This window comes from Pseudochaenichthys georgianus, chromosome 10 (assembly GCF_902827115.2).
Source record: "Pseudochaenichthys georgianus chromosome 10, fPseGeo1.2, whole genome shotgun sequence".
Lineage (NCBI taxonomy): Eukaryota > Metazoa > Chordata > Actinopteri > Perciformes > Channichthyidae > Pseudochaenichthys > Pseudochaenichthys georgianus.
This window is the reverse complement of record NC_047512.1, coordinates 24490021-24562109: the sequence shown is the minus strand read 5'-3', so window position 1 is coordinate 24562109 and position 72089 is coordinate 24490021. Positions and strand designations below refer to the sequence as shown.

The following is a 72089-nucleotide window of genomic DNA, read 5'->3' as shown; positions in this document are numbered from 1 at the left end:
CATCTTTAATGAGATAAAATGATTTTTTGCCATAAGTTCTCAGTGAACAACCTTGTCTCCTAAAAATTACGTTCCCACAGAACTAAACTGCATTCTCAATTACGTTTAGCTAGAAACGTATTTTCTCCCACGTTACGTTTGTTATGAACGTATCTCAAATACGTTTATTTTCTATATATCTTCTAGAAGCATATTTTCTTCCACGTTACGTTTGTTATGAACGTATCTTAAATACGTTTATTTTCTACATATCTTTGCCATTTATTGTCTTGCTTATAATAATGATAATAGTTATTTATAAATATCATTTTAGAGCACACATTTTAAATCGAGAATCGGGCTCGATATATGGTTAAATTAAAATCAGTAGGCGAGGCTGTAATTTCGCCAGCTGTTACTCTCATGAGCGAGGCAGAAAATAATAGTTTTAACATGACAAAAAGCTGCTGTGTCGTTTATTGCACCTCAAACATTAAAACAAATCCAGAGTTACGTGTTTCTGTACTTCCTCTAAGAAGAAAGGACAGTAACAGAAGAGCTCTGTGGCTTCAGGCTTGATCGCCGTTCAAATGACAGCGTTGGTTTCCCCAAAAGTGGGCGGGGCTGTAAAGTGACTTAGATTTTACTCTCATCTATTATTCCAAACCATTCTATTTATTCTAACATAAATTACATGCCAGTGTTTTATCTTTTTATTTATTTGTTTTTATTTTAAATCGTATAATGTCGGACTTTTTTTCCATCTGTGAGGAAAAGAAATGGGGTTTAGAGCCTCAAAATACTGAAATCTGTATTTTTAAAAATCTTTTCCTTCTAATTTGTTATTCTTTTCTAAATAACACACTGTTATTTACTCAACAATAACACACAATTATCCTTGTTTTTATTTATTCATTTAATTCTATAATCTTGGGCTTTTTAGCCGTAAATAAAGTCACCGGAAACAGACGGGACATTTCGAGCGATACACACCACAAACCCACCAAACTGATTACCCAAGATCCTCAGCTTGAAGCTCGTTGATTGGATGTTTTAGCCGCAATGCACGCTGGGATATGGTGTTAATAAGATATGATATCCGACAACGAAAAATAAAATAATACCTAATTCAGAGTGTTCTTGCTTTTCTCTTTGGAAGTCATCACATAACGGCATTGTAAAACACGGTTCGGCTGCATTAAATATTACACATCTGCCGTAGTTCTTTATTTATAGAGCCCTGATGAGAAGACTTCTGGACAAACAGGAGAACTGCTGCCAAAACTGAATACTTGATGTGGATCATAAATATATCAACAATTAAACAACATCTTCAATTTCTTTTCACAAAATACGTCTCCTTGCAGTATCTATAGTAATTCGGCTGACTTTTATATTTGATCCAATTGGTATATAGGTTATATTTACACCATAACGGTGCACAGCTGATAGAAAAGGACTTGTAGTTTTTAAAGATATTACTGATTTTCTTTGAATATCAGAATGTAAATACTGAGTTGAGAGAATAGTCAGGGGGTTTGGGTGATGGTAGACACATCTATGGAATCACAATTTCAATAGCTTACCATTAAATGACGGATATGCCTTTCTGTCTGTGATGTTTTACAAATCAGATATTAATGTGTAGAAGTAAAACAAGAGAAATAGTATAGCAATATCCTGTAAAATTATGTAAAAACATGAATAAAACTACACATCTTCAGATGTTATACATACATAAGTGTCCTACACTAATAATACAAAGTTATTATTAGGATGCTGTGTGTACCTTGTGTGCACCGCCTAGTGGTTAAAGCATGTTATTGAATTATTTTTGTTGAATAATATTATTTGATTAAAACAATATTAAGAGTACATACTTTCATAGGGGGAAAGTAGAAGGTCAATGATAGATATAGAATATAAAAAGTCAAGAAGATTCATTTTCATTTCAAACCTTTATTTATACAGATAAAATCCCATAGAGATCATTGATCTCTGTTCCAAGGGAGACCTGTTCAAGTAGTTCCACATGAAACATAAAAGCATAAACAGAACAACAAAAGGACAACATACAGCATCATTTACAAAATTATCCACATAAACAGGTACCAATAGCTTCTGATTGACTAGCATCCAACCGAGCTTTAAAAACATTTAGTGGCACCAGATTGTTCAAGTTTCCATTTAATTTGCAGACTATTCCAAGACAGAGGAGCTGCGCATCTAAAAGCTGTCTTCCCTAAGACAGTCCTAGCAGTTGGCACATTTAATAGAACCACAGCCTTCGATCTCAGGCAGTAGCCACTTACAATTCTCCGTGAGATCAGGGAGCAGATATAAGATGGAAGTTTCCCTAGCATGGCTTTGTATATAAAAATGTACCAGTGACTGAGCCTCCGTACAGTTAGTGAAAGCAAACCAGCCCTTGCATACAGGGTACAGTGATGGGTTAATGCTTTACAGTTTGTCACAAATCTCAGTGCGCTGTGATACGCAGCATCTAACTTGACCAGGCAATTGGCAGGTGCATTCATATAGACCAGATCCCCATAGTCCAGCACAGGTAAAAAGGTCACAGAGCCTTTTCCTGGCCTCAAGCGAGAAACAGGACTTGTTTCTGAAAAAGAACCCTAGCCTAACCCTCAGTTTTTTTAGCAGGTTATTGACATGATGTTTAAAAGTGAGACAATCATCAAGCCAGATACCAAGGTATTTGTAACAGGCAACAACTTCAAGTTTTGTTCCTTGCGTAGTTACAATATCTAAAACAGGCTCTGGTGTCTTTTTTGCTTTTGAAAAGAGCATTACCTTGGATACTAAGTGATCTCTACAATAAAACAGTTTAGTGCCGGATGTACACATAGGAGGATGTGCAAAACAGAAAAACGAATTAACCTTTATTAACACATTAAAGAATACTTTAGGTTAAGGTCTTCTTTTAAACAAGAAAAAAGCTTTGGGGGTATCTATCTACAGATGAATATTAAGACAAAGTACTTAACGTCTAAAATGTTGCTTTCCTGCAATGTTAACTATGTTGAAGCACTTATTTGAACTGATATTATACACATTAATTATACTCTTATGTATGTAGATGGTATAAGAAATGTGCAGAATATGACAGTTTAATGGTGGAGGTATACAAACATTGATAGATGTCTTGTAATGCGCTGTTGAGGAACCTGCGACCCAAGTTGTGTATAAGATCAATACACCTTAGAAAATCTTGAAAGGGATATGCAAAATAGCCATGAAACACTTTTTAATTAACTATTAGTAGAGAATAACAAGTAATGAATATACTTTATAGAGATCTGCAGATAAATGTTTAGTCTTCTCAAGCACCAACTATCAAATATCTCTCCTGATTGTTGGCACTTGACAATCACCTTCCCTGAATTTTACTCAGGTGTAACTAAAGTCTGCTTTAAGGGTTGTTTATATTCCGCATCATTAATCAGAATCGGCAAAGTAACTAAACTAAATGTAGTGAAGTAAAAATACCAGGTTAACCTCTGAATTGTAGTGGAGTAGAATTACAAAGTAACAATGAGCTGTCGTGTGCATTAATGCTGCCCATTATGGATACAAGCGATTTTCACCCATTTAGTAATTACATGTTTTAAATGTGTACACACCAATGTGTTTCCTATCGCCTAAACCTCCAGGGCTGTACCCAGTTTAATACTGTCAACTTCTAAATTTGGGAAAAACGTCTTTTAAAACTACAATTCCCAGTAGAGACATGCCATAGAGATGTTGCCATAGAGATGCCATAGAGATGTTGCGAAACACAATAGCCAGCATGTGTAGTTCTCGGGGGGCGTTCGAGTCCAGTTTTGAATAGTCTGCCTTGGTTTCGTTCCATTTCAAAGAGCTTGACGCTGGGCGTAACCTTGGCGCACTGCCACTCCAACATCACGGGGTTTGTCAACGGGACTGTAGTCCCAAACGATAGCTGGGATTATCGGTAGTGTAGTGTCTTCGGCCATCCTAAATCTCGAAATGTCCCGTCTGTTTCTGGTGACTTTATTTCCGGCTAAAAAGCCCAAGATTATAGAATTAAACGAATAAATAAAAACAAGGATAATTGTGTGCTATTGTTGATTAAATAACAGTGTGTTATTTAGAAAAGAATAACAAATTAGAAGGAAGAGATTTTAAAAAATACAGATTTCAGTATTTTGAGGCTCTAAACCCCATTTCTTTTCCTCAAAGACGACAAAAAAAGTCCGACATTATACAATTTAAAATAAAAACAAATAAATAAAAAGATAAAACACTGGCATGTAATTTACGTTAGAATAAATAGAATGGTTTTGAATAATAGATGAGAGTCAAATCTACTTCACTTTACAGCCCCGCCCACTTTTGGGGAAACCAACGCTGTCATTTGAACGGCGATCAAGCCTGAAGCCACAGAGCTCTTCTGTTACTGTCCTTTCTTCTTAGAGGAAGTACAGAAACACGTAACTCTGGATTTGTTTTAATGTTTGAGGTGCAATGAACGACACAGCAGCTTTTTGTCATGTTAAAACTATTATTTTCTGCCTCGCTCATGAGAGTAACAGCTGGCGAAATTACAGCCTCGCCTACTGATTTTAATTTAACCATATATCGAGCCTGATTCTCAATTTCAAAGGTGTGCTCTAAAATGATATTTATAAATGACTATTATCATTATTATAAGCAAGACAATAAATGGCAAAGATATATAGAAAATAAACGTATTGAAGATACATTCATGAGGAACGTAACGTGGGAGAAAATATGTTTCTAGAAGATATGTAGAAAATAAACGTATTTGAGATACGTTCATAACGAACGTAACGTGGGAGTAAATAGGTTTCTAGCTAAACGTAATTCAGAATGCAGTTTAGTTCTGTGGGAACGTAATTTTTAGGAGACAGGGTTGCTGAGAAGACGAGCGTGCAGTGCCTTTCACGCACCGCCTTCGCTGTGTTTACCTTCAGAATCATAAGGCTAAAGAGCGACCGCAGGCTGATGTGTTTTAACCACACACACCTCTACACACACACGACTTAAACGCAGACTTTTGTTCCTCCATGTTTCGTTGTTATTGTTTCACTGAGCGGACCCGCCCCTTTTTTTTCAAACGCTCCCTTTTTTGGTCCATCTGCGGCGGTAAAAGTTTTTGTGCGCTGTGATGATTCGGCTGTACACTTAGTAATGAATATTAAATGTTGTGAGGAAATCTTTCCACCAATAATTCCAATAAGTAATCCAAAATGTATTCACTTCAGGTTTACGAAAGTAACTGTAATCAGATTACTAGTTTTTCAAATGTTACGCGAGCTGAATACAGTTATTTGATTTTTGTATTCTGATTACGTAACGCCGTTACATGTATTCCGTTACAACCCAACCCTGAATATATGTGTATACCTCCACCATTAAACTGTCATATTCTGCACATTTCTTATACTATCTACATACATAAGAGTATAATTAATGTGTATAATATCAGTTAGAATAAGTGCTTCAACATAGTTAACATTGCAGGAAAGCAATATATTAGACGTTAAGTACTTTGTCAGGCTTAATATTTATCTGTAGATAGATACCCCCAAAGCTTTTTTCTTATTTGAAAGAAGACCTTAACCTAAATTATTATTTAATGTTTAAATAGAGGTTAATTAGTTTGTCTGTTTTGCACATCCTCATATTAATATCTTTGTACATCCAGCACTAAACTGTTTTATTGTAGAGATCACTTACAGTATCTTCTTGATTTTTTATATTCTATATTTCTATCATTGACCTTATACTTTCCCCCTATGAAAGTATGTACTCTTAATATTTTTTTCATCAAATAACATTATTCAACAAAAATAATTCAATAACGTGCTTTAACCACTAGGCGGTGCACACAAAGTACACACAGCATACTAATAATAACTTTGTATTATTAGTGTAGGACACTTATGTATGTATAACATCTGAAGATATTTAGTTTTATTCATGTTTTTACTAGGGCTGTCAAACGATTACAATTTTTAATCAGATTAATCACAGTTTAAAAATTAATTAATCATGATTAATCACCATTCGAACTATGTCCAAGATATGCCATTTATTTATGTATATTGTTGTGGGAATGGAAAGATAAATGAAAGCAGGCGGATATATCCATTTAACATACAGTATCTATGTTTATTATAAAAAAATTCTGCATGTCAAAATGAAAGACAACCCACACACCTATCAATCATCAAACCGTGGGGTCTTAATTCATTACGTGTTGATTTCTATCAACGGGGAGTACTTCAGGAAAGTCGACAGGGGGGGGGGGGCGGCGGCGGCGGCTAGTGGAGTACTTCGTGACCACAGAGTGTGAACGTTGTGATCAGCTGTTTTAGCGCAGTTCTCCAGTGATGGGGGGAGTCTCCCGTCCCTCCGCAGCCGGTTGGCGTAGTTTTAGCACAGTTCCGTTGTACAGACCGACGTTAACAGCAGCCCTGTCTGTGCACACGGAGACCGACTCTGTCGTCCGGTGATCTAACCGCCTTCTGGAAAAGCTTCACAAGTACGTCGGTACGCAAATGCGCTTTGTGACACAAGTGACGGTACGCATTTCAGATTACGCACATAACCTGCGTACCAGTTATGTGCACCCCTGTACCAGAGCCATATTATTACTATTATATGGCTCTGCCCTGTACTACAGCAAGAGTATTCTCCGTCGGGACTTCCTGCAACAACACCACGCCGTTATCAAAGATGTTCTATTGAGAAGACGATCACTACGTGACAAAAGTTTTCAAAACCGTGGCTACTGAAATCAATCTTACTAACTGCTGTCTGTGCAATTTACTCCGCGAGAGTTGGCAGACTTTATTTTGCTTACTTTAACATCATTTTTCATGGTGGGGCTAAGCCATTTCTTGGTATGGGTGTAGCCTACCCCAGCCATACCCTGGCGCTGCCACTGGTGGCACGTATGGGGCGGGCCATTCTGCACATGCGTTAAATGCTTTAAATATTTTAACGCAATTAATTCAACAAATTAATTACCGCCGTTAACGCGATAATTTTGACAGCACTAGTTTTTACATAATTTTACAGGATATTGCTATACTATTTCTCATGTTTTACACATTAAAATCTGATTTGTAAAACATCACAGACAGAAAGGTATATCCGTCATTTAATGGTAAACTGTTGAAATTGTGATTCCATAGATGTGTCTCCCATCACCCAAATCCCCTGACTATTCATCCAATCAGCGAGTTGAAGATCTTTCCTACATCTGTTTCCGGTATTGTTCCTGTAATGAGAGTTCACATTTATGCTACATTGAAGGGTGGAATTGACTACACATCTTCAGAAACATAATTTGCTTCAGATATAACTCATATCAAATAAAGTATACAAATATAAGTAATAAAAAGATAAAACACTGGCATGTAATTTACGTTAGAATAAATAGAATGGTTTCGAATAATAGATGAGAGTAAAATCTACGTCACTTTACAGCCCCGCCCACTTTTGGGGAAACCAATGCTGTCATTTGAACTGCGATCAAGCCTGAAGCCACAGAGCTCTTCTGTTACTGTCCTTTCTTCTTAGAGGAAGTACAGAAACACGTAACTCTGGATTTGTTTTAATGTTTGAGGTGCAATAAACGACACAGCAGCGTTTTGGCATGTTAAAACTATTGTTTTCTGCCTCGCTCATGAGAGTTGGCGAAATTACAGCCTACTGATTTCAAATGTGTGCTCTAAAATGATATTTATAAATGACTATTATCATTATTATAAGCAAGACAATAAATAGAAAAGATATGTAGAAAATAAACGTATTTGAGATACGTTCATAGGCAAGGCAAGGCAAGGCAAGTTTATGTATATAGCACTTTTCAACACAAGGCAATTCAAAGTGCTTACAAAAATGAAAGACATTAAGAAAATGGCATTTAAAATCAGTCATTAAAAAGAAAAGCTAATACAATAAACATTAAAAGAAAAAATACATGGATAAAAGTTACAGTGCAGTTTAAGATATGAATAGTTCAATTAAAAGCAGCGACAAAAAGAAAAGTATTCAGCCTGGATTTAAAAGTAGTCAGAGTTGCAGCGGACCTGCAGGTTTCTGGGAGTTTGTTCCAGATATTTGGAGCATAATAACTGAACGTTGCTTTACCATGTTTAGTTCTGACTCTGGGGACAGAAAGCTGAAGATATTCATAAGAAACGTAACGTGGGAGAAAATGTTTCTAGAAGATATGTAGAAAATAAACGTATTTAAGATACGTTCATAAGAAACGTAACGTGGGAGAAAATATGTATCTAGAAGATATGTAGAAAATAAATGTATTTGAGATACGTTCATAACGAACGTATACGTGGGAGAAAATACGTTTCTAGCTAAACGTAATTGAGAATGCATTTTCGTTCTGTGGGAACGTACTTTTTAGGAGACAGGGTTGCAATGACCTCATATTATCTCTCTCATTAAAGTTACATCACCCATTATAACACTAGTCTTTCCTTTATTCTCTTGTCTCTTCTCTTGACTGAATTACAATAGTCCTGTCTTTAACTAAATGTAAAGTCCTTCTTCTGCACCTTTTGAAGATTCCAAAACAGGCATTTGTACTGTATGTGTTTGGAGAAATGACACAACAAATGGCCGAGATTTGTACTATAGAAACTTGAAATCTTGTAGTGCAGGACAAAATACTAATTGGCTTAGCCTTCCAGGTTATATAGGCTTTGTTTTGCAATATGTATTCAAAGGTCACTTCTTATTTAAAATATTACATTTCTGAGGATAAATACAAGCAATCATCATACTGCCTTCATCATGTAACATCCCGTCATGTCTGCTAAATTGTTCATGTCATGTTAATCAGGTTCAGGTTATTGTTTCACGTTTAGTTCATAGCCCAGGTTAGATTTATGTTTAGTCAAGTCTTTTTGTTCACCTGTCTAGTCCTGTCATTGCACTTCCTGTTTTATTTTGTACTTACCTCTGGTCTCATTTCAGGTCCCTTTACTTCCTCCCTTTGTGTGTTTTCCCGCCATCGTCAGTGTCTGCCCCGCCCCTGATTGTTTCCACCTGTTCCCCCTTACCTCATGTATAAATAGTCCTGTCTCCCTTTGTCCTGTGCCAGTTCGTCTTGTGCCTTGTGCCATTTAGAGAGCCAGCTTGTCTCGCCCAGAGATTATTGTATTTTGTGACCATAGTCAAGTTTATTTAGTTTGTAATTTGCTTTGCTATGTTTTGCCTCTTAGGAGTGATGTTTTGTTTGAACTTTATACTTTTACAAAGTAAAGACTATTTTTGAACAAACTTTCTTTTGAGTCGTGCGTTTGAGTCCAAGTGTCTGTAAGGTCCTTAACACATCAAGAGTCATTGAAGCCCAATACGAATTGATCCTCCTAATAAAAGCGTTTCATCTGTATTAATACAGTTGACACGTGTTTTCAAAATGAAATTAAGGGATTATCTGTAATGAACATTATAAAATAAATCTTCATTCTGCTGTGTTTTATTTCAAAAGTGTTCAGAAAGATTAAATCAATGATATAGAAAGATCTTAAAATCAACATTATTATTAACTTCAACTAAAGTACATTTTAATAGCGTGCACAAATGTGTTAATTGCCATGCACCTGATGTTTGATACTGTTTACGTTCAATTTCAGCTGTTTTGGGCAAAAATCTTATATTGACTAAACTATTTTTTATGATTTGCTTTGATTTAGTTATTTGGAGAAATCATTGAAAAGGTAAAACTTGAAAAAGTGTTATTTAAATTGTAAATGTTTGCACACAACATTATTTACTTTTGAACCGATGTTGATTTTTCTATTTCCTTGATGCCTGGGAAATATATCCAGCCTGTAGTGCAACATGCACATTTTCTATACATGTATAAGAATAACATGAACACGTTAAGTTCCTCTCTCTCCTCTTTTAATAACACAATCAAATCATCTTTAATTTTCCCATGACCTTCACTCCCAAACATAATTTTGTTATGGTTTGCATTTTATACTTGTATCCAGTTTGGACAGATATGTTTGAGAAAAAGAAAAAAAAGCTCCTTTAATGGGTGAATCTGTATATCCTGCTAAGTCAGTAGTATTTTAGTTATTTTTAGTTTAGTACTTTTTCAGCTGAATAAATATTATAACTATGGTTTTGTTCAGCATTGCCAGCTTCACTGTTGAGCGTGATGTTGTGCCCAGCATTCTCATGTACTGTGCTCTGAAATCAAAATGTGGATAAGCATAAAACAACACTAAAATAAACACTACAACTTGTAAAACTTTTGAAAAAACACAAGGGTATTACTCAAAAAGTACACGATAAAAATACTTGATTGTACTTGTGGCAGTAGTCCAAGTAGTACTCTGTCCAGCAGTACCACTTTCACTGAGGACTTATGGAAAAAATCATTTTATCTCTCATCAAAGATGACAGAAAACATACATTATTGTACTCTGGAGGGGAGTTTGACAGGGTATTACTCAAAAAGTACACAATAGAAGTACTTGATTGTACTTGTGGTCGTACTCCAAGTAGTACTCTGTCCAGCAGTACCACTTTCACTGAGAACTTATGGCAAAAAATCATTTTATCTCTCATCAAAGATGGCAGAAAACATACATTATTGTACTCTGGAGGGGAGTTTGACAGGGTATTACTCAAAAGGTACACGATAGAAGTACTTGATTGTACTTGTGGTGGTACTCCAAGTACGTTGTCCGACCCTTGTCACTTAACTACAGGGGTCCCTCAGGGCTCTGTTCTCGGTCCCCTCCTCTTCTTCTTGTACACAAACCCGCTCGGATCTGTCATTAGCCCGCATGGTTTTTCATACCACTGCTACGCTGACGACACCCAATTAATTCTGTCCTTTCCCCGCTCAGAGACCCAGGTCGTCGCACGCATCTCTGCTTGTCTAGCTGACATCTCTCAGTGGATGTCTGCTCATCACCTCAAGCTCAACCTTGACAAGACTGAACTGCTTTTCCTTCCGGGAAAAGATTGTCCCACTCTTGACCTAACAATCAACATCGGCACCTCTGTTGTTTCCCCGACTCAGACTGCAAGGAATCTGGGTGTGATCCTAGATAACAACCTGTCCTTCACTGCAAACATCGCTGCTACAACCCGCTGCTGCAGATACACGCTCTACAACATCAGGAAGATACGTCCCCAGCTGACCCAGAAAGCCACGCAGGTTCTGGTCCAGGCTCTCGTCACCTCACGCCTAGACTACTGCAACTCCCTCCTGGCTGGTCTACCTGCATGTGCCATCCGACCTCTGCAGCTCATCCAGAATGCAGCGGCTCGTCTGGTCTCCAACCTTCCTAAATTCTCCCACACCACGCCGCTCCTCCGCTCCCTCCACTGGCTTCCGGTAACTGCTAGAATCCACTTCAAGACAATGGTACTTGCGTACCATGCTGCGAATGGATCTGGCCCTTCCTACATCCAGGACATGGTTAAACTGTACATCCCAGCACGTGCACTCCGCTCTGCATCAACCAAACGGCTCGCTGCACCCTCGCTGCGAAGGGGACCCAAGTTCCCATCAGCAAAAACACGTGGGTTTGCTATCCTGGCTCCAAAATGGTGGAATGAGCTCCACATTGACATCAGGACAGCAGATAGCTTACACACCTTCCGGCGCAGACTGAAAACTCATCTCTTTCGACTCCACTTCGAGCGATAGAACTATTAACAAAGCACTTATATACTAATAAAGGACTGGCTTAACTAAAGCCAGTTGAGTAGCACTTGAAATGTTTTTGCTCTATGAAGCCTGATGTACTTATATGATTCTGTTTTCTTCAAGTTTGTATTTTGTTGGTCGAACGCACTTATTGTACGTCGCTTTGGATAAAAGCGTCAGCTAAATGCAATGTAATGTAATGTAATGTAGTACTCTGTCCAACAGTACCACTTTCACTGAGAACTTATGGCAAAAAATCATTTTAACTCTCATCAAAGATGGCAGAAAACATACATTATTGTACTCTGGAGGGGAGTTTGACGGGGTATTACTCCAAAAGTACACGATAGAAGTACTTGATTGTACTTGTGGTCGTACTCCAAGTAGTACTCTGTCCAGCAGTACCACTTTCACTGAGAACTTATGGCAACAAATAATTTTATCTCTCATCAAAGATGGTAGAAAACATGCATTATTGTTCTCTGGAGGGGAGTTTGACAGAGTATTACTCAAATAGTACACAGTAAAAATACTTCCTACCTAACCCTACCTATTGTATTTGTGGTAGTAGTCTAACAAGTACTGAGTCCAACAGTACCAATTTTATTAAGAAAAAAAATCATTTGATCCCTCATCAAATATCATTGATTGATTGATCAATTATAACATCAGCTCTTGTACTACCGTCAGCGCCGCTTCTCGGCGATTACCGTAAAGACGCTATTAATCACGCACTCAAAAATGAAGCGCTGCTCATTTGACCAAGCAAATGCGAGAGACGGCTGAGTTGACCGCAGTAGTCACAGTGTGTTTTAAAATGGTTCCCATTCCCATGTTGACAAAGGAAATAGCATATAATACAAATAGTCCTTGTTATAGGAAAACATTTCCAATAGTAATTTTCAATAAACAAAAAAAGTGCAATAACTGAAATCCTGTGTGACTGTTTTGCAACATCAATTCCTTATTTTCATAATTCAGTGGAGTGGTGCACTTGTACAAAGGTTCACAGTTACGTATAGCCTGCGGTTTATATTCTATATTGTTCAAGGAAATGTTGTAGTCCTCATATTGTTGTGTCAAATGCACCCACTCACTTATATCCAATTCAATGCCACGTTTCTTAGCGAGGGAGTTCTGCACCTAGGTCCATTGATGATGAGGTTCTCCCTGCTGTCCATCCTGTAAGTTTACAGTTTACAGTGCTTACAATGTGTCACAGGTCAAGCATTTTGTCCCAGCAAAAAAAAAAGAGAAATGGCTCTATTTGATGTGGCAGCTGGAGTTATCATATCTTCCTCTTTGGTTTCAATACTAAAGTAATCTATGTTACTAACATTAAGTCCTACCTTCAGTCTGTTGTTGGTTTGTTGTTTTCAGACAATACTGCTCCTAGAACTAGACTCCTGGTACTAGGATGGGTTAAATGCAGAGAACACATTTCACTGGGTGTGCTGTGTGCTCTGCATGTGTGACCATTAAAGAGGGTTTCATCCCTCCAATTATATTCCATCTATCTAAATCTGTGGCAGTTTAGAGAAATTACTTGAAAGAAAATTACACTTGATACATAACATTTCTTAACTATATAACTACATTTGAACATTATTTGGAGGTCTGTCAAAAACATTTTTCTATAGTCAAACAGGATTTCTCAATTAATGTACTATTATAAATGCGAGGCAACTTTTGATCATTAAGGACTTAAAGCCATGCACTCACTTTTTAACGCATCCAAGTAAACACACAAAGAAAGTCCAATAGAAAAACCAAAGTCAAGACGAATACATTTCTCTTCATCTTTGAAATAATAATTTAAAATTGGAAGAACAATAGATATTTTAAAGGAAGAAACAGCTCCGGCTTATAGCTGGGCCAAGACTTTAGTGTGGGCGGAGGTGGGGTTGTTTTAACATTCAGCAGCAGGACAGAAGATACCCTGGGATGACCCTTTGGCAGTAGGTGGCATCTAGTTACAGAACATTTGTAAACCAATGTGAAAAAAACAAGCTAAAAAGAAAAATTGCAGCCATCATCGACCCCTGTTTGGGAACATTTTGTTTTTCCTCATTTAACCTTAAAACCTTGAAATACACAACTAACAGTAAAGCCAGCAAGCGTAACAAAAACAATGTGTGGGTAATTGTGTTGTTTGTATGTTCTTCTGATTTGACTCAATAAGTAAATGTCTGCATCAGAAGTGGGCATGCTGAGTCTTGCAATGTTACCCTGCAGTCTTGTGGGTAATGATAAGAAAACAAAGAGAAACAATGTTCCTAATGAGAGAGTCTACAGCTGTCCATGCATTGTGAGCACGCACTGACAAAACAACTATGGGTCTTATTTAATAACCACAGGTGAACCTGATCCATTGCATTAGACATTCCATCTTATTACTTACCTGCTCCCTTATTGGCTATGGGTGACTAAAGAACAAAAACAATGCTAATACCACCTGACAATTTTGGAGGCATACATCACAGGCTCTGTTTATGGTGTGAGACAGTATCTCCAGCTCCAATTAAGCATGCCAGAATGAGTTGCAGTGTGGACCACAGCAGCCCAGCTCAGAGTTATGGATGAGCAGTCACTCTAGCAATGCCTGACCCTGAGCACTAATTAGATATGACATTAAAATAACATGAGCCAAAGCCAGGCTTGTGCAGAAATTAAAATGCCTTACGACTAAGAGTCTCCCAATATAATGAATAAGGACAGACTTATTCGAGTTATTGAGGGTGTATTTATACTCACGCATTTTGTGGAAATAGCAAACGTTGTATATCAGATTATATATTTTTTCTATTACTATTATTGTAGCACTACCATAGATGGTAACATGTGTTACTTACTTTACTTCTGACATACAGTATCAATAAGCTGTCTAGTATTAAGTGGCTTCACAAAACTGCATGCATTGTGACCTATTGTGACCTATGTCATATTCTGTTTGCAGAGAAGTAAAAAGTGTGAAGCTTTTATGTGCATTTTTATGTACATTGTATACTGTTATTACTAGCTACAACAAAGCGTGGGTGGTAAAAAACACAACCTAACGCTCTTCAGAAAGCAGCATTCAAAATCTTATTTTAATTTGTATATTTACTCCATAAACATTATTACAAAACTCAGCAAGTTACCAATATTACATTATCACCATACAGGCTTGATCACAAATATTTAAAACCTTTGCAACAGTTACAACAAAACAAAAAACAAAATAATACTCAAATAATTTACATGAAAATCTATAAACAGCAAATTGTTCACAAATTATATATTTTTTCCAGGTTTTCATTTTTTTTCTTTGCTTATTTGTGTTTTGCACAGTAACACAACACTCTCACAACAAGATCATGGTCTTATTACAAAACTCCCAACAAAATGTAAATATTTCTAGTTTTTCTGTTGATACTTTCATATTTTGGTTTTTAAAACCAGAAACTTGTCGTTGTATATCCTTTCCACTGCCCATAGAGGCGCATAAAAGGTTACTCACACACACAAATACTTCACAGCACTTTCTAAGAAAAATATACACTTACAAAATATGTTACAAATTGGCACACAAAAAATATACAAGATTTTGTAGTGTCAAGAGTTCATTAAGATTCCTTCTGGTAACAACTCTAGACAGTATATATAAAGCTCGGTAATCTTTTAATGAAAAGAGCAAAAGTAATTTCAATCAATGTCAAAGAATCATGAAGTGAATACATCAAACATAACATTTCAATATACATTCATAAGAGGGTTAGGTACCTAATCTATTTTGCATTTCTTTTTTGTTAACTCTGGGAAAACAAAAAAATGAAAACGAAAATGAATAAAATAAAATAATTGTCAGCTTTCTTAGCACCATTAACATGAGGCAGCTCAACAGTGGCACATTATAAAAACAAAAAAAAGAGAAACCAACAAAGAAACAATGAACTCAGAGAAGTACATTCAATTTGACAATAGGCAGAAATGAGAGAAGGCAGACTAAATGGGCGTGCAGCCCATGAGGAGCTTCCCATCAGCAGCTTGGTCCTAACCCTGATACACTGGAGAAAATAAACGAAGGATCATGGCAGAGAGGATAGAACAAATAAGAGACAGAGAAAGATTGATTTTGATTCTTGCCATATGCAATCAATCAATTACTATCACCTCAGAATTACCAAATCCAGTGTGACAAGGCCTGTTTTTGAATCAAGCTTCATTTGTCCGCACATCTCCATGCAGTCTCATGTAATTACTGCTATGTTTAAAAATGATATTCAACATTCAAAAGAAAGTGTAAATAAAGGCCTATTGTTTGAGTATATATTTATAAAAGATACTCTTGTAGCAAGTTGAAGTGGCTCTGCATTTCTCCTGAAATACATGTAGTATATAAAATCAAATAATACATCTGATTTAACATGATTGTATGGTTCATTTTAAGGTGGATTTATTTCAGTGCAGTGAGGCAGACTGAGCCCATAGTAATTCATAAAAATGGCCCCGGGAACACACTGGATCAGATAGTATCAATACATTTTCTTTTTCAACTTGTGCCTTTATCTGGCTTTGATTTTCTAGTGATATTAATTTCTGCCAACATATTGACCCATCAACAACTGAAATGACAGTTAAAGACACCATATAAAAAACGATCTTCAAAAAAAGAAGAAAAATTAAGACATTATGTGACAACAGAACCATGAATAAATAGACTGAACACACCAGTGGTGCAACTTATAAGGTATGGCAGTGTTAAGACACAAATTACATGAGAATGTCAAGAAAAATTACTGTTTAAATGACCATCTCAGGTAAGATAGAAGTAAGATTCCCATGTGGAGCTAATGCAAAGACATGCTTTCCTTCATTTACAAGATTACTGATTCCATTTTTACCGAAAACTGCTTTCACATTCACATTAAATCTAACTGCAAAAATGTCATGTCCATTCACGCCTGATGCGTGAATCAGAATCTCGATGGGTAATAAACTGCCTTGAATTTTCAGTACAAAACAGCTATTCAGCGAGGCACAGCCCCGACTGACAAATAGTTCCCCTGCTTACCCTCAAACATCTGCACTCTCCGTGGTCCACAGAAAGCTCGTTTGAGCATCTCTTCTTTTCATCGTCTTCTTCTACAGTAGCCTTCAGAGCAGATCTCCCCTTTGCCTCTTTTTTGTTGCTTCTCAGCGCCAGGCGATGTTGAGGTAAATTGAATTTGGCAAACAAAGTGGGGGTAACGAGGAGAATTCAGAGTCTTTCTGATTTGGTTTAGTGAGTGGTGGCGTACCACTGCCAGCTGTTGGTGCCTTTCATCAGAGAAGAGAGAAAAGTCCCAAATAAAGAATTCCTGTAGTGGCAAGTCTCTGTAAGGAGTCTCCAGCCCGAGCAGCCAATACTCCAATGGATAGAAAAGAGGAACAGCCAATATTCACACATATATAAGAGGTCATTTACACAGCATTGTTACTTTTGGCACATTGATTTTAAGATTATAATCATCTTTTTTTGCAAATATTGCATGTCTCTGTACAACAACATTGACAAAAATACTCTGAGGGTGGAGCTTTTATGAATTTGCAAGGCGTAAAAATGTACATTTAGATTCCTCTAAACTCCAGAGGAAAAAGAAATGCTCGATAAAAGGAAATGGGGAGACGTTCCAACTTTGAGGGGGGAAAAAAGACGTCTGATATGTCATCAATACAAAATTGTCCCATCTTGTTTATTCAAGATGTCTCGGGCTTATATTGGGCTCATTAATCGTAGGTTTCCTTCTTGAAATGAGCCAGGCAGTGTATGAAGGACAGCAACAACAGGACATCCATATTCTGCGTACAAAAACAGATGAGGAGGAGGGGTGCGTAGATGTCACTCAATGCATTTGTGTATATAGCTACATCTTTAGGGACAAGGGGGATAAATACATTATTCAGGGGAGCAAGTTCTGCTGAGAAAGTACAAAAACAAAGTTCCTCAAAAAAGGCGACAGAACTTTTTTCAAGGCTTATTCTTTTTTCAGACAAAAGTAAAACAAAAACGACTATAAGAAGAACAAACAAAGCAGAAACAACAAAAGCAAGAAAAATGCAGCCATGGTCGTTTCAAATCTCAATCAAGCTTGACACAATCACTCAATAGGTAGTTTGCAAAGTACAAGAAGTTTTTCATGCAGATATTAATATCCTCTTCGGGTGGGGGTTAAAAGGAAGTGGGAGTAGTCAGGGGGGAACGTAGTACTCATGCAGCTCTGGCATAGCGTCAGTGTAGGTATGCTTGGGAGGGAGGGCTGACCAGGTAGTGGGGGGGAGAGAGAAGGGGGTGCAACAGCAGCTGATAACAAAATATTACCTCAGTTTCTCAAAAGAGGTCATCAGTGCTATGTCCTTATTTGGGTCTCTCTCAGCTCGCTTCCCCTTCAGTGTCTCAATCCGCGGGAACTTTGCACTGGTCTTGTGGCGGTACAGCTTTTTGTGTGCGGGCCCAGGGTTAATAAAGTTGGGTTTATCAAACATGTTACAGCCCAGTGCTAGTTGAGGGAATAAGGGATGAGAGGGGTTGAATTTGGCCTGGTTTTTCCCTCCCTTTCCCCCTGCCTTCCTGCCTCTCCCGGTCCCCGTTAGCGCAGCTCCTTTTTTCTTCAGGTCGGCCTCTGTGCCTGCCAAGATCTTTAGGGTCTTTAGGTTGAGGTTATTGGCCTCAGAGGGCATGCAGGCCTCCGACATGGGATTCCACAGTGGCTCAATGGAGGCCATCATGAACCTTTGGACCTCTGCCATGCCAGAGACAATGTTGGACAGAATATTTGAGGGCTCCTCGAATTCTCTCTGGTCGTCCCCAACCAGGCTGTTGCTCTCGGACCAGCCGGCGCCAGACCAGTCCCCAGTGCTGCTACTGTCAGTCAGGCCCGGGCCACAACTACCCGCCTGGTTCTTCGCTGCCTTGCCCTCTAACATGGCCTTTATCTTTTTAGTAGAACGTGAGTTCTGTTTGGGGGTCTTGACCTTTTCTGACTTAGGAGCTCTGGGAGCCCGGACTTTCTTTGGGCTCTGTCCTGCAGCTGTCTGTTTGCAATTGCCTTTCCTCTTTGACTTAATGCTTTTTGCACCAGCCAACATCTCACCAGTCTTTTCATCAAATTCTTCCTTTTTGTCTAAGTGTAGCACATCCTGACTGTTGAAGTTGTGCAGCGGAAACTGTCTGTCTTCCACAGTGTATGCGTTTGCTGTGTGCTCTTGTTGCTGCATGACATCACAGTTCCACTTTACCTCTCTGTTGCAGTCCATGCTCATATCATTAACATCCTGGTAGTCTCCAACGTTCCCCGCCATCTTCATCTCACGCCCCACCACCTGGGGGGACAGGTTGGGGGTCTCGGGAGGGGAGAGCTCCGACAGTGATGAGTGTCTAAACTTGTCTGGGGTGAAGTTGGAGATGTCCAGCAGGTCTGAGGACTCCCTGAGAGGGGTGAGGGCGTCCACGCTCTGCTGAATCACCACTTTAGGGCTGCAATGAGCTAAGAAACTGTCGCGGCCCTCCTCCTCACCCTCTCGCTCGCAGGACTTGAGGCTGAGGGAGCTGTAATTGCTGGAGGAGGCTGACAGAGAGCCCACTGAGTCATAACTGATGAGCCTGCCGTTGTCTGTGCACAGGGACCCTCTCTGGTATTGCACCTGGCCCTCCACACAGGCAGACTGACACACTTGCAGATCGGCCCCAGGCTGCAGCCCTGCCTCCGTCAGGTAGTTCTTCTCGTAAAGTAGCCTGTCAGCCTCGGGGCTCAGCTGGCTGTAGTTAGACACTGGCAGGCTGTCGTTCAGGGGCACAGCAGCTGGGAAGGTGTTGGGTAAGATGGGAGTCTCAGGGGTCTCTGGCCCAAAGCTCTGGCTGTGACTTGCACAGAGCTGTGTGTGCCACATCTGGGGGAAGCTGGGGCAGTTCTGGGGGGATTGCTGGAGCTCTGACTCCGAGGGGGGGGAGAGGACGCAGCTCTGAGCGAGCTGCAGAGAAGAAAACTGTTTCTCCTCAAGGGATAGCCCCAGAGGATACTGCTGCCTAGAGGGCTGCTGGGGGAAATAGGAGATAGCTGCCCCACTGGAGGAATCTGTGGCATCTAACAGGGTCTGCAGGTAGCCCCCCGGGATAACAGGGACCCCCGTTTCCACTGCCTCTGAGGGGGGAGCTTTGTCAGGAGAGCAAGTGGATGAAACAAAGGAGAATTTATCTTCCGATGTGTGAGCGGTGGTGGTATTGTCAGAGAAATGGGGTTTGACTGTAGTTGAACTGATGCCTGCCTCTTCCAACCCAGCAGCGGGGTCCTCAATCTGTGCTGCAGCAACACAGACATCCGTTTCATTTGTCACGCTCCTCCCCTCCTCTCCTTCTGCCTCTTTCATTTTCTTGCTCCTCAGCCTGGCTTCGCTTTTGAATTTCCTTATCCTTACTGTTTTATTTCCTCCCAATCTCCTCCCCTCCCTCTCCTCCCTCTCCTGGGAGCGGCTCTTGGCTGTGACTGTGTGTGTGATGGAGTTTGTGTCTAATGTGACTGGGAGGCCTGGGGCTGCTATTATTCCCCCTACCGTGGGGGTGGCCTCTTCTTCAGTGACACCTCCCTGGCCCAGATCAGAGAGAGGAAAGCACTGTACTGTTGCTGATTGCTCCACAGCGGGAATCCTCTGAACCTTAAGCCTGTTTGCAATCTTGTATTTCCTTTTGGGATGACTAGAATTAAAAGGGCGATGACGGCGTCCGTTTAGATGAAAACCTCGTTGTTGTTTATCTCTGGCAGCCAGCTTAAGCTGTTCCTGTCTCTCTCTTTGCCTCTCCTGCCAGAAATCCTTCAGAGGAGCCAGTGTCTTATATTTGCTCACTGTTTCTGTGTTTAAGCTCACAGGATCCACAGGGTCCAACTTGCCCAGTTTCACCGACATGAGTCTCTCTCCTTTAAACCTGTTGATGATGATGTACTTGATGACCACTGGCGGCTCTTTACGACAGGATTTCCGACGTTTTTTGGGGCACCAGTCCACGTCCTCCTCCTCTTTTTGACCAACTGGAGCTTTCTCTTTTTTCTCTGCATTCTTTTCACTCTCAAGCGAGTCTACGTCATATAAGTAATCGTCACTGTATCGAACCTTTCTCTTGGAGCGCAAACCGTAGTTGAGAGGGTTGGAGGGGCTTAGCAATCTCTTTGAGTGTCCCTTCTTGAACCTGCCCTCCTGCAGGGTATCTGAGGAGGAGCCGGTGCAGGAGCTGTCATCGCTGAACTCGCCTGACTCCTCCGTGGAATTAAAGTCCATTAGGTAGTTCACTTTGGGAGTGCACATGGGTGAGCCTTGGGAACCATCGAGGGGGCTCCTGTCACTGCAGTCTGCAGCTTTCCCCTCCTGCCCTGTCTCCAGGATGAGCTCATCAGATTTGGGCTCCTCAGCGCTCCTCCTCAAGCCTCCCGCTCCTTCCTCTTTCTTGGCACAGTTGGCCAGGACACTGGGGAAGAAGTTGAACTGTGTCTCCTCCTGGAGCACGTTTGTTTTCTCCCTCATGTTGTCCTGGAAAGACTCGTAGCGAATCTTCAGCGAACAGACATCACTGCTTAACGTTGAATCATCGTCTTCATCGTCAAATAGATTGTCTACGTCTTCCTCCGAGAAGAGGTTGACTGACAGTTCATTCTTTGAACAAAGGTCCAGCAGCTCCATCTTACTCTCACTGATGAAGGATTCAAAGTAGCCCCAGTCCTGGCCGGCGTTAGCCAGCAGAACCTCCTCTCCGCTCACTTTGTCCAGTAACAGTCCCTCATACAAGTTCTTAGCTGTTGCGTCATCCTCCGGGTCATCACAGTCTTCCGTTGTTTTGTTTCCGTCAGCTCTCTTGCCCTCACCTTTCGGCAGAGGAAAGCTAAGTAGCTGGTCAGAGAGGAGCTGTTCTCCATAGTGACTCACTGCCTCCCCCGCATGGCTCAGGCACTGGATGCTGATGTTGTTGATGTCAGAGAAGTCCTCTCGGCTCACATCACCTATCCTCACACTGAGCCCAGTCTCTGTGTCGGGGTTGGTGCTGGGGTCATGGGGTGGGTTTTGTATGGAATTAGGGTCAGTAGCATCACGGGTCTCGATGAAGCAGCCGAGGCAGGTGCGGGTGGGCTGAAGAAGACACTCCTCTGTCAGTGCAGACACAGTGCCAGGCTCCATCATTGTAGTTGACAGAGGGAGGGCGACAGGCAGCAGAAGGGAAGTCTTCTGGCCGTCTTCTGTTGGGTCCCAGGAGCTTACAGCTGGGGAAGGAAGTGGTGTGGGAGCGGGAGTGTGCTGAAGGAGGGGGACTACAGTTGGAGTATCATCGGAGGGAGGGCAGGGGGCCACTGTCAGGCCCAAAGAGGGGTCAGAGTCGAGGGGCAGGGAGACGGTTGGCGATGCAGGCGTGGTCCTTTGGTGTGCGGGGCCGGCCTGCTGTGACGTCTCTGCGGCAGGAGGGGGGGAAGATGGAGGGAGGGCAGCATCAACCATGCCGCACAGACTCAGATCGCCACTCTGCTCACATACTCCTGCAGGGGGGGGGAAAAGGAAATATTTCAGATCTTTAAAATCTTTAAAGTCTGAAGTTACATTTTATTGTTTTTACTCTGTAGTTACACTGACATATTTTTTCTTGGCTGCTGAAATTCAATTAGTGTCAATTAACCCCAGTAATGTAATGTAATGCCAGCTTGAACTATATTATTTCAGTTTTGGTACTGGATTCAATAAGACGAAATACCAAGGTGAGAAAGCTTCTTTTTGATTGATGTTCAAATGTAAAAGAAGAGAAGAAACACAGCTGGTAAATCCTACCGAATTCTCTGAACACATAAAACAAGAGGAAGGTGATTTTGAAAAGGAGTCACCTCGCCATGTTACCATGGTGGCGGAGTGAAAGTATTAAAGAGCTACTAGAAATGTGGTTGTAGTAAAAGAACAAAGGGTGCAGTTTTATCAAACACTAACAAGAAACAGTGTAAAATACTCAGAAACAAAAGCTGTCTCTAAATGTCTTGAAAGTGTTAGTGATCAATGGAATTACTTCTACAATCAAGCAACATCTATGTCATGAGATAAAAGTGAGTAAATGGTTAAGTATTAGTTAAATTAACTATGATTCATAGCCGGAGGGCAGTAAAAGTCACTCTAAAATGGTGTTACTGAAAGTAATATTAGCTCAGAGATAACCTTCTTTCTTTACCAACCCAAGAGCAATATATGAGATCAAATTAATGCAGTCATCTTGAATTACCTCCCCCTCCGTTTAGCATTTCATCTCGACAGGCACACTTATCTCTAAGGTAAAGCAAAACCACAACATGACACAGATTGGCAGACACAATAGCAGTAATGGCTTGATTGAAAGTAGGTTTTGGTGATTTTATACAGGTCGTTGTGACAATGTCTTAATCAGTTGAAGACATCCATGTGATGAGTAACAATCAAAACCCACAGAAGCGGGCTTGTAGCAGCAGGCAGATAGCTTTGTTTGCTCTGCATAATTAGGTGACAGCAGCGGAGGCAGGTACGTACACATGGGACACGACAGGCCCATATGTTGGAGACTGTACAACCAATATCATCTACACCTGCCTCCCTCCACAATCCCATGCTGCTGCCTCACACATTTTTCTTCAAATCACGGCAGAAAAAAGTGAAATTGAAAAACATACCACAGCAATTATAGTGAGCACTGAGGTTAACTGGCAACGTCCCCCATTTTAGAATGGATGCGCCTAATCATTATTGAGCTAGTGATAAATGCTTTAGGGGAAGGCTACTAAACAAACAGTATTCAACATGGCTGTATTGGCGGTGGGTAAAACTTTGAATATGGATATGATTTGAGAGTGATTTAACGAGGTAATGATATTTCTGAGAGCAGGTCTCTCTGGGTCTGTGGCCTGAAGACACATTGGAGCTACCACAACTCCTACTAAATGCATACAACTGCGCTCCAGTCATCCTTAATGAAGAAAACCTCAGGAGAAATATGCATCTTCTCTCCTCCTCGCAGAGTCAGCACTGTTACAGTAGCAACTTGTGAGAGGCTGCAGAAGCATCACAGGGAGGCGTTTGCCTGCCATCAGTTCCCTTCAATCTGTGAGCAGAAATGACCTCAGAGCAAAAACATGTTACTGACACATGTTCTGTGTGATGGACCAAATCTATTTTCTACTCTTGACAACTACTTTCTTTTCGCTGTTGCATGGTCAGCCAGACACGGACACAATTCATTAGTAATATTTGGGAATTGTAAGTCAACAGCGGCAGTCTTTGAAATCTACTTTATTTCAAAAACACATGGATATAAAATGATTTGTCTTATCTCTTTCATTAGCCTTACAAAGCAGCAAAGCCATAACAATAGGGAAATTATAAAGGGGGGGTTGTAACTTCCCTCACACCCCCTTCCCCCAGTGCTCACATGAAAGCTAAGCTGCCACCTAATATTGCCAAAAGATTGTTCAAAATTGCTGTGAAACATTAAACTCATATTGAAAAATGTGTTTCCTCAGGGTTTATACTGGATTAACAATCTATCCTATCCAATGTGTGCGTGCATGTGATTTTCTGGTGTGTATGTGAAAGAGAGAGGGGAAGAGTGTGTGTATATGTGCTTGTGTGTGTATTAGAGGAAGAGTGATAGAGTGTGAGTATTGGCTTGGGGGTATAGTGTTATCGAGAGGCCATCTGTCTCCAGCTGGACCATTAGCTCTTCAGCTGTTCAGAATGTGCCACAGATCAGTCAGTCAGACAGAGGTGTACACACACACACACACACACACACACACACACACACACACACACACACACACACACACACACACACACACACACACTTTTTATTTAAAAATAAATATATATATAGACTATTGATGACAAATGAAGTTTGATATTAGAGGTCAAAGGGGGTTTGGCAGCCTCATATTCACTGATACAGTACAGCATAATGTTGCTGCTGGCAAACGTAAACAAGATAAACATCCAAAATACTCACTACTGCTAGAATAAATTATCAAGAGAGCAGATCTAATACTAAAAAAAACAACCTCTAAACCCTCTGAGATCCTCCTAACACGTAGTTTTCTAATTGCGTTATTAGTGAAAGTGCTCCTTGAATAGAAACTGAGGCTGGATGTGGCTCAGCTCACGCAGGCTAGCATGCACATTCACCACAGAGCATATGGAAGGAGCCCGGCGGCTGGCAGGAGGTGCTGATCTTCTGATCCCCAGCCCTGCCAAGCCCAGCCATGCTAGACAGCCCGACCACCGCCAAACCAGACCAGACCGGACCAGTTAGCACTCTGGGCTCTCTGAGGCCCGCCTATCTCTCCAGCCGTCATATTCAGAGCTTCATCCACCTGAGGTAAGCCCTGGCCGCTCAGTGCCAGGAGGCTCAGCGGGGGGGGGCGGGCCCACGGGGAAAAAGTTGGCGCCTGTGGCCTCGTCTATTAGTGTGTCAGATGCCACACATGCACACACACCCATGCTTTTTCAGTTTTTGCTTACAATCCACCTTCAGTCAGTTTATAAACAGGACAATAAACTGAAAATATAACAATGTATGAAGACCACCTGATAATAAAAGAGTTTGTTTTAGCTGTTTTTTTAAACATAAAAGCTTGTACACGCATTTGACCTGTAATTACATTACATTGCATTTAGCTGACGCTTTTATCCAAAGCGACTTACAATAAGTGCATTCGACCAGGAAGATACAAACTTGAAGAAAACAGAATCATATAAGTACATCAGGTTTCATAGAGCCAATCATTTCAAGTGCTACTCAACTGGCTATAGATAAGCCAGTCCTTTATTAGTATATAAGTGCTCTGTTAGCAGTTCTTTGTTAGTAATTCTATCGCTCTAAGTGGAGTCAAAAGAGATGAGTTTTCAGTCTGGAAGGTGTGTAAGCTTTCTGCTGTCCTGATGTCAATGGGGAGCTCATTCCACCATTTTGGAGCCAGGATAGCAAACCCACGTGTTTTTGCTGATGGGAACTTGGGTCCCCCTCGCAGTGCGGGTGCAGCGAGCCGTTTGGCTGATGCAGAGCGAAGTGCACGCGCTGGGGTGTACAGTTTAACCATGTCCTGGATGTAGGAAGGGCCATATCCATTCGCAGCATGGTACGCAAGTACCATAATTTAGTCGTTAACCATGAATCAAACTTAAACCTCCATCCTAAGTTGCCGAAAGAATAAAAAAAGCCCAGATATCAGAAATTGAAGTACAATGCAAATGAAAACAGCTGACATGGCCTTTTCTTTCTTTAATGGCTTTTTGAAATCACTCCTCCCTGCCATCCCCTCTTTTCAGTCCCCTTATTGTTCCTCCTTTTTGCCCGCTATCTCCTTCCCTTCCAACTTCTCCGCTCCTTATCCCAGCTATATGGAGGCTTTTACATTCGCAAATTGCCGAGCTAGCCGTTCTGCAGCTCAGCCACCCGGGGCGTTAAATCATCCAGCTGGTAGGCCAGTCACAGAAGCCGCTTTCTACCTATTGCTCCATCTTCACTATATGACATTTTGTGAATGGTTGGGGGAAATCAATCCAGCCAGTACAGGATGTTCATAATAAGTGGTGAGTAACTGCCGCATGATTCATGGCCATCCTCTTCAGAGAGCTGCCCTATTCCTGCTCAATGGAGCTGCTTTCACTCTTTCTTCTGCCGCTCGTTCCCTACTCTCTCTCCCTCTCCTCTTTCCCTCTCTGTGCCGCTGGAGGGACAGGCTAGTGCTGGGGATAATCTGTGTGATTCTCACAATGGGAACTGGTCAGTCCCACTGAGCATGACCAGAGCTGAGACACTAAGATAAACCTCATCTGAGGATCAGTGGTGCTCGGTAGAAGGGGGCAGTAGCTAGTGGCTGAAAGAGAAAATGCTCAAATGATCAGTGGGGCTCAAGAGTTAGCATCATTCAACTAGCATTATGATGCATTGTGTATGTGATGAGGAATTCACTAAAAGAGAGCAGCATGTTACACCTACAAGAAAACCTAAATAAACTGTGTATTCAACACACAGACAAAGACACAGCACACACACACACACACACACACACACACACACACACACACACACACACACACACCTTTCTTTGTCCATACTCATGGCTGTGAATGAGTGTGAAAGAATTATGGTTGCACCCTTTTTCACATTAGCAGCTTTCTATGAGAAAAGGTAGATGTCATATTTCTGGGTTGTGGAAGCATTGAGAGGGAGAGGATTAACAATAGCTTAAAAAGCTCCATTCAATGTTTCTTTTCCGCTTTTCATTTGAAAAAAGACGGGAAGCGTTTTACCTCCCCTCCATCTTGTCAACGTCTTAAATTTGAGGGCGAAAAAAGCTAATTCAAGAAAGCTAATTCAATGGAACACGGTAAAACCAATTGTCTTTTTAAAGTTTTAAGCTGTTGCTGTCATTTATTCCTAATTCATGTTTGATAATTCCTGAACAAATGTGATCAGAACAAAGCAACAATTCAAAGAATCAAAAAGCAACAATGAATAATTTCGTGCACATTTCTAAATCAGAAACCTTTTTGATATCATTTCAAAAGCTATAGATCAAAGAAGAAAGTGAATGGTTTGTACCTGTGCTCTCCGCTACATTTGCATTTTCTGGTTCTGAAGTCTTCACAATCAATGTGAGACTGCTGTCTGTTAACACATCCATCAATACGGCTCAACGCTTCACCTCCTACGCATCATGTTGACTGTCCCACCTGTTGAAAGAGAGAGCCGGAGAGACACAAAGAAGACGGAGAGAAATAAAGAAGAGGTGTAAGAAGGGAAAGCAATCATTAAAAGGGTCACGGCCATGTGTCTAATGCAGAATAACATCAATAGCACTACATTAGATTTCATAAACAACAAAGTCAGACCCTCACAAAGTTAGTTATTGAGAAGAAGCTTACAAAAAAAGACAGAGACATCAAAGGGGCCCTTGGGGGCACCAAACAATCACTCCTTTCTTTTCTCTGACACAGAATCATGTCTAAGATTAATCTAAACTTTACCAACCAAGAAAGAAAGTACACCAAGAGTCACAGCGCAGATCTCTATGGCAACTGTATGCCATGGAATCCTATTTTAGGCTTCATTTAACATTTATAGCTGAGTCGTTAACCTATGCAAACCTTACACAGGCGGCTCTGAGCCTATTTGTTTATTGTAATTAGCTGAATCCCTCCTTTCTGTGTGCCTCTGCATCAAGGAAACCAAGAAAGGACAGATTAAAGAGATGTGACTGGGGCGGAGACAGCACACTGTGAACACTGACGATACTTTCTACTGGAGCAAGTGAAGGTGAGGGGGCGGGGATGATTGAGTATGTGCATAGTTGCAGGATGCAGTGCACTGAGTACAATACAAAACAATACGTTAAGGTCGAGAAGAGAAGAGAGGTGGAAGAAGTTTGTCAGCCTCCTAAAATTGGGTGGGGTGCCACAGAGAAGAAATGGCATATTAACCTTGCGTGATTCCTGAAAGAATAATGATGATGCAAGAGACTCTGGGCCAGTAAATGATGCACATTTGATGTTGTGGCCTCCTGCCTGTTTATATTGTTTTCTTTTCTCAGCTCCTGCAGTCCTACTCTAGAGGAGTGCTGCTGCAGGATGACAAATGAGCCAGGGGAGGGGATCTAATAACACGATCTCCTTGTGGTGTGAAAACGGCGGCTGGGAGATTAAGACAGACGGCAGACAATAAGACAAAGGTATAGTGTGCAGCTGACTACAAACAACTGCCATCTCGTTCATCCTAAATGTCATTAGCTGTTCACTGACCTAAGCAGGGAGAGCTACCTGAAGGGAACCCCTGCTTCAGAATCAGCTGACAGTCGCAAACACACCGGCTCAGTGGGTAATTACCTCGTGAGCCATCACATCTGCTCATGTGTGTAGCAGGTACAAGGACCCTGTTGGCAGACCCAGCCAGAACCTGTTCCCCTCCTCATAGAGGGGCGCCATTATCCGTGTTCAGGAGAAGCTATATGTCACGGCCTGAGGCAATTTAATAGAAAAATAGCAAACTAAATGACAGTTACTAATTAAAATGTTGGGGATTTTAAAGGGTTACATCCAGTTATATTATCTTCAGTAAAAAGCTTATGTGTAGAAAATAAAATTCATACTTCTTACATGTTTTTATGTTTTCTACATAAAACAGCTCCAGCTCCATTCTGATGGGAGTGATAGATGACTGTGTGCCAGGAGGTTGCCATTTCAACGAGCGTTGGCTAGCAGAAGACAAATACAAGCCATGGCTAAGACGAGGGTCAAGCCCACGAGTAGCCTCCTGCAAAACTTCATGTGGTATTGAAGCACTTTTAACAGAAATGTGACATTAGGAACATTTAGTTAATGTTTTAAAAATGTTATTGCAGTTTAAAACATTTCTTGGATAAATAATCAAATAGAAATAAAATCGAATAAGATATTTTATATTATTATATTGAATTTAGTAAAATAGCTATTTTACTCGTTATATATTTAACAGTGTAAATAGTAATCTGTCACTTATTACATTTCAAAAGCAACCATCTCAGCACTGCCTATAACCCCTGCAGCACAGGCTTAAGTGGTCATTTTGTAACAACACACTGAGAAATTGAAATTCTACATCTAACAACTGATACATCCCCTTCAACAAAGCATGAATTGGAATTGGATATCCCCTCCTGAACCTTCTGACCCAGATGAGCTAAGCTTGGACTTATCAATGCAACAAATCCTGAGACCCAGAAAAAGTGAAGTCTCAGCAGCACTCTATTAGAAACAGGCTGTGGACACCGAGCAGTGTGTCTCCAGAGTGACGGTGACACAACACACAGCCGGGATGTCGGTCGGGCTGCAGAGCTCAGCGCCTAGAGCTGCATGTGTGTGTGTGTGTGTGTGTGTGTGTGTGTGTGTGTGTGTGTGTGTGTGTGTGTGTGTGTGTGTGTGTGTGTGTGTGTGTGTGTGTGTGTGTGTGTGTGTGTGTGTGTGTGTGTGTGTGTGTGTGTGTGTGTGTGTGTGTGTGTGTGTGTGTGTGTGTGTGTGTGTGTGTGTGTGTGTGTGTGTGTGTTAGACAAAGCCCCAAGGCTGAGGATCCACAGCATCAGCATCCACTGGCAGAGGCTGCGCATACAATCCCATGAAGAGTGAGAGAGAAAACGAAAGCCGGGCATTTCACAACAACGCCCTGCTGCCAGCCACATCCAATGCTCAAATGTGTTTATTTTCCACATTATTCTTCATGATTCTCCTGTATGCTCCCCTCCCCTTTACCATCTCCAGCACTCTGTCAAGTCCTGACGAGAGGCCATTTCAATAATGAAGATGGACTAACTGCAATAGAGAGTGCACATAAATTGGAGCTACAGCCAACAAGCATGTCCAATTTGCCAAACGGTTAAGCCTGATGTCTGGCGCAGCTTTAAGAGAGCGCGGCGGCGGTAGCCGTCAACAGGTTTGTGCCGAGCTGACTCATCCATCCACATCATTAATACTTCACAGAGGGCACCATCATTTAACTCTGCAGCAAGAAACCGCTCTTTAAACACCACACATTAGGGCAGGTAATCACTGTGCACTCATTTCTGGAGCATTCAGCAGGTGTAGGAGAATGGCTAGCACTTCTGACCCAGCCATGGAGTGTGCGCCGGAGTTCTTTGCACAACGAGAAACAGAAATAGAGACAAAGAGCAGAGAGTGGGAAAAGCCAAACAGAATGATTAGGATTTGATTCATCCTTTTAAGCCCTCCTCCACCTCCTCCACACACCATGTGTTAATGTGCAAGCTGGATAACAAGATAAGAACATGTTTACTCGCTCTATATGGAACTTATCAGCAACACAATCTAATTCCTGCAAGCCTCTTCCCCGGATCAACGTTTCTCTGCGTTTCTCCTCGATTCGATTGCATTTCTCTCCAGCGAAGCACCAACAACAGGCATGGCTGGAGTGGGATTGTGTATAATTGCAGAAAATACGAAGCAAGATCCCACAGCAGTAGTATACGTAGGTACAAAAGGCCCATTGTGTGAACAGAGGGAAAGAGTCAGGGGCCAAGGAATAGATCCCCAACAGAGGGGCTCTCAAAGAGGGCATAGCGCCACGGGGAACACTGATCCAAACAGACAGTGCTGAAATGGCGACTCCTCTTTTCAGCACAGGTATACAATTTCAGAGCATCGGCTGGCTGCGGACCGGCTGAGTAACCTGCCTCACACGCAACTCAAGGTAATACTGTTGAGCTTGTAGCAATACGTGGTATAGTGCAGAGGAAACAAATCCAACAAAGAGACAGGTACACAGAAATACACAGAAAAATCACAGGGTTATGAGGTATACACTTTTTTTCCAAATTGAATAGAGTTTATAACATGTTCTAAAATCTATGAACAGTAGTTCAAGTCTGAGCAGACACTCTTTCATGTCCAGTGCATTTCACCTGACTCGGTTTGACATCTGAATTTGACCTCTCCTATGTTGGGAAAAGCTACACGTCTAAAACCGAAGGACAGTGTTCCTGTCGAAGAAAAAACAATAAAGATGCCACTAATAATTCTTTTCATTATCAATTGATCTGCCAATTACACCCACAAATAATACATTCATGGTTCCGTCTATAAAATGTCAAAAAAAGTAGTTTCTCAGTCAAAGGTAAGTACATGTACTGTTTTGTCATTCCAAAAGCAGTTGTTCATTCTTAATGTAATATAAAACGTTTGTCACATCCTCTTGTAAACTGGTGGACTATCTCTCCTTAAGTGCATGCTGTTGCCTGAGTTGCGTACAGTTTATTTCTCAGTATGTTCCTTTTATTTTGCAGGAGAAGCAGTAACTCCGTGTCTTTCTGTTTCTACCTCCCAAACATGAGCATTGTTCTGTCGAAGGTCAACAGCTCACCACCAGTATGTCAGAGCGCTCCTCTTCTGAGGGCCCTGACACAGCGAGCCACCTTCAAAGAAGCAGCCCTGTCAATGGCCGACAGATCAAACACTGAATCACCTCACGTCTGTTGAATGTTTCACTTGAACGTGTCGCAGGGAGGCCACAGCCGACACTCGTATTTTGGTGCCTGCAATAACAAGTGAGTGTTTGTAATGAGAGCTGGTCAGCTGAAATCAATAGTGCAATATTAATAAGAGTTTTTGCAGTATGGATATACTGTGTAGCGAAGCACACATCAGAATTACAAGAAATAATCAGACACACGTTGAGCAAGAACTCAAACCTGTATTAACTGTTTTCTTTGCACCTTAGGGGAAGTGCAACAAGCTGTAAGCAAAAGACTGACGTGTTATCGACTAACCAAATGGATGTGGTGAACTTGATCACTACGCATAAAGCAGACATGGAGAAACCGCATTTATTTGGCATTATATTGTTGTCAGTCATTCACGCTTCTTTTATGTCTATTTTGGTCTCCACCAACTCCTGCTCTAAATATCTGGCTCCTTAGCTGATGAATGCTCCACTCTTTGTTTCTGTCTGCTGAGCAGGTCATACATTTATCAGAGCTTTTCTGCGGTAAGAGTGAACCAAAACGGTAACGCTTCCGGCCATGAAACCAAAACAACGACCGAATGACACTAAGCTTTAGTCGGTGAATTACTCTCTATTGGTTCATCCCTGCAAGTAACTTGTGAATACATGCAGTCCTTATATTTAATATGAATATACAATTATAGTTGATTTAAGCTAATAGTTAATAGTTCTTATATTTTAAAAATCCAATTAGCTTATTAATTAATTAAGACATACTAACTACATTTGTTGAATCCCCTTTTGCTATCAAAATAAAGGCCGACACATTCTAGAAAGATTAACTGGTGTTATTTGAAATGGACAACAACACAGTGGCACCTGACCTAAGTTATGTTGTGTGTCAGAGCCATAACAGATATAAAAGTGTTCTAACAGTGTTTATGTTTGAACCACATCTCCACACAAAGCGCTGTCAAGATGACTCTTTTATGAAGATTGCTTGCCAGGTCATATCTGTGCTGCAGCTGAACAAATAGCGCAATAAGTAAGTCTCTGGCACATCAAGGGGAAACATCTGTATCTGTATATCTTAATGTAATGGAGTCTTCTACATGTGCTTCTGCCGCTGTGTGTCCCCTCTGTCAGCTGTTTGGCGCTGTACATGTATTTGATCTAACAGCCTCACCTAAAATCGCTGACATGGCCACGGTGATGAAAGAGATACGGTATCCGCTTGAGGTAATCATCGCCAATAAGGAAGCATCTGATAGGTAGAGATTTACTGTGTATCAGGATTATAGAGCTGGATCTTTATCAGCACAGAACAACCAGAGCCACATGTGGACAAAAGTCTCCGTCTGCTTCAGATTAAAGAGGCATGTCTCTGAATGTTTGTCAAAATCTGCCTTTTTCTTAGTGGACTGTAATATAAGTACATTTGTATTTATTTCTTTATGATCACTTTTCTGCTCAGATACAGCAGATGACTGACACTTGTTGCAGAACTATTTCCTGGCTCAGTATGTGATTTCAGAGATGAACTTTAGGCTTATATTTCTTGACATTTTTCAATTAAATAGAAACATTTGACCACCGTTATACGGGAGTCAAGCTTTATTAACTGACTGAAGAATATTTGCAGAGTGAATATTTTCTTTGCCTGAAAGGGTTTAATTTCGGTCATGTAATAACAGCAAACATTTTGGTTTCTCGTCATTTTCTTGAGTCAATTACCTTAAAAGGTGTCTTTCGTCTATTTAAGTCACGTGATAACAACTGAATCATTTCCATGACAACCAAGCTTATCCATTCACAGAGATGTGGAAACAAAAATATGCACCTTTGTGAGATTGATTTTATTGTTCACAAGGTCAACAAGGAACCTTCAGCATGAATGGGTCTCTGGTTCATGTGGCACGGAGAGCTTCAAGTACCAACATTCATTGTGTGTGAGGCTATTTTAGGCGCCAAGCAAATTGAAATCCAGACCAAACAGGAAAAGGCCTTTCTCCGATTGATAATGTAAATGTAATCAATTTGTAAAGATTTTAAGGTAACAAATTGGGGTATTCATTCCTGGGTCCCATTAGGTTAGAACTACAGCAGAGGGCAGAAATGCAGCACTTCATATATTGGAAAGGAAATAAAATAATAAATGACAAAAAGGTAAAGGCCGGGTGGCTTAGTGCTCTGGCCCTGGGATTACAGCCCCGCCGCACATGTACAATATGTGCATACAATATAAAGAGCGATAGAAAGATCTGTGTAACATTGTTTGCAGACAGCGTATTTGTTTATGATTGAATTGTTTATGGGGTAAAACATTAACAATACATCGTTTTCGTAAGAACTGTTCCAGAAGGTCTGGGGATGTTTTATAGAGTACACCAAGAACAACGACCTATCTCAATTTCTGAACGAAACTGGGGCAGGATAATGCGATAATTCTATAATGTGCTACAATATGGTAAAATGTAAATGACTGTGATATCCTCTGTAGAAATACGGTCCTATTGCTGGAAAACTCGATGATTGCCGATGTATTAGAGTGCCCTTGTGGTATGTACCAATTTAATTTAGTGTTGCTACTTTTCTTTAATGTAAAGTAGTTGTCCTGTGTATATATGTATTGCTTTTGGCTCTATGTCTTCGTCCTATGTGATTTTTTGTAAACTGAAAATCAATAAACATATTGAAAAAAAAAAAAAAAAACAATACATAGTTTTCAGTACAACGTTTCTCTTCACAGATCTACTACAGTTACTTCAACTTGAACATTTATGAAACATTCTGCCGGGCCCCTGTAACCCACTTAAGGGTTTCAGGTACAACCACCATAATCAAAGTCCCGTAGGAAGCACTGGCTTGTGTGCAGCTACCTATACATAGCTCTAGTAGCTACAGTTCAATCTTCCATAGCAAATGGCTTTTTTAAACTACGTTTTGCTTTGCAACAACATATTGTTAAATTACCAATGATAACACATTCTTCATAACATTGGGAGGAAGGACACATCTAGTCACGCACCCTGGACAAAATAAAGTATCAAGGACACCTTATTGCTGAACGGCATTGCATTTCTTTACTTAGCAAGCTGTTTATTACTTTGTCTTCACAACTGTTGCATTAGATCTTATTATTCTTTCATTGTGCATTTCAGGCATGTTCATGGTATTCTTTCAGCTATTGTAATTTAATTTAGTCTGTGTATGTAGATTATTAATTATTTAACAAATGTTTTTTTATTTATTTACTTTACCGTGTCCTTTACACATGAAAACATTCATTACAAATTGATTGAAGTTATTTTAAGAAAATACATGTAAAGGCTGCTGCTGATGAAGAAAATGGCAGATACATGTTCTTCTTTACATTCATGTAGACACAACATTTAATAAACATATTTAATACATTTCCTGTGTACAATGTAGACATTTTTTTACACAATATATAACGTTTAACCTTTTATATAGCTGATAACTTTCTCTATTGCAAAACCTGAGCTTTTGAACAGCGAAGAAAGAAGAGTGAGGAGACACAACCCATTACAATACATCACTGCATGCCACCAGAGACTGCTGCTGCTGCTGCATGTGTTTACAAAGCTGCTTCATTCATACAGTTCGGATGATCAGTCAAAACAAGGCTCCTGCTTAAACCCAAAAAACTAAAGTAACAGAGTCTATGGGGGTGGGGTCCTGCCAGTGAATGGCGGTGAGGAGAACGGAAGAAGGGAGGCAGTAGGCGAGGTGTTAAAAGTTGATTAGGTTGTTAAAGGTCACATAGTCAGGCCTCATCAGCTGTCCCAATGGAGCACAAGAAGCAGCTCAAGGCACTGCTGCTAATGAGACAGAAGCAGTGGCACCCTCACTAATATATGGATATAGCCTGCTGTACAGCAATCTTTAATGTTACATGAGCGTGCCCATGCCAGAACCAAGTTAAAGTGATGACACTGACAAAAAACAACAACATCTTGACTAGCCTGAAGTTACTGTAACAAGCCCCACCCCCCGCAAGAACACACAGAGCACACAGAACTAAGTGAGGCATGTCAAGATACATTATCGGATCACAGAAACTGGTAGTGCCATGTAGGTTTAACATGCATACGTACTTCACAGCACAGAGACATTGGTTTTCACACCATAAACTTTCTCATTACAGAGTCATTTGCTCATTTGTTTGGTCCATCCGCTGCTCTTGAAGGGTCATTCTTATTAAACCATTTACGTATTTAACGAGGCACTGCATGCACGCTCTCACACTCGTGCATTCCCATACACACTCATTACGTGCACAGAGCTCCCACTCAGTACAGTTAAAAACATGCTGATGTATGAGTAACTGCTGATAAATAAAGAAGATGCATCCACCACGCAGAAACCCAGAGCCACAACTAGCAATCATGACCAAACCCTTCGAACTCCTCACACACACACACACACACACACACACACACACACACACACACACACACACACACACACACGCACGCACACACACACACACACATTTGCATTGCATGCATCAGCTCATCTTTACTGCAACAATGAAAAAAGGTCAGCCATCAGAGATGCAATTATCATATTTCCAACAGGTGAATTTATTAAAGCAACGCTTCGTTTGCTTTGCTGAATCTAAATCAGGCTGAGGGGTTGGGGGCCATTACGCCGCCGTGATCAGAGCTAATACAGAGACATAACGTGCTGCAGGTTTACATGCATGCAGGATCACTCTGTCAATTTCTGTTCCTGCTACAACAATGCCTGTCAGACGCATTATGGGTTGAAGTGATCAATATTTGTTATTACACCACTTTGTTCTACCTCTCGCACATAAACTCCAGAATAATTGACATTTATGCAATTGTTGGTGCCACTGCCTTTCTGTTCTTCACAAGTGAGAGTGTGTGTGTGTGTGTGTGTGTGTGTGTGTGTGTGTGTGTGTGTGTGTGTGTGTGTGTGTGTGTGTGTGTGTGTGTGTGTGTGTGTGTGTGTGTGTGTGTGTGTGTGTGTGTGTGTGTGTGTGTGTGTGTGTGTGTGTGTGTGTGTGTGTGTGTGTGTGTGTGTGTGTGTGTGTGTGTGTGTGTGTGTGTGTGTGTGTGTGTGTGTGTGTGTGTGTGTGTGTGTGTGTGTGTGTGTGTGTGTGTGAGTGTGTGTGTGTGTGTGTCCTCACTATAATAAACATGTGGCAGCATGAGTCCCTGCCTGTGCGTTAGTGAGAAATGCATTGGCCAGTGCAGGAGTGCGTTTTTGTACAGTCTCTGTGTGCTGGAGTTTGATATTGTGTGTCGACTCTACTGTGTGCGCGACGTGCACGTCTGTTCTTGTAAGAACTTAAAGTGAGAATCCTTCACGAGAAGCACATAAAGGTGATGCTGGATCACAGGGAAAGGGCATCAGAACGAGAAGTGATGATGGTCGCTATGGTGCTAGCCTCCATGATAGCCAATCACAGCTAAGAGAGAGAGCACGGAACACAGAGCTATACTGTTCCTATTTTAATTCAACTACTGCAAGAACAGATCTGCCTACAGCGGAGACGGAAGAAAGCAAAATCACACTCAATAACAGTGTTGGCTACAACTGCCATCAATGGCTAATCAATAGAGCAGTGCAACTATGGGAGACATGTTCCATTAAGTCTGCAGGTCAATGTGTTTGCCAGCAGATTGCACTGGTTTATTTTCCCTGACGCTTGTCCCCGGTCCGATACCTTACATGCTTTATTAGCTGCCCTGCTTGGATGCATTGATGTGTATCAGTGGTCAACCCCGAAGTCCTATCAGTCAGTCCCTCTCCAAAGAAAGAGGATCTCTGACCTCTGACCCAGGATGACCCTCAATTAATTAGGCGTGTGTGTGTTTACCAAACATCTGCCCCCCTCACACCATTACTCCCCTGTCTGAAAAACAGCGTCCCATTTAAAATAAAGGCATCAATACTAATGGTGAGTTGAGACGCAGAGGTGGGCAAAATATTGAGCGAGATTACTAACAGACAGAAACTGCAGCCAAATTTCAACGACCCAATATGTTATTGGCTGGTTTAACTAAACTGTGAAAATATGGGTTTAATTTTTTTTACATCAGCAGTGATTTGTCCTTTTTTATCAGCAGCAAGCTCTTTTGTCAGCGCGCACATGTCGCCACTACAAACACTTACAAACACAATGTGAGAACACGCACGCAACACAAGAGCTAGTAATTAATGAAATGACCTCTGAATGCTGCACCTACAGCAGCCCCTTCTCATCACACACACACACACACACACACACACACACACACACACACACACACACACACACACACACACACACACACACACACACACACACACACACACACACTAGAATAGAATGGCAGTCTGTAGCTGCTGGAACCTGCCAATTATTCTGTACTTTACTGGACCCTCGCTGAATCGGAGGTGTGATTGGAATAACAACTATTCTCCGAAACCACGCATTTCTCCATTCCCTGTAGGGCGGCATTGAACCGGCAGGGGAAAACTAGATGGTAGCGACGATGAGGAAGAGGCTGTGTACGAGACAGAGGAAGAGGAGAGGGATAGGAAGCAAAAAGCCAAGGATTACACGGTGAGGGAGAGAAAGGGGAGGAGGGGGAGAAGTCAAAGCCGGGGCTCCCTGGCAACATGCAGAGGCAGAGTGAGAGTGCTGCCTGAGTGACACTCACTCTCATATCCCCCCCTCTGGGGAAATAACCCCCTTAATCCAGCATGCTCTTTCAGATAGACAAGATCACCCTTCTTCTCCCAGCAAGGATATGAAACGCTCCCCCTTGTGATTCAAATACCAGAGATGAGGGCTCGAAATCGAATAGACAACTATATGACGTGGTGGCGCAGCTAGAGAAAGACATCAATGCCCCCGTCTCCTCCTCTCCCGCAGCTGACTCGCTGCCACGGTAGGGGGCACAAAGTCATTGGTTAGCACGGGAGGAAGTGGCCTGCCATTGGCTCTTTTGTTGGGAGGTGGCATAACATTGGTAGTAGTAAGAGGCACATTTTTAGAGAGTGAGGCGCATTCATTCTAAACACCTGCTTTTTAAAGGACAAAGAAACCACATTTTATGTCAGACTACAGTTTCCAATTTTTTTTCTTTCTTCTTTTCTAAAATAACTGGCCTATTCACAACTCCCTTGACTTGGTTTCTGAAAATCATATACTTAATCGTTCTGCGGATTTGAATGCCAAGCTTAGTAATATCCCTTCTAATAAGCACACACAATGTGACAAACACTCGGAGATGGAGTTAATTAACGGTACACAGCACTGGACAGCCGCAGAATCAATCAGGTAAAGGCGGGCCCGGTCGCAGCAGGCCAAGCGGCAGGACCCGCCAACCACGCAGCCTTTCAGTGTAAACCGAGGGAGGTCTTTTTCGCTCCTTACTGCTAAATCACTCCACAGCCAGGCTGCTTGGCACGCAGAGCGAACTGCAGAGCTAGGCCGACACAGTGTGATATTATATTAGCATTACAAAGGCTTTCCCACCATCTGTGACACACAGAGGGAAATACAAATCACTTTTCTGTTTCCAAGCTCAGATTGCTGATGTTTCCATAGGTTCGGTAAAGAGGGCTGCTGATAGCTTGGCCGAGGGTGACAAACGAAACATTCATTTATGACAGCCTCTCTGACACGTGTGACTCACCTCCAGTTCAGTACAGTGCATACACGTAGCCTCGTGGTTATCCAAAGCCTTTTAACTTCAGCTCAGGGTTAATAAATATGGTTAATATTCACAGCCATTACAAACCTATCCATTTGCACACTGCGAGGGGGACCCAAGTTCCCATCAGCAAAAACACGTGGGTTTGCTATCCTGGCTCCAAAATGGTGGAATGAGCTCCCCATTGACATCAGGACGGCAGAAAGCTGACACACCTTCCAGACTGAAAACTCATCTCTTTCGACTCCACTTTGAGCGATAGAATGACTAACAAAGAACTGCTAACAGAGCACTTATATACTAATAAAGGACTGGCTTATCTAAAGCCAGTTGAGTAGCACTTGAAATACTTGGATCTATGAAACCTGATGTACTTATATGATTCTGTTTTCTTCAAGGTTGTGTCTTCCTGGTCGAATGCACTTATTGTAAGTCGCTTTGGATAAAAGCGTCAGCTAAATGCAATGTAATGTAATTTGACAACACTGCACTCTGTGGCGATTTCTACTCTGATTCAAAAAGATATGCCAGGTTTATGATCACTTCTAGCATAGTGTATGATAAGAGTGCAATGTTCTCCTCGCTGAGAGCAGATAGAGTTCTGTGCTTCACTCAGCAGCCTAGGGGAATGAATAGACTTGGCTCGTCCACACAGCTCTCCTTGCTTTCCACTGTAGCCTGTTGTCACTAGCCCCTGGTCGAACGCCAGTCGCCTACTTGGCAGGGAGAGGTGCTGTACAAAGCAACTGGCAGGTCTGGTAAATAATGCTGATGGAGTGTGATAGAGAGAGAAGCGTCTCCTTTTATTCCACACAGCTACTCTATCCATTCCGGTGAGGACAGACAAATGCCACCTGCTTTCTCCCCCAATCTAAAGGAGCATTAAAATAAGAAAGATCCGACCTACCTAGCTCCTCTTGTGTTATCTTTCATGATGTACGCCAGCTTAAGAAAAACCAACAGCCCCCAGCCAATGGCTTACCAATATATTCAGCACTGCAGTAGCAGACAACCTGCCAACAGCTGGGATTTACTGTGAAAACTTCATGCATACAATTACACAGATGAAGGAGGGACAAGTGGACAATAGCAATGCAGCGTTGAGGGGAAACACTCATCCAGGCAATCATGCAAAGCCCTCTACTTAGTTAGCGAAACAGGATGGAGGGAGAGTGAAAGAGAAATACTTGATTTTCATAGTGACTTTATAATTCAAGATTCGACATCAACAGAGAAATATGATCTCCCTCCTGTGTTATTGCCGTGACTTCTTTAACCTCAAAGGTAAAGGTCACCCGAAAAAAACAAAAAATAATAATGTTCCTCTTACATGTAGTGCTTTTTGTGATTCTAGATTGTTTTGGTGTGACGTTGTTTAAGATATTTTAAAAAATCACAGCCCGGTTTCTCAAGATGACCCACAGACTTTGTTGTGAGCAGATTCATGTAACTGTTTTCTTTCTACGGGTGAGGTGTAGTTTGGCAGAAAGAAAATAGTTCCTACATGAAACTAAAAGAGACATAGCTCTTGAGTTTTTCAAATCTATTTGTTTGGGGCTTTGAGCACCACAAGTGTGCTAGTTCCATTATATTCGAGAGCAGGCAGACATCTCTATGGCCGTTATTTCTAACACTCGACAACTCACACCAAAACAATCCAGATAAAAAAGCACCACAGGTAACAGGAAAAATATCAGTTGGCATCAACTCTTTCAGTCATTGTAGGAAAGAGCTCTGCAGTAGATTTCCATGCACTGTTGTAAGAGTTTGCATATGTGGCTTTACGCCTGCTGATGCTTTGTCGGAGCAGAACCAAGATCAGACATATTGCCATTAACATTGCTCATTATCCCTATTCACTAAAATGACATCTCCCCATCACGGCTTCCTGTGTAGGAACATTAAGGAGCAGTGCAGCTTACCACAGGCTATATCTAAAAGGAGAGCGCCCTTCATAGTATGCGTGCACACATTGAGAGGAAGTGGGCAAACACTTATGAACATGAACACTTATCAGTGGAAGCAAGAAATCCTGTAAATGACAGCGCATGATCTCATATGAAGGCTCTGCGCCAACCTGTAATCTGTATATGTGAATGCATGCTTTGCCCATGTGGACCCCTGTCATCTGATGTGGGTATTAACTGGGAGTATTACTGCATATAAAGAGCATATATGGCTCAGTGGCTGTATATAAAGCCACTCTCATCCATGTGGGAGTGCGAAGGGTCAATGAGGTTCCCAGCCTAGTGTAATATTCCTGTCACTGAGCCTCATTTCGAAAATACCTGTTGATGCATCCGGCATCTTCCCTTTCACTAAGAGTAATTCGCATTAGCATATGGCCCAGAATATACAGCTTGGTAGAGCAGTCAGGAAGACAGCACGGTGGGAGCGAAGGTAGCGGGGTTAGCTCTCTTGTCAAAACCAATATCCCCCTCTTCAAGACTAGACTGGGGAGCCAAAATCATCTGCATAAAGGAGAGGCACTAAAACCACCTTTTATAAAATATGACAGGGGAGCCAGCTCACACTGGTTAAAGCATGATGAAAGGAATGGAATCCAGCACAGCTCCCTGTCTGTCGATAATCAAACAACCCTGGCGCTAAAAGCATGGCATTCAAATTCAATTTTGAAAGCTGTGGCTGTCTGAGAAAAGGAAAAGGCGCGAGAGGAAAAAACACATCCCTATTGTTTTGAACTCTGTGGGAGCTTAAAAGATGTGTTTTATAATGGCTCACATTAGGAATAAACATACAAACCCTAAAAGCAGAAAAATAGTTAACGGTACACTTGGTGTACGCTGAAATAACGAAATGCGGCGGTAATTGCGTCAAATGATGATTGATTGGCAATGCAATGAAAACAATGAAGACTTAAATTAAAGTGCAGCACGCTCTCACGATATCTTTCCAGCCCGAGCATGACAGCCACATGAAATCCCCAAGGAAACAGCAGTACATATTAACCAGCAGATGATGACAATACATCACATGGATTATCACAACCCGTCAATGTAGAAGATATCCTTGTTGCATCAGAAAAGTATCAGAAAAAAGACAAAGAAGAAAATGCCTAAATATGTTTTTATTTAAATGTATCTATGGGGCAAATAACATCAATGCACAAAAAAGAGTTGCACATGTTTGCTGACACGACAGTAGGCTTTTACATGTCGTAGTGCGGCAGAGCAGCCAGGGCAACAGCGAGGGAGTATGAATGCCTTATTACGGTGTGTGAAGTGGACCCGGGAGCAGGGAGAGGAATGTTTCAGCGACAGAGGCAGAGGATGATGAAAGCCCTGCACAGAGAAGTCGAAAGCGACGACACATGACACAGCTCATAACTGCTCACCATCCAGGACAGGATCGCATTCATGTAGCCTTCTGCTTCATGTATATTTAAACACTCGCAGCTCCAGTTCAATTTCAGCTAAAAAATATGTTGAAACACACACACAGGTATATAAATACATATGAAATATCAGGGCCAGTCTCACAGAGCCAAAGCCGAAGCCGCAGATGACCCCCAAACTGGATTTTACTTTTCTTTACATTGTTTCATTTGAATAAATAGAAAATTGAGCAGGCTGTAGTGGCTCTGACACATTAAGACTGTGATCTTCACACATGGGTGTATCTTCAAGGCCCTTGGTGTGTTTGTGTATGGGTGTCGATGTGAGAAATTGCGAGGGTGTATTTGCTTGACTATATCTTTGTGTAAGAGAAAAAAGGGAATGACGCGTTGATAAGAGAGACGGAGCGAGCGGGAGAGAAAGAGTATAGACATGACGGCTGAGAGCAAATGAGAGGGAGAGAGAGAACATGGTGGTGATGGTAGAAAGAAAGGGGGGGTCTCAGTGAGCCCAGGGGGTAGGTAAGATTACAGATGTATACACAATGTTCTGGAGCACAGGCCAAGGGCTGAATAACAGAGTGTTGCTGTTTCTCCAGAGCGGCTTGCTTCAGCTCACTCGGTGCCTTGTTCTGCTCAAAGCCCAGGGCAGCCATTCAGAGACTCTCCGCACTAACAGCAGACAGACTCTCAAATCCCAAATAGTTCCTCCAACAGAATGGCACTGTTGTTGACGAGCCCTTAAACAGAAAAGGGAAAGCTTTTCTTCACTGCGACCTTATTTGTCATTATTCCTTCTAGAGTACATTTTCAGCATTTCGTCTTGGTGTTGCTTATTCATACATTAAAATGTAGGGCAATAGGTAATTGCTCCTACTTTACCTCCTTCCATTATCATTTTGCACAGATTAGGTGATACTGCAATTATCTCAAATGTCATGTAAACACCCAGGCTAATGTTAGTCGAATTAAGCTAGTAGTAACCCGATAAACGTGGATTACATGTCAATCTTGTGAATTACTGTGGCATGGTTTATAACGTGCATGTAAATACAGACTGACTTAGTATCGTTTGCATTTTGAGTGTATTCAGTAAGTACTGTATTCAGATTGGTGTCAAAAACAAGGTAGAGAAACTTTAGGCCAAGGCTATCAATTTGACAATAATATTCTGCACGATGAGAAAAGGTACAAATTCTATGCACTGATTTCTCAGGGTTGTAGTAATAGCAGAAGGAGTAAATGCGTTTTTTACGACCCTGGGAGAAAACAATGTTCTCGCTGAGCTCTTTTGCGCACAAAACATGTCAAGCAGTTTGACTTTATTAATCACCATTTTGTTTACAATGGCAGTGAAAACCTGAGTGAAAACCTATTCTTGTGAGGAGCTGGATCACGTCTAAAAAGGAGAATGGCAAAGCTGAAAACTCATTACACAATTCAATTAGGTACTTTAACTTAAAGACATTAACGTTTCTTCAAACTAAATCTTTACTGACTAAACAGGTGTTTAACAACTGGAGACTTTGCCAGTCCAAGAAATGATGACATCTAAAGAAAACAACAAGCACCATGTAAACAAATGCAGGATAAAAGCCAATATCTTCTGTTGAAGTTATAAAAGAAACTCAACATAATGTATTTTATTTGTGGAGTTATTCAATAAAAGCATATATTCATCTTTTGTTCATTTCTTCCCTATATTTATTGATTATTATTACATTTGGACATTGTATTTCATAAAGAGAGAGGCAGTTAGGAGAAACGTTAATCCCTATTAATTGAAACAAATACTTCATCAGACTAAAAAGTGTGTGGCTTTATAACTTTATTTAAGGCTTCATAATTCTGCAAAATTACAATCCAAGCCTCTGCATGCGTCTGTTGCAGCGTGGATGAAGTTGTGTTTAGGAAGGGGCTCGTCAGGGGGTTGGATTGTGTTTAAAAAGTGTGACAGGAAGTCTAAAACACACAATAAAGCAGAGTGAGCATGATCACTAGCTACTCAGAGAAAAAAGGATGTCCAAGAAACCTGACATTCCAGCTCCTCCAATCAGCCTCAATACTTCCTGACTGATAACATCACAAGTCTGCGCCAACTAAAAAACATCAAGTCAGTTCTGAAGGGTTCTATAAAGAGAGCTTTGAGCACTCTGCGCAGTAATGCCGTTTCAGAGAGTATGCTACTGAGCAAGTTGACACACATCAGGACGTTCCTGTTCGAGCACAACATTTCACTTTCACTACTAGTGTCAAGACAAGGCTGAAGAGCTTATTTCCATGGCATTGGAGAAGTCCTGAATAGAAACCTGTTCAGAACTATTTGAAAGAATGTTACGTTTACACAAAGTAAAATCTTTAATTTAGCAAAAGGTGATCATTTTCATGGGTTTCTAGCAGAGTCTGAGGTCAGGACACTGAACTGCTTATAGCATATATGGAGCATTTACTTTTACTCGATCACAGCTATCTTTCATTTAAGGAATTTTCCAAAGCACAGAAAAAGAAAAGCACAGCACAGCAGAGGCATCTCAAATCACAAGCTGTTGGAGCTGTTACGCAAATCGGGACAAGTTTTCTCAAACCACAACACTATGAACATGGTTTTCCTCTGGATAACCTGAATAATATTTCCCAACATAAAAAATAGATTTGTTTAGGGAATAGCAGAAATGCAATCACGTAAACTGCTACTGTAACACAGGCAATTGCTTTCACACCTGATATGAATGTAGCTTGTCATTATGTCATTTGTTTTGTCACTATGTATTTATATACAATTCCCGGGAAGAATAGCTAGTGTGATTCAGCCTCTATTGGGGATCCAAATACACAAGAAAAACAAACAGAATATTGTGAGTCACTGAAGGCTGACTGCTTATTAATCATTTTAGTAATCAAATATCTACAGAGAGAAAACTGTGCGGGCATCCCTCTCTTTGAAAAGGGTTAGTGGAACAGTACGCATAAAAAGAAAGCATCATCTGTCCTCTGATGTATATATTTAGGAGGCTGTATATCTCTGTTCTCTCATAAGGGAAGCCAACCTGAACCGTCTTCAGAGCTCATCAGCAATCTCTCGCCTGCTTTTCATCTTCCTGTTTCGAACAGCACTGATCCCTGGTCAATATTGATAAACTCATGTTTCTGTGTATGTATCTGTCATTTTCATTTGTTTCAAGAAAACAGGATTGTTAAAAGGTAAACAAATGGTTTCAGTCCGTTCTTCATTCCTGCTTGAGCACCCTGTATAGCCTTTAAAACATGAATTTCAGTTCATACAATAACCGTATGAATGAAATGAAATAGTTCAAGACCTCTGCAGCTCATTCAGAATGCAGCGGCTCGCCTGGTCTTCAACCTTCCTAAATTCTCCCACACCACTCCGCTCCTCCGCTCCCTTCATTGGCTTCCGGTAACTGCTAGAATCCACTTCAAGACAATGGTACTTGCGTACCATGCTGCGAATGGATCTGGCCCTTCCTACATCCAGGACATGGTTAAACCGTACACCCCAGCACGTGCACTCCGCTCTGCATCAGCCAAACGACTCGCTGCACCCTCGCTGCGAAGGGGACCCAAGTTCCCATCAGCAAAAACACGTGGGTTTGCTATCCTGGCTCCAAAATGGTGGAATGAGCTCCACATTGACATCAGGACAGCAGATAGCTTACACACCTTCCGGCGCAGACTGAAAACTCATCTCTTTCGACTCCACTTAGAGCGATAGAACTATTAACAAAGCACTTCTATACTAATAAAGGACTGGCTTATCTATAGCCAGTTGAGTAGCACTTGAAATGTTTTTGCTCTATGAAACCTGATGTACTTATATGATTCTGTTTTCTTCAAGTTTGTATTTTGTTGGTCGAACGCACTTATTGTACGTCGCTTTGGATAAAAGCGTCAGCTAAATGCAATGTAATGTAATGTAATAAGAGAAATGTTTTTTTACTCTAGGGGTGATGACTGCATGTCACAGTCCTCGGCATGTACAATTATAAAACAAAAAATGAATGAATATTTACAGCTTTCTCGATCGGCTTCAAGATCTTTTCTTTCTTAAACGATCTGACAGAGGAACCTCACACTGACCTTTAGGCCCGCCCCTTGTTCATGAATATGTATGAGGAAATGGAGAGAGAGAGAAAACATCCATAATAATATCCCACAGACCTTGAGTGTGTCTCAATTTGATGTTGCGAATCAGAAACCTTGACCCTAATCATCTCAGGTCAAAACATGAAGTCTAATGTTAGCATGTCGATTTAAATTCACCTCTAGCCTAAAAAAACATGATAAAGTAAACAACAGTGAATTCATGCGTTACTTTCTTTTTTATAGTTGTTTTTGGCATGTATTAATTATGCATGCACAACATTCAGTGGGTGGATAACCACAGCCATAACCACCAGCGTTGCAGCAGTAAAATACCTCTACAGTACATTCCCTGTATAAACCAACATTTCCCGTTGGTCTCAACACCGTGCCGATGCTTCCTAACTGCGTTTATCACTTGGCATTGGTGTGAAAGGATTAACGTGGATTTACATGATTATGTAAAACTTATTACATTTGATGGGAACTTTTCAAATACATTTTACTCTCCTAAATCCCCTTCAATGCAAATGCACTAAGCGTTACAGTTTGTTTACGTCAAAGTCTGATATACTAACTTTTCCTTTTGTGATTACCAAAATAAATAATTGTAGGGTTTTTGGTGTACTTGGTGTTTATGGAACCACAGCCGCTGACCTGTGAATAATGACGATATCAGAGAGCCTAAGAAGTCAAACAAGGTGGAGACTGTAGTGACAAGTATGGAGCATGTGTATAAAACCTCTGTGCCTGTTCATTCAGGTGACCAAAACCAGTCAAAAGTGAATTGGTAAATATCTTAGGAAGATACATGTGACACAACACAACTCCTCTGAACTGCAGACAACAGAGAGACCTGTTTGAGTCAAACTGCTGCTGCTGCTGGATACAACCTGTGGTGTTCCCAAAGCACAGTGATTCATTGCTGACAATACTGTATCAGATAACAACACAAAGATAGTAAAGCTATTATCCAAAAACAAATATGATGCACTAGAAATGAAAAAAACTAAATAATAATATGTTTTACCAACTGCCAGAAAAACGTTGAGCAATAAAAAAGTCCAAACCCAAAAGGTATTCAATACATAATCACAGTCAGTGTGCCCTGATGAAAGGGGTGCTGAGCATCAACCACAACAAAACTGAAACCAGTCAAATGTTGTCACTCTTTTGTCATACATGTTAGTGTCCAGTGCCTGTCAATGTAAAACATTACTACAGCAAATGAAAACTGTATTGCATTGTATATTGGTAGTTGTATTTTACACAAAGCTGTCAAATATGATTATTACATAAATAGCACATCACCATTTTAATTAGGATGTATAAAATGGTATAATTGTATACCTGTTCTATTCGCAGATATCCAGATACATCCTTAGGCTAACCAACACATTATCAACTAACTGATGTGAGGGATGTGAGAATATTATCCCAGTTTTCTCTCAAAGTGCATTTGCTGATCCAAATCAAGGCCACTGTGCGGTTTTGTCATTGGAACAGTGCATCAAATTCACCACAGCACCTCTCTGACCTTGTTAGACGCCCTTTTTCCCCGACAATTACAGCACAGTATTAGGCTTTTGTCCTGAGCCATGCCTGGTGGCCTTGCTGCCTGTATACAGCTTCTCCTGAGTGAATGACAGCTGATAAAAGCTCTGAGCTCTTGCTGGCGTCACCGCCACTATGTAATTCCACTGCAGGGGAGTTTGCTTTTAGCTATGAAGCACACTGCCACAAGAGCACTAAAGACACAGACACAAACCCTCGCCAAATTGCCCCTAAGCTCCGGAGACATTACATCCGCCATGTTATTGACAGAGCCAATTGTCACTATTCTAACTGTGTGTTATTCATCGTATTGCATCAGTAGCCCTGCGCATACCACCACCAAACACTGAAGCACAAAAGATAAGGTGGGTAGCTGCATCAAAAACAGCCACCTAATTATGAGGGTCCGCATTACAATTTCATAACAAAACACAGGATGACAATAAAGCCGCTCAATTCAATAATGCACCAAGGCGGCACAACACCAAAGTATTTTAAACACCAGAAACCTCAAGTAAAATACTGAACCCGGCTTATTAATTCTTGCAAAAGTGTGTGTGTGTGTGTGTGTGTGTGTGTGTGTGTGTGTGTGTGTGTGTGTGTGTGTGTGTGTGTGTGTGTGTGTGTGTGTGTGTGTGTGTGTGTGTGTGTGTGTGTGTGTGTGTGTGTGTGTGTGTGTGTGTGTGTGTGTGTGTGTGTGTGTGTGTGTGTGTGTGTGTGTGTGTGTGTGTGTGTAGGAGAGGGAAAGAGAGAGAGACCTTGAGTGCAATGGGAGGAGTAGATGCTGCAGCATTCAGGGAGGGAAAGCAAAGCTAACTGTGAGTCAGACTCTCTTTCTCTCTTCGGCCCTTACCTCCCTCCTTCTACTTCCACTCTCCCCTTCTCCTCCCTCTCTCAGCACTTAAGCAGCTGCCTCCACTTATGCAGGGCACATTTCAGATGACAGGAGGGGAGCGAGGGAGAAAAAAAAGGGGAGGAAGGGAATGATGGGGGGCGGGGGCTAGCAGGAGGAGCATTGGGGGAAGGAAACAAAAGGTTGCACTATGATTGCAGAACGATTCAAAAGCTGCTGGAGGGCGACATTCCTGCCTATAGGTGAGGATGCTCCCCCCTCCTCCTCCTCCTCCTCCTCCTCCTCCTCCTCCACCTCCTCCTCCCGCTCTAAAAACCTACGCCGCTATACATCAGAGTGGAGAAGGTTAACCGCCAGACACAGTAACCTCTGTAATATAACTGTTTTCTAATGACCATCAACGCGTGTTTACTACCTCTGGGCCTGTGATTAATGGCTGTATGCACGGCAACCTCCTACTTCACATCCTCTCTGCTCGTGCTCAGAGATGTTGAGAGAGATGTGGAGAAAATGACAGCTGGGAGTCTAAATGCTGCTGTAGGATCTTTTAGGACTTGAAAAGCTTGGCCTCCTGACCCCTTCTATAAGGGATCAGTGTCTAATAACAAAACACAAAAAAATAGGACATATCGAACGTCCTGCGATAAGACGATCAATACTATCCTGCAGCTTTTTAATTAAAGGATTAGGGTGCAGTACTTGGACTGATCCAAAACACGTGAAGTTGAATTTAGGTACTTTAAATTAGCTTTAACTAACAATTAAACCAATAATTGCTTTTTACAAGTGCATTTTCATTGCCACAAAATACTTTAATGTTATAATAAATGTCGACTGTTTCACAACATTTTATTTTATGAAATATCATTGCATGCATCCCCAGTTTCTTCACTGCTCACCTCAACATGTTGTAGTATGACGTTTCTCAATGTCCACTTAACATGAGTCAATGAAAACAGCCCGCTTTGACATGACATTGCTTTTTTATAAAACATAATAGGTAGGATAGTTTATGTATCCCATTAACAGGATCTTTAACTCTATAATTCATATGATTACATATTTTTTAAGAGGAAAGCAGAGAAAAGCAGATTTGTGAATAGTCGTACCCTCCACCCCTCCTTGAAAAAAACGGCTTTTCATCATGATAGCAACAGGAAAATCACATTGAGAGGGCACGATGCTCTGAAAATGCTGCTTCTGCTTGACATATCTAATATCCGCTAGGTCAAAAAAGTTCTTCAATTTAATTCAAATTTGACAACAAAATGCACGATAATAAGTATTTTTGATCTTGCACCGCTCTCAGCAAGACAACTGCATTCTTTTATTCGTTCAAACACTGTAACAGAGTTGAAAAAAATAAGTAAATACAAAAGAAATAAGGCCATTGTTTAGGTTTAAAGACTTCGTTAAGGTCAGGTGACATTTGTCGTCATGGTTACATTATAAAAACATGGTTAAGGTTAGGGAATAATTGTGGTCATGACTCAAACATCTTTGACAGAAAGACCTGTGAGGATCTGATGTTTGTGTGGACCAGGCTCCTACTGCTGCAGCGTGGCTGTCTGCAGACACTAATGCAATTACTGTTTATAAAAGACCAACATTAAAAACACTACAATTCAGATTCAAACTCAGGGCGTAAAAACGTTATGCAACTTAATCAATCGATTTAATATAAAGTATAAGCCGTGCTAATTGTCTATAGGCTGCATGAAAATGGCTGGTATGTCAGCTAAATCAATATAAACTTTGAAGCTAGAATATTTTAAGTTACAAACAATCCAGTAAACAGCTGCCCGCCGATGTGTAATCATTGGTGAGAAAAGGACAGTAAAGCTTTCGTACTGTAAGGACCGTTCCCCCTGACGACGGTGTTGATGAATGAGATATAAAGATGACTAACACAGGGTCTTGAGCAGTGGGTGTCGAGGTGAAAGGAGGCTGCAGGACACTCTCCTTCACTTTGTGGCCTGAAGTCAGCTAAAGAAAAAAACATTTAAACTTTGTCTGAATAGCTTTTCATTAAAAGGTTCAATTCGTGGGATTTGTACTTTCATAACAAAAATTAACTCACAATAGTACAGCTTATCTGAGGGGGTCATATTGGTTTGGTTAAAACCATTAATCTCTTAAACACTCACACAATATCTGGAGTGCATGTTTTGCTTTGAATTAATATTCTGCTACTCAACATTGAAGGTCGGGAAAAACTGCTAGTTTGTTTCGTAACTAAAATAATGTTTCCAATGACTTTTTTAGTGCAAATTAAATCAAACATCTCTTTATATACTGTGTATGTTTAGCATACAAAACTCACTTTCAAAACGTATCAATTGCATTATATTTATCATTCACAATTTCACTTCTGAAATATCAAAACATTTGTATGTTATTAAAACATTGTTAAAAAGAGTAGTTTGAAATCAAGGGACATTTATTTCAATGCTTTCTCTGTGAGAGTTGAAAAGATCAATGCCCCTCTCGTGCCTGTGCAAAAAGCAACCGTGAGGTGTTAGCTTAGCTTAGCATAAACTCGGAAAGCAGAGGCAAACAGCACACCTGGCTCCAAACTTTAAATATAGAACAAATTCATTTAAGCTAAAAAAAACTCTGATTAAACACAGTATGCTTTAGCACCTGCCGACAGCAGACAGAGTTACCAACCAGCAGGTGAACAAAAGCCATTACTCTCAGGAGTTGATGGAAACAATAGAGCTAAAAGGAGACTGAATATCAGACTTGCAGGTCAGGGGAACAGAAAGCACGACTCCAATTGCATGTGAATGCGCCTCAATGTCTGGATGTGAGAATATGTATTTGTTTGCTTACATTTCAGCAACAGGAACAATGTTTTGTGCGAGGTTGTGAGGTGAGGAATAGACCGAGCGCTGGTTAAATCACTTTCGCTTTCATCAGTCAATATAAAAAACATTTGTTTTACTTTCCATCTATTCAGTGAAAAACAATTCAGCCATTATCGCTAAAAATATTCGTAGATTCGCTGCAGCTTACAGAAGGCCAACAAGCAATAGACTGAAAGGGGTCATTAAATGTATCACAAGTGCACTTCTTCACTTTTTTTGAAAATAATTGCAAATGTAATTTTTCAAATATTTGTGACAATGATAATGGCACTCTTTAAAAAATACAGAAGAGTCAACAAGCGATTTTCAAGTAATGGAGGCACACTTTCAAAAAGCTGAGACATTTCTATTGTAACATTTATTTCCATTCAGAGATGGAGCTTTGGTTTTCTTGGAACATATTGTTGAGTGCAGAAAAAAACAACACTGGCTATATTATGAAGCTCTGAGAGGTTCCATCAAGTGGATAATCTCTGGAAACTACTTCATGAGACAAGGAGCAAGCAGAAATGTATACATCAAGTAATAAAATATATTTGTTGCAGAGAGGAACGAGTAAGCGTTCAGAGAAGGATCCACAGCATCTTTGGCTTCCTTATTCCCTCTTTTCCAGCACAATAAATGTCCTGCTAATACGTCCCCAGTCTCTTGAGCCGAGACAAAAGCAGCTCATTGATAACGGCTCAATAAGTGAGCATGGAGGTCTGTCGCGGGCTTTGAGGAATGTCCGGTCAATATGTGACGATAAAGAATTGTACATGGCATTTTAAAACAGTATTTTGGTCCTGGAACTGCAGTTTATTGTGATACGAAAACAATGACAAAGACAGTTATAAATAATAAATTAATGCACACTCGGGCACATTAATGCAGTTTTGTAAAATGTCTTTAAATCTTAAAATCACGGTCCTACGAGAGGGACACATTTCCTCTGTCATATTACACCCTTATTATTTTTCTCTTTCTTCAGTATTTTCTTTTTTTCAAAATGAGATTCTATAATGAAGACAGTTTTCATCCACATCAGAAAAATCCATTCCATTACTCTCGCAGTGAAGATTTCCCTTTGTTCTCGGAGACACAAATTATTTCCCTGTTGCTTCAGAAGGCGACTCCTTTACTTGGCTTCAAAACCAAAGGACGGGGGGCAGGTGGGGTGCAGGGGAGGGGGTGGCAGAGGACAGACGGAGAAGAAAGGAGATACACAGAGAAAAAGAGGGAGATGAAAAAGGGAGGGCAGAGTGACAAAAAAGGCCAGAGAGAAAGAGAGAGAGACAAGGCAGAGAGGGATGTCAGTCACAGAAATAGTGTGTGTGCACGTGACGGGGGGGAATAATGAGGACGGCATGGGACACAACAAATCGGACCGTCTACAAACTCAAATCTCAATATTCACCCCCATCTCCCTCTGCTAATACCCTGCCTGCCTTTGATATTTGTTTCCCCTTTTAACGTCATTGATGTTATTAGTTTTTGAAACCCGGCTTAGAGGCTTATTGATAGGCTGCATGGAAAAATAAATGGCCTCAGAATCTCTGATGAGAGAGAACAATCATTCTTGTCTATTGCTCATGTGAGGCTGCAGCACATCGACAAACCTACACTGCGCCAGGAGGGAGTTTCTGTGTGTTCCTGCGTGAAAGACGCATTCTGGGCTACCCTCTTTCCAGGGGACTTCACCAATAATGAAGAAAAACCTCAGTTGTTCTGATAAACACTTAATCAGGCAGTATGGAATCAGTGAGAGCAGTAAGAGGAGCACACACTGTCACGGTTTTAATGTGAGTCTCTCTGTGTTCAGGGGGGGGGGGGGGGGGGGGGGTTAGCCTCTCTGATGTGCCACAGCTGAAATTGGCAGGCTATCAGTCACAACCCTGTAACACAATGTACAGCATTTCTAAATGGTATAAAGAGATATGACAGCCAAGAAGGCAGAGAGGCAGATTGAACGAGGGAGAGGGAGAAGACATGGAGACAGAGAGCAAAGCAGGGAATGAGAGTGAGAGAAATGCCATTTTTAGAAGCCTGATGTGTTAGTCTAAATGTCTTCTTTACAACTGGGTCAGAACAGCACATTATTCCAGACACGGAGCACACGCGTTTAAGTCTTTTGACTGATCTAACTCTTGGTGCCGCAGGTCCCATTTCAGTATAATAATAAACGCACCATGGCTAAGGTCCTTAGATGATACCACACGAAGCAAAAGTTGTCAAGATGTTTGGAAATGGGGCAAGCTCTTCTGTTGACAAGCGAGAACAAAGCCCGCTCAGCATCCCTGTTGGTAATCAGGCCTATTGATTAGTGGCTGTGTGGATCTGTGAGGGGCCGCAGAAGCCTGGGAGCCAGTGGCTGTGTGCATATGCACGGGGGTATTAGCAGCGCTCATTCTCCCGGCCTGTGGGACAATGCCGCCTCTGAGCGAGGTGATTAAAAGGCCGAGCTATTGAGCTCCTTCAATCAATGCCCTCCTGTGCTGCCGGACAGAGCCGGAGGCCACTTCCTAAACAACAGCCTCATGCTAAAATACTATCACTTTCTCGACCCTCCATTTCTCCTCTCCCTCCCCCAAATCTTAAACCCACTTTGTTAAGTGTCAGGGCCAAAGGGGGCCAAAGGGGGCCAAAGGGGGCCAAATCCCCATTGCCTTGCTGCATGGCTTGCCTTGACCACACCACATTGCAAAGAGGCTTTCCATCTTCATCATGTTCAATGGCCAATTAAACCAATCGGGAGAGAAGAAGAGGGTGTGGGATAAAAGTAGGAGCTTTTCATTTAAATGGATAAGGTTAATGAGTTATTTGTATGGTTGACGTGTTTCGATGGTTGGAAAGGTTAGGCGCATCTACAGGGCTGCCCTTTGGAGTGATCTCCTCTGTTTCACACTCTCTCAAGCCGTGGTAATGAGGGGTCACTGCACCATGAGGGCCTAGGGAGCCGGACAACCACACAGCCACCGTCATATTACCATTTCCTCCAAAGTAAACACGTCTCTCTCTCTCTCTCTCTCTCTCTCTCTCTCTCTCTCTCTCTCTCTCTCTCTCTCTCTCTCTCTCTCTCCTTTCCTTAATTCTGAGCTATTAGTTTGGTAATTATTTCATAAACTGGTATGCCCAAATTCTCGCGGGCGGCCAGGCAGCCTGGGGTGTGTTGCTGTCAGGTGTGCCATTGTGAGCGGACAGAGGCGGTGGGCTCTGCTTAAGACAGAGTATTGGACAAACACAAACAAACGAGGCAGCGGCCACTGTGACTCAGTGCTCTAATGAACCAGCGTATTGACTTGCTGGCTTTCTCTTTCTCTCTGCCTCCATGTCTCTCTCTCTCTCCCTCTCACACACACTCTGGCTCGCTCACTCTCTCCCTCTGTCTGCCGTGTTTGTATGGATCCCAGCTGCCACTCGGAATACCAATTACTGTAGGCCCAGGAGTGGGGGAAGGAGAGAGGTAGAAGGAAAGGGAGAATGAGGGAGAGGGAGAGAGGGATGTTGGGAAAGCAAGGAAGGATAAAAAGGGGAAATGGGAAGAGAGAGGAGAACCGGTTGAGGGAAGAAAGAGGAAATGGCAAGCGATTCAGGAGGCTGGTCCTCACTTGGTGGCCGTGAGAAGAAGCTTTTCCGGGTGATGACGATGAGGGAAGGAGGGGGAGGAGTGAGGGGGGTCTTCATCCCTGATGCTGTGGCACCTCACAAGGAGGGAAAATCAAAAAGTGTCTCCATGTGAGACACTTACATCCCTGATGCTGTGACAGTCTTACAGCAGACGCACAGGGTGGGAGAATCAAAGGGGACCTTTTTCTGGTCTGCCACAAATAGGTGCGCCCCCTGCACAGGACCGAAGGGAGCGTGAGGTGTTTCATGGGTACACATACGATTTCCCCTGAGCATCCCTGGGACAAGAGCCTGGCGCTACGTCTCTCATTGCAAGATATTTGTATTTGATAAAGGGATTTGGACTGTTGTAAGCTTTGGGTTTCAATGACTCTCCTTCTTTCCCTCTCCCTTTCTCTTATTCAACCACCGCAACAATTCTCATGACAACTGTAATGAGCATGCTCACATTCTGCACGATACCACTAATTTGAGAAATTTCCAGCACAAAGACATAATTAGACAAACTAATTAGACGAAGACTTCGCTGCACAGAGATCCTCCGCAGTTCAACTCATCCGCCTACCTGCCGATGACTAAAATAGGAAGCAGCCGTCAAGCCCATCCATGCTTATTCCCCTCAGTTAGTGCGGTGAGGTGTTTGTGAGATGGCGCACGAGGGAGAATAACATGATCCCTCCCGAGGGCTGCAGCCGCTCCTCACCAGCAGTACAGCAGCGTCTTTGTTGTGGCTTTAGTGTCACATAGGGCTAACAGGTCCTACCCAGCCACAGATTGTCTTCCTATTTTTATCTGAGGCGGCGGCTTTGTCGAGAGACTGCGAAAAAAGCCGGCTGAGAACATTCTGCGCAGGCCAACAGCTATATGTAAGACATATGAATACATCAGAAAGAGAGGCACTCATTTGTGCCATGAACACTTTAAAATACACAGTTCCGGTCGAGGTGTTCATGGTGAGCTATAGGTGAAGTGGTGGGTTTTCTAATGAAGAATAAGAGGAGAGTACTTAGAGAGAGTTGGAGAGGCGAGGGAGGTAGAAAGGTAATTGATTTTAAAAGTGATGGGAAAACCCACAGGTCTCAGGAGGGAGCAGCAAACCGTCTCGACGGATACAGAAACCCCAACTGCCTCCAAGAATAATGGAATTAATTCTTAGTCTGATTTAAATACATGTTATAATGGAATCTTAAATTAACATTTCAGAAAGCCCCAAGAGACTCAGTCAAAGATGTTAAAGTATTTTTTTACTTTTCTCTCAGCTTTTGTACAGTGTAGGATGAAAAAATAATGTTATCATTATAAGAATGTGGACTTGCTCGTGCATACACAAAAAACAACTTGCTAGCCCACATAAAAGCTCAGAGGACCAAATAAGCATGTGCACTTGCGTACTAGGGCTGTGCAATGAATCGTATTTTAATCGCAATTACGATGTTGGCCTGCCACAATTACCAAAACAACATAATCTAAAAAAACGAGGTTGTGACAGTACACTGCAACATATTTGATCTAATTTATTTTATTTATCATATTAATATATGTTTAGTAGCTTGTGGAAGTGCGCTCCAAAATATTTGTTGATCTTGTTTATTGATATTATTTATTTAAATGTAAATATAAATGTATCCTTTTTTAATTTTTTTTTTTATTGGTTTTTCAGTTGAATTATACGTTCAGGGTAATCAACAGTTAAAAAGAGACTGTTCAAATTATTATTTGTATTAAAGTTCAATAAATGGATGTTTTCAAAGTCAATGAATACTGTAATCGTATTTAATAATCGTGATATCAATTATTTACCAAAATAATCGTGATTATGATTTTTGCCATAATCGAGCAGCTTTAATGCGTACTACACACACATTCATATTTTAACTGCTTGGCAGTCTGTCGACGCAGAGTCAGTGACGGCAGATTTGTGAAAGAGGGGGAGAGACAGACGGGTGTTTGTTGTTGCTAATTTTCTGTCAGTTCACTAAATCCAGGTAGACTGGATGCACCTCGGGATTAACAGTTAGCACAGAGGGCTTCTTTAAGCACTGACTGCCCCTCAAACAGATAATACATATGCACACACACACTGTAGCACAAACACTTTGCACATAGATACCTTACCCACCTCTCAAGAGGCTTCATCACTGGAGCCAAAACACAGCAGTAGCATACATCTTTGATAGTGAGTTTTAAACGTATTAGATCCTATGGCTATAAAGTATGCATGCAGACTGTACACTTGCTCTCCTCTGACAAAGACTTTCTCTCAATGGAATAAACTGCATAAATAAACCATAAGAAAATCTTAAATAGTGCACACAAAAGGCAAAAAGGCGTGCTTATACGCAAGCTTATATACACGCCTCAGAGACAGATATCAAAGGAGCAGGTTATACGCAGCGTCATTTGAATAAAAGGAAAATACCTGCAGTTGTGATGCTCCCAAAGTATTTAGCCCATGGTGACAGAAACGTCGCTGTATGACAGTAATAGTAGCAGCTAAATAAATTAACACGCTGGGCGTGAGTGTACTGGACACAAGGATGTACTTCCTTCTGTATATATTGTAGGCATGACATGTTGAGCTGTGTTTGACATGAGGTTTAGTGCCAATACAACCATGTATTTAACTTTTTTTTAGTATGGGTCAGTAAAGTACTTTAGGTTTTTCCACATAACGGTTTTATCAATTTAAAAAAGGTCAAACTACTAACATTTAAAAGTTTTTAGGTTTGTTTTGACTAGCTCTAAAAGTAATAATTGTTTTAAGTATTGAATGATATGCTTGTTTTAATCAATTTAATACTTGGTCTATAAATTATGAAAAAACAGGGATCCTCAAAAATAAAGAGCGCAATGTGACATCTTCAGATTGTTTGTTTGCAAAGTCCAAAAGCTGAAGACATACTACATTATTTACTAGAAAATAAAACAAGAGAAATCAGCTTGACTTCACAATTTAGGTGTTATAAATATGTGGAATATTTGACAATTTACCTAAAAATAAATTGCTGATTGACTCAACAAATTAATTGACACATCGTTTGCAACCACAAGACCTTTAATAAAATAAAGTCTAAACACGAGGAAATAAAGGATTAGAAGTTAAGGATCTGACAAAGCATACAGTGCCAGTCTTCAAATCTTGACAGCTTAGTCAGTATTTCAAAAGGGGTCCGAATGTTCATGTTCATTACAAGTAACTTACCATAATAGTTCAGAGAAATATAAACATCATTTGGTCGGGCTTCAGAAGAAATGCAAGCAATTCAACTGAAAAAATCAATAACGATTTAATATTACCTAAATCAAAAAATAATGTAATCCGCTTTATCAAAAACAAAGCTAAAACTTGGTATAACACAAAACCCCTGCAAATGATTTAGCAAAATCCAGACCTACTGAATTCCAACAGTATACAAGATATTACAAAGAATCTCGGAGGCTTTGTGTGACTAAATTATGAATTAGCTCTTTTATCAGCGCCGGCTACGCTGCGTTGCATATTTGACTCCTTCGAGAGAGCATTTGACTGGCTCAACTGTGATATGCTGTATTCTGACATTGTCGCTGAATGATGACTTGGGGAAATGGGTTAGAAGAGCACTGAAATACGGTGAGCAAAAAAAAGTATGTTCAGTGTACGTCACTGACAATAAATGTGAAGCAGGCATCCTGGCCTATCATGTATATTGTTATGCTTAAATTGGCTACTTGTGTGTGACAGCAGAGACTGGGTCACTGTCATAATGCTAAAACATGTGCGTGTGTGAATGTGAGAAATAACAGGAGTCGCAAAGTCAAAGAAAACGCCGGAGCCAGCAGAAATCCTTACTGAGGCACGCTGGAGCTGACAGAGAAACAAGCAAGAATACACACAGCTGTACATCCTAGAAGTCAAAGAGCCGCAGTACACACTTCATACACCCTTCTGAGATGCATCTGAAATGAGAAGTCCTAATTATTATTTCCATTGTGCCCCACTCCTGTGACAAGGACCCCTAGCTGTGAATGATTATAATTATTACCCGTAGTAGAATAGCAGTCGTGCTGTTGTATCATCAGCAACATCATCTAACAGATCAGGGTCAAATCCAACCTGAAATTCATGTATCCAATTCAATTCACATTCTCTGTGTTAAGATATTCAAAAACATTCCTCATTTGACTTCTTCTTAGATGTGTCGCGCATGGATTGTGTTTTGCCTCTGGCGTGCTATGGTAAATGAAAAGTAAAGCGCTATTCTTCAGCTGACTGTATCTGACAGGAAGACTATTGCAACAGGCTGTCTCACCGCGGTATGATAGAATAGCTATTCGATTAAATTATCACTAATGTTTGATTAGGGCACAAATGGCGCAGTCTCCACAAACAGCAGCACAATTAAAGTGAAATAAATTACAGCTAATCTTAGACCCATCGCTGGCAATGCCCGTAAACACTCAACTTGTTCGCTGTGAAAAGATTTACAGCAAAATATAGCCTGTCTCATATTTGAAAAAAAATTCACAACATCGTTTAGAGTAGCAAACAAGCCCGTCTTGAATGGCTGGTAATTATGTACAGCAGCAAATAAAGCGTGGTTCCTTTCTGAGGCACTGGTGGCTTGTTAAGTGGTGAACAGACAAAACAGCATTTAGAAAATGAAAGGTGCAGGGAAAGATCCAGGGCACAGCCAGCTTCTCTCCCATCAGAGACAACACTGTCTGTCTCACGACCGTTTGTTTGTTCCAACTGGCTTTGCTGGAAGGACGCACCCTGAACCCCCACCTTCAGCAGTAACTACGTCTCTCCCTTTTTTCTGTCCCCTCTCCCTCCGTCTGTCCAGCCCTTCCTCTAATCTTCCCACCATGTCCATCCCCCCTCTCATCTGCAGCTCCTCTGTTTTCTCCTCTCTCTCAGTACAACCTACACTATGTTTGGCGCTCTTTCTCATCATCTCCCCCACCTCCTCCCCCCACCTCCTCCCCCTGTTTCCATCCACCAAATCAAAGATAAGGCTAATGAAGGTGGCTTATTATTCCAGCATTCGGAACACTGGATGTATACGCGTTTAGCACAACATGGATATGCGACTCCTCCGGCTCCAACATGAGGAATTAGACAAGGGGCAATGAATCTATTAGTGTTATTATATAACAAAAAAACAGAGTTGTTATTGCTACTGTGTGTGCCGTTACAAAGGGAACAATACATGGGAGCAAACTGTGAGAAACCAATTAAAATCCAGCCTTGTCATATAGCTTCCTCCCTCCCGAGTCATATCGTGAACATACCGCTTTCGCACCATTCATGTCAGTGCACCTGTGTCCACTGCATTAAATCTCAACCTCTTTGGGCTCCTTCTCAAATTTCCCAGCATCAAATCACACTATCTGTTTCAAGAACCCCATGAGTTGAAATGCAAGGGGGCCCGGGAGAGAGTGAGCAGAACTGGGGAAATTTCACATTATCTATCCATCTGTAATATAAGGGTCTGATGTGGAAGCAGGAAATGAGCTATGAACATCAAGCCTGCGTGCTCATGGTCCCAGTGGCCACCAGCCTACATGTTGAGATCAAGTAGGCAACGCGGAAAGTGGTTTAATAGACCCCAGTTTAATTGGACTTTTATTTGTTAATGGCAGAAATCCTGATGCATTACTTTAATTATCCTGGCAGAACTAATTCATGAACACCGTAGGGCTGCTCGATTATGGCAAAAATCATAATCTCGATTATTTGGGTGAATAATTGATATCACGATTATTAAAAACGATGATTTACTTTGAAAACATCTATTTATTGAAAAAAAAATGTGAACAGTACAGTATGTTTTTAACAGTTGATTACCCTGCCTGCACTTTAAGTATAATTCAACTGAAAAAAATAAATAAAAAATAATCGTTTAATTTCGATTATGTTGTTTTCGTAATCGTTGCAAGCCAAAATCATAATTGCGATTAAAATACGATTAATTGAGCAGCCCTAGAACACGGTGCAAAAACGTGGCTGGCCTTGGCATTTAAGTTGCACCAAACTGATTTTCCTTTTTTTTTTTTACCTCTCCTCAAAGTGATATTCTGCCTTCCACTGGAATCTATCTGAGAGGACTTGTAAGGATGGTTTAACCCCTTGGCGTACTTAAACCAGCCAGCTGTCATGAATGAATCCAGAGAATGAGGAGAGGAGAGCGCTGAGGCAATGTTCCCCCTAAAAGCGCTGTGGCCAACCCAGATCCTATATGTGAGCATGTCTATGTTTGCCAGGCCCTCAGAGTGCAGAGCAGCCCTCTTCAGTTTGGCTGCTGCTATGGAGGGAGGGAGGATGGGGAGGCACAGCTCCCCCTGCAGAGCGCTGGTCCAAGACAACCACAGGCAGTCTCTGCTCACATCTACCCTCATCCCCATCACACATCAACTTCTCTGTCAATGCCGACCGGCAGCCAATCCACGGAGAGAACCTTAATGTCTTTCTGATTGCGCTGTTTTTAATTCATTACATGACTGCACTCTTACAGTTTTGCCTCAGTGCCTCACGCCTCGTACTGACACATATTTTCTTAAACGGGGCATTCTTTAAATTAGATTTGCTCAGTTTGCCTGTCAGCTACAGCTGTCATTTTTGCCTCTCTCAGCCACTGTGCATACATATGTGTGTCTGCAGCAGGAAGAGTTAGAGTATGTTTACTTGTGTATGCATAAGTATGCCAGTAGCGTGTGAGTACAAATGTGTGTGTCTTTCTGGAACAGCTCCCGTCTGGGGGGCAGAGCAGGCAGCAAAGAGCTCAGCAGCGCCTCAGTCCCTCGGGACACGCTGCAGCTCTCTCCTCGCGGCCATGAAAAGCAATCAGAGCCGAGCCTTCTCCCCTGGACTTACCTCTGCCTTTAATTACAGAACTCGGCAGAGGCAGCAGCACGGGGAAAGACTGCCTCCGCTGGGCCGCAGTCAGCAAGGCACAGCCCAAACGCAGGGCCGGGGCGGACGCAGCAGGCCTCTGCATACAGTGGCCTGACATAAACACAGTGTGCTTACACAGACACTCGCTACTGATACGCTCAGCGTGCTTCTACATAGACTGGGACAGACACAAGGTGCTTCCATAATACTTTAGCGACACAATGTGCAGAGAAAACTGCAGAGCTCCAGACATAAAACACAGCGGGGCTTCATAGGCGGGAAGCCCTTTCTGTATCCTTAACGAGATGTTTTCTCCTGTATCTCCTTTTAAGTGTTGTTGTGCAATCTGTCAGGCAATACGATTGAAGAAATCCATCATACTTATAAACATTTATAGTACAAGCAGTTGTATCCTCTTCTCTAAAATGCCTTATATTGATTAGAACCTTTAAGATGTAAATTATTGACCAGGAACATGATCTTTATATGCGAATAATGTGTCCACTGGCAAGAAAAAAAGCATGATTGACGAGGATCAGTTCATTCGGTATAATTGAGACTCTCTCCCATTCAACAGACGTGGTAGTAGAGGCCCAACACATGTGCCTGAGGCAGAAGCAGAGGAGAAGCCATAGAGCACACATGGACAGGAGAAGATAAGAGACTATGTACACAAGCTGCTGGTTTTATTGCAGCAACATAACGCTCGGATAACATTTTCAGAAAACCTTCCAGCGCTGTCCTTGCTACTCTGGAACAGAGCCATGGTGGTGAAATGTGTCATTGGACTCAATTTCTCACCCAATTTGAGGCTGAACGGAGAATGGCGCTGGAGTGAAAGCAGTGAGGCTGACCAGGAGGAGATGAATGGCAAATTCTGTAACCTCCATGGCGAGCTTGGCGGCACGTCACAGAAGAAGACACAGTTTGATATGTGAGCTTCTGTTCTGTATCTATGATCTTCAAACAAGGCTGCAGACGGCCAGAGCAAGGAGACCCACTCCCCGAAACACGTCACATAGCCTCAGGCCCAGTGACGGCACACATGATCATGTATGTTAATGACACCCACATCAACATGTCAACTCAATTTGGCCTTCTTAAAGGCTCTCTTTGACTCAATCAATGCATGGCCTTCCATCTGGTTTACACTGATGTCTTCACAAGAGAAGCAGAGGGCAGTGACAGGTTGCCCTCCATCAGTGTATCACTACATTTCATTTTTTAAAGAAATCTTCCAATAGGAACCAAATGCATGCAGAAAAGCCACAAAACAATCCTCTCAAATAGGTTAATATAAAAGCTGCAACACATAAATCAAACTAAGTCATGTCAGATCAATAATTGTCCAGATCATTAATTGTGGCGATAAATTCAGCAGGTTGAAAATCCCTTCTTACAAGGCTTTCCAATAAACATTAGCCAGGGAAATGTCTAGCCCGTTAAAATGTTATCCAATTACAAAACCCTATTTAAAACAGAGTTAACAACTGATTGTAACACCTCCACAAAACCAGAGCACAGAGGATGTTATTATGGGCTGCAGCTCATTATTCTCTAGCCGGGCTTGTCTGGCTCGCAGTGTGGCTGCCTGGGACATCCAGTAAACATCTGTCATGAGGCATCCTTTAAGAGGAGCAGACACAGCAAGCTACTGATCTAGTGACCCGACAGTGCAGGCATTCACACCGCGTTAGTGCACCTGTGTGTGCTCTGCCATCATGGTGTTTAGGCCAATTTTAGGAATCTGTGCTCATAAACCGTTTATATGAATCATTTATTCACCTTATCACAGTGGAGGGGCCTATAGCTGTAAGATGATGTTATCCCATTGGGTTTCAATAGCCCATTCATGAATCATTCATTAGTTTGGACTATAGATGATTCCCCTTTATTCATCTCTTATTCATTTTGGGGCAGCACTGCTCGGGATGCATAGCGTTGATTCAAAATGACGTCCACAGGCCAGTGTTTGCCTTCAAAACACACTAACAGTACAGGGTAACTGGCTTCAATGTGAACAACCACACGTGGCACCTGTATCTGTGTTGATTTCTGAGCTTTAGAATAGGTCAGTGTACCTGCGCTTTAAATAAGTGGGGGTATTTTTCGCAGGGAATGGGCTAATCGATGGAGCAGAGAGGAATGAATGTAGCCTACGACAGCTGTCCCAAGGAGGCAGGGCAGCTACTACACCGCATGCTTGGTGTGTTCTCCCTTTGAATAAAAATGTCCGATAGATAAAGCAAATCAAGCAAAGCAAGGATGTAAATCAGTGTGTGTACAAATCGAGCTGTCATGTGCAGTGCATACCAAATAGAGCTCGCTCCCTATTCAAACATACACGGCACGCTGAATAGCAGCATAATAACGTTTCCAATGCCTACCTCCAGAGCGTATGCGCCCAAAACTGCGTTTTTCCCCCGTCGCAATGGGATCCTCCTCAGCTTCTTTGGACAGTATCAGAGATGCGTCTTTCCCCAGAAATGCAAACACTTCCCATGCATGTTCCCCCCCCCCCCCACCCTCCCCGCCACCACCAGCAGCAGCAGCAGAAGCAGCCCGGGCCTCCAGTAATAGCAGGTGGACGCGCCTCTCAACGATGGAGACAGCGCGACTCTCCTCTCCCCCGCCGCTCCATTTTCAATTACGGAAGAATTCGTATTCCAGGAAACGCGCTATAGGACAGCCAGCGTGTCCTAATGTCGCCGCTTCTTCTCGGGACAAACAGGGGCCGTCGCCTCTCAAACTCCCGATTCGCGGCGCCCCCTCGCCTGTTATCTGCCTTTTACGAGGTGCTTGATGTTGCCATTGTCACGGCGTATTTTTTCTTCCTTTTTTTGCAGCTGGACCTCTCCCCCTCCTTGCGGCGCGCAGTCTCGTAGGCGCGCACTTTGCCTGCTCCCCCTCCGATTCTTCTCGGTCCGACCTATGAGCGCGCACAGCCAGCCGACGCAGGGCCACGCACCGCTTTGACGGACGCGGTGAGCAAATCAGGTAGCCCACTCCAAATAGGACTGTATCATAACAGGGCAACTGCAATGACATGAATAATGAATAGGCTCCTCATGTATGCCTATGCTGGATGATAGGCCCACTCATAACACTTACCGGACTGGAAGCAATATTTGGGTAGTCTCTCTCTCTCTCTCTCTCTCTCTCTCTCTCTCTCTCTCTCTCTCTCTCTCTCTCTCTCTCTCTGAATCTCTGTCTCTGGATGTGTGTATCTCTCTCTCTCTGTCTCAATATGAGTTGGGTCTGCAAACTGAAGAAAAGAGAAAAAATAAATGATTGATTGATTGATAAAATAGATTCAAATAATTTTATAAAATTACATTTGTTTTAATCTAGTCATTCCTGTTGTATGTCCTGCTACAATGCAGTTTTAACATACCGTTTAAAATGCAGGCTACACAATGTACTATACAAAAACACAAGGACTTCCATTGTATTTTTTTGAAAGCTGTTTTTTCAGAACGTTTTAATGTATATGACTCAGTGAGTGAAAGGAAACATATGAATGCTTGGTTAATGTATCTTTGTTCATCTGTGTGATGGACAAAACATAGTTTAAACCATTTTGATTTCTTAAAAAATATTATGCCAAATCAAGCCAGAATTTACAGACATGTCAGATTATTTGTTTTCTATCACTGTGCATTGAACATTAAGTTTAGATTGGGCTTTGACTGTGGGTCAGAAAAAAACATGACAAACATGGCTCTAAATGCTATGATGGTCATTTGTATTCCCTAGGCATGTGCTGCAACAAACTATTATATATATGATTAATTTAATATGAAAGTAACTATTAATTATCTGGTCTTAAAATGTCAGTCAAATTTGAAATGCATTTTCCAAAGTTCATGTTGACATATTCAAACTGATTGTTTTACAAGGCTTTTCCAAGAATATTCAGTTTACTATCATAAAAGAATAAAATATTCACATTGGAAAATTAGTAGCAGTAAATAGATTTCTGCTTAAATGATAAAGCTCAAGATTACTTATTTGTTTATCTGCTGATTATCAAAAATAATCAACTTTGTGTTTCAGCTCAAGAAATATTAAGGTTCATTAGCCCAAAGTCTATCTTTTGGTATATTCAGACATTTTGGAGCGACTCAGTTTCTGTCTTCCCTGATGTTAAATGTGTGTAATGAAATGTGTAATAATGCCCAATAAAACAGAACTGCTCAACTAAAACATTTGCTCAAGGCTGATGTGAATATGTGTCTAATATGACTGCAGCACCATCACAAACTTTCACATGTCAAGAGATTTGACACACACACACACACACGCACACACACACACACACACACACACACACGGTGTCTTGATCTGCATTATCTATAACTCTCTAATTTAGAGCACACAAATTAGCAAATTAACTTAGAAAGAGATAATGGCATTTATTGCATGAGCCGTGTTTTCACTTCTCCCTTAAAGCACAAGACGTTTGAACAGAAATGATATCCACATTTCTTAAAATACCTTATCATCTGCAGTCATCATTACAGATGTTTATACTGAGGAGACAATTTGGCTTACAGCTTTTCTTAAAGTCAAGCAAGTTGATAACAAAACTCAAAGCTGACAAGAGCGGAATATTTTCATGCTGTTATAATTACAGAGTTTCTTTATGTCGTTGCAGTAAACAGAGGTAATCACTACTGCAGTGTGGCGAGTGTAATATAAAATAATAGGCTCAGCTATGCAAATTAACTCTGAAAAGTGTTGCATATAATGAAGAGTGTGTTGAAAAGTTTAAATAAAGAAATGGTTTGCTGATGTGAAGATCCATCCATCATCTGGGTAACAAATCCCTGATCACCAAAGATGATATCTGTTAAGGCTGGGTCAAAAGTTCAGGACCTAAAATGGCAGACACTAGATGGATTCAGTCTTTTAACAATGTTTAATAAAGGAAAAAAGGAGCTACTAAAAAACAATCCACAAAATGAAGGTGGATCTAGTTCACGCCGGTGGCGGTGGCAGGACTCCGGCTGGCTCGAGCAGACACTGGAAAAACAGAGGAAAAAACAAGGTTACTCTTCAACAAAAAGAGCAAGAGAAAATCACACTAAGCTAGGATACTATGACGTTCAGCTCTACCGAGTGAGACGGAATGATCTGGCACTGGAGTGTGAACATGACCAGGGTTTTATGGAGGAGTTGATTAGATGAGTACAGGTGCTCCTCATTGTGAACCAGCTGAGCCTTCTAACGATCACCACACTGCACAGGAGAGAGAGAGAGAAGACAGAGGGGAGGAGGAGAAAGCAAAACACCTAAACCATAACAGATATCATTATTATAAAGACTAATAATGTTTGTTGCAAAAGATACAAATCCAACTAACTTAATGTATCAACTGTAAACATGAGGAAAATAACATACTGCCATTCTAAATGTGGCATAATACAGTATATAAAATAGGTGTTTATTATCCTAATGAATTAATATAGCTCTAAAGCAATACAATTGTTATTAAAAGTAAAACTAAAAAGAACAACATAATTACTTAATTACACTGCTGTACACAAATAGACAAATATGACTTTTCAAAGGGCCAATACTAGTAATTTCCATGTTCTAAATGTATCTTTACATTACATTACATACATGTCACTTGTTAAGACGCTTTTATCCAAAGCGACTTACATACTCAATACTGTGGACAATCCCCACAGGAGCATCCACTTTGTGCATAAATATAAACAATACATTATTAACTGATTTTACACAACATTTAATTTAAAGGGAAGAATGTATTTAACTCCCATTATGTATTTGTTTTGCCATCAGGGGTTTCTCAGCCAGAGTCTGTTGATGCTATGATAGTGTGGGATTATGGGAGATGTTGTCTTCAACACCATTGTCCTCAATGGCTCAGCTGAGCGTAAATCAACATTGTTTAGTGACTTTGGTTGATTTAGGTGCTTTTTATTATTATTTGATACAATGAAGAGATAGATAGATAGATCTTTATTTGTCATTGTACAGGTACAACGAAATTACAATAGACTCAACGTGCCAACACGCAACAACAAGACAATATAAAAACAACAAGACAATATAAAAACAACAAGACAATATAAAAACAACAAGACACTATACAAACAACAAGACAATATAAAAACAATAAAAACAATAAATGGGACTTAATAAGGGAATATGTACATAAATAAATAATAAATAAATTAAATTGCACGATTCCCCCCGTATTGCACGGAAGGCTTATATAATTTAAATATTAGCAGCGTTTAGTGCACATATGGCCCTGGGAAAAAAACTGAACTTGAGTCTGTTTGTCCGGGAAGAGCCATTCAGTTGAGTTTTTGTCAGCAAGAAGAGTTTTTTGCAGCAAGAAGAAAACGTGTTTGAATAGAGTTGATGTCAAGGTGCTGTAAGGAACTGCACTGAATGGCCTGAACACATGCTGACAGATAACATGTTTTACACTATAAAATAAAGTGAGGTTTACCACACTGAGCAGCTGAAAGGGTAATCATAACTGAATGTGAAAAATGGGCAGATTCTCAGCAACACAGTTTAAATAAATCGACAGGAGGTGACTGGCATTGAAGCTCATGGAAAATTAAAGGCTGCAAGGAGTTGAGAGCAGAATGTAAATGCGGAAATCTCAGGCTTTGACGCTCACCAGGTCTGACAGTCGGTGTGAAATCTCCAATAAGATTATGACAGTTGTAACCTGCATGCATCCATCTTTGTATTAGCAACACTGCGCCATTTGGTGTAATTTGTCAGCTGTGTTTGAGATGGGGTGAGCTTGATTCAAAAAGGTTCACACTCATTCATGTGAATCGGGCTAAAAGTCTTAAAGAATGATAGGTCGAGACCAGAACAAACACAAGGTGGGAACTATTTGATCCAGTTTGATAGTTTTCTCCTCATACAATCATTTGTTGGATTTTTGTGGGACAATATAATGTACGCACCTGGCCAGTGGTGGAAAGTAGTAGCCTACATTTACTCAAGCCCTATAAAAGATGTGGGTTACAGGCAGAGTCTTCGTTTTGCTGTCTAAATATGTGGCAATTAAACAGTGATTTGATACAATTCAAATCCATTTCCGATCCGACAACTCAAGTTACTTTAGTGTGCTTCGCAGATTTAGAATTATGAGATATTAGAATATATTAAACCACCTAGCAGTAGAATAAATTATAAAAAATAAGCTTCACCTTTACCAGCTTTACACATTAAAGGTAGGGTAGGTAAGAATGGAGAAACCAGCTCGAGTGCGCTAGAATTTGAAAGTACGCCCCTTCCTTCAGACTTCCTTACAGAGCCCCTCCTACAACACACACGAACGCGCACATGACCAATGAGGGCACGAGATAGGTTTGTGCACGAGATGGAAGGCTGACAGGCAGGTAGGCCGTCCAGTTATTTTAGTTGTGCTTTTTACAGCACCATGGCTTCCACAGATGAATTTTTTTTAATGTATTTATTGTCAAAGCATTTCATGTATTCATTGCTATCAGGATGTTAAGAGCATTCCATGGAATATAACAAAAAGTGTTTCTGAAGAGAATTACCTACCCTACCTTTAATGCATCAATAAATATAACATAATGATATAATGTATTCTATTCTGAAATTAGCCATTCAGCATAATGTCTCCTTTACTTTTGGTAATGATACTTTTGGCACATTTTAAATGCAGGAATTTTACATAGGAAATTAGTAATTCTAAACTGTTGTTTTACTAGCTTTCCTTAAAAGGGACAGTGTAGGATTTAGCAGCATCTATATTAGGGTTGCAGATTGTAGCTATCTGAAAAACCCTCCTTCCACCCTTCTCTTTACAAGATTACAGTAACGAGCCCCGAGTGCAAAACTGTGTTAATGCTGGTATCTTCAGGACATCCTCTCACTCAGAGGCCTTAACACTCATTTAGGAGCAACGCAACACAGTCTCAAGACATGGTGATGAAACACGGCGGAGTAAGTAGAAGAGTACCCACTCTTTAGATATGAAGGTCATTAAAGAGGACTAGTAAGTACTTTTTTTGTCAAAACAAGTTCTAGACATGACATTTCTTTTGGGCTTTTAAAATCAATCACTTGGATAGAAAAACTCCAAAAGCAAAAGTTATTTTTCTCATACCTGTAGTATAATTTGAGTGATTCTTCAGAAAGGTTGTAACAAAAGACAGGCAGTAGTAGTAGATAATGATGCCATCCAGGCACAGACCCCAGAGCTGCTGTTCAGACAGTGAATAATAGAACAACTCCTGTGGGACTCTTCGACAGCAGACAGTCATTTTTACTGGGACATGTTCCTTTTCACAGCTAGCTAGTTACCTTTGAATATGTTCACTGATTCAGTAACTTATTCAATGTCACCTCACCTATGCCATATAATGACATGTCCAATTCAGGTCAAAGAATTGTGCAAGTGATAACAAGATGACCCATGATAGAGAACAGATATGCTGAGTGAGAGGAAGCAAGCCAAATTCTAGGTTTTCAGATACTGATGACAATGTTTTATAAATATTTTATTGAGTCAGTATTCACCGCTTCGTTTTTTTTGCTGGCAAGCATCTGTCAACATCACCGAGAAAAACTAGGAGTGACGAATGTTGCAGCAAAGTTATTGGCACCCAGCAGCAAATCTGAAGTGCAAGATAAACCACTGTTAAATAAGCCATTATAATCTGACTATATATTTGACCTTGAATTGAACATTTGAAACGTCTGCCCTCTGGTTTCTACCTCAGGGTTACATTAGAAACGTACAAATATAAACTGTCTTTCATACATTGGTAATGTACTGCCTACTTAAAGTGTGGGTTGAATCAGTATGTTCTCCTTTCTCTTTCTTTCTTCTTTTTGTCATTTTCAGTTATATAGTCACTTCTCTACTTCTTGTGTTCACCTTTGACTCTTGTGTATTCCATCTTAGAAGATAATATTATTGTGATCAGAGGATAATAAAACTGTATGGTTGATATTATTTCAAAGGATTTTCTCTTTAGGTATTCCCTGTAGAGCCATACAGGTCTTAGCCTCAATCTCTTATGTGCTTGCATGTAACATCTCACGCAAAATACCAAATGTGTTAGAAAAGATGGCGCCTAGCACAGAGTACACATTTATTCCAAATAAGTGGAGTCATAAAGTCTTAATATAAATGATTGCATCTACCTTCAAAGGAGAAACACATTTAACCTTGCATGATCCGAAGCTAAAAGGATTCACTTGTTTGTATTGCTCTGAAAAGAAAGAATAATTTAAAATTCATAATAGATTCATAAATTCTGTATCTGCAGCAAGAATTATATTGCACAGCACATGTGTGGCCTGGCTTATCCAGGCAGTGCTCAGAGGTTGCATCCTCAGCAGCCAATTGTTCATACGGTAACTTGACAGTGCAGTCAAAGTCACAGATCGCTCGCCTGGTACAGACGGCTATGAAAATTATGGGGGTTAAAAAACACCCATCTCTCCAAAACATATACGAGCAG

At 41.2% G+C, this 72089-nt stretch overlaps 1 protein-coding gene across 2 annotated transcripts; it reads right to left on the bottom strand.

Annotated features, from left to right (window-relative positions):
- Window positions 1-14769: 14769 nt before the first annotated feature.
- Window positions 14770-65093, bottom strand: nexmifb (neurite extension and migration factor b). 2 transcript variants are annotated; one of them, XM_034093575.2, is made up of 3 exons: window positions 64974-65093; window positions 27297-27427; window positions 14770-22224 (listed from the first exon to the last, which is right to left on the bottom strand). In XM_034093575.2, the coding sequence occupies exons 2-3, from the start codon at window positions 27376-27378 to the stop codon at window positions 18029-18031; spliced, it is 4278 nt and encodes a 1425-aa protein (XP_033949466.1). In that variant the 5' UTR covers window positions 27379-27427; window positions 64974-65093; the 3' UTR covers window positions 14770-18028. The 2 variants fall into 2 exon arrangements, with proteins under 2 accessions (XP_033949466.1, XP_033949467.1); XM_034093576.2 differs by lacking the exon at window positions 27297-27427.
- Between the last annotated feature and the right edge of the window lie 6996 nt (window positions 65094-72089).

Excerpts from the sequence above, each read along its gene's own strand:
- nexmifb (XM_034093575.2), bottom strand. The coding sequence starts at position 27,378 with ATGGATGTGTTAACAGACAGCAGTCTCACATTGATTGTGAAGACTTCA. Across the intron at positions 22,225-27,296 it reads AAATGTAGCGGAGAGCACAG|GAGTATGTGAGCAGAGTGGC; the intron begins GTACAAACCATT and ends CCCCCCCTGCAG.